General features: G+C 36.4%; 2 protein-coding genes and 4 pseudogenes across 4 annotated transcripts; 4 read left to right on the top strand and 2 right to left on the bottom strand.

Annotated features, from left to right (window-relative positions):
* Nucleotides 1–10,860: 10,860 nt before the first annotated feature.
* LOC147543331 (phosphatidylinositol 4-kinase gamma 7 pseudogene) lies at nucleotides 10,861–14,235 on the top strand (annotated as a pseudogene). Of its 2 annotated transcripts, none has more exons than XR_015223152.1 (2): nucleotides 10,861–11,086; nucleotides 11,825–14,235. The product of XR_015223152.1 is annotated as a phosphatidylinositol 4-kinase gamma 7 pseudogene, transcript variant X2 (transcript). The 2 variants fall into 2 exon arrangements; XR_015223151.1 differs by having other exon boundaries at nucleotides 10,861–11,296.
* Nucleotides 14,236–20,580: 6,345 nt separating this feature from the next.
* On the top strand, nucleotides 20,581–24,482 carry LOC147543330 (GDSL esterase/lipase 7-like). Its single transcript, XM_086634800.1, has 5 exons — nucleotides 20,581–20,905; nucleotides 22,525–22,655; nucleotides 22,739–22,987; nucleotides 23,231–23,489; nucleotides 24,117–24,482. Exons 1-5 carry the CDS (start codon nucleotides 20,635–20,637, stop codon nucleotides 24,329–24,331), a joined length of 1,125 nt encoding a protein of 374 aa, XP_086490926.1. The 5' UTR covers nucleotides 20,581–20,634; the 3' UTR covers nucleotides 24,332–24,482.
* Nucleotides 24,483–32,975: 8,493 nt separating this feature from the next.
* LOC147543329 (uncharacterized) lies at nucleotides 32,976–34,234 on the bottom strand (annotated as a pseudogene).
* A 256-nt stretch (nucleotides 34,235–34,490) lies between these two features.
* On the bottom strand, nucleotides 34,491–35,484 carry LOC147543328 (uncharacterized; annotated as a pseudogene).
* A 2,333-nt stretch (nucleotides 35,485–37,817) lies between these two features.
* Nucleotides 37,818–44,304, top strand: LOC147543327 (uncharacterized; annotated as a pseudogene).
* Nucleotides 44,305–49,402: 5,098 nt separating this feature from the next.
* Nucleotides 49,403–49,924, top strand: LOC147543326 (F-box protein CPR1-like). Its single transcript, XM_086635413.1, has one exon. It carries the CDS (start codon nucleotides 49,403–49,405, stop codon nucleotides 49,922–49,924), a length of 522 nt encoding a protein of 173 aa, XP_086491539.1.
* The last annotated feature ends 1,107 nt before the right edge of the window (nucleotides 49,925–51,031 follow it).

The raw sequence follows: 51,031 nt of genomic DNA, 5'->3' as shown, positions 1-51,031 counted from the left end.
AGAAAGAAAACAATTTGGTATTAGAGTTATCTAGCGGTTTTATAAAAAAAAATCGTCATTTCTGAATTTACGAAAAACATGAGACCATAAGGGAACTGGTAGAAAATTAGGGGGCCAAAAGGAAATAACCATTTTTTTTAGGACAAACTCTTTATGCATGTCACTATTTTTTTTTTTATATTGACTACAGTGGTCAGTAAAAAGGCATTGATACTTCGATACGATGTGATAAACACGATAACTGCCGAAATACTGCTGGCCTAAAGGCCGACGGAATTAAATGACCTAAAACCAACAAAAACTATTTTATTTATACCCAAGTTCAATATTCCTGGATTTGCACTTCCACGTGATCGAATCTGGGACCTCCGCATTGCGGAGTATATGCACTTCCATGACCTAAAGTCAAAGTTTTTTCATTAATCTCTTTCATGCAAATCTTTTTACTTCACTCTTTGAAAAATAATTTTCTCTCTTTCTGAAGCCCCTCTCTCCCTCCATGAGAATCTTAATATGGACCCATGATAGGGCACCACTATCAGTGGGTTTGGACTCATCAAAGATCTCATATAACATGATATCCGCAAATTACTACTCCAATTTTGTGTTTATTTTTTCGCATGTAACAAAGTTATTTTACAGTGCATTTGTACAAAGACCCTATTAATGACATCGGACCCCTAAATTGTTAACCATGATTCTACTTAGGATTACTTTCTTAAGAAAAACACCATGTATGTTCGTCTCAAACTGTTGCATTCACCTTGTATCTTTGGCCACTTATAATCTCTCTGACCCTTGAGACTAGATGATGGAAAGACTCTTGCCAAATATATTTTTGTAGTAAAAAAATAAGCCAACCAGTGTCATATGCACTGAGGCGAACATACATCTGAAAAGACAACTAACTATTTCTCTTCCTAAAAACAACAATATTTGAGAAAGAAGTGTTACATAAGCGATTCTTCTTTCGATCGAGAACAGAAACAATAGAAGATCTATCACAATTAAGAATAATACTATCTAACAAAAATTGATTAGTAGTTGATTAGGAAAAGTATCACATTTGAATCAAATGATAAGAGTTACTGTTCATTTTCGTTCAGTTAACAAAGAATGAATAGTTTTTTCCTTAATCGGCGAGATCTCTATTGATTTTTTAAACAAATGAATGCACGACCCGTTTTAGGTTTTAATTCTTCTAATGTACACCATGTCCAACATATAAATAAATGTAAAGAAATTTTGAAACCCTAATTTGATAATAAAATATCTTCTCAAGACTCCACTCATAACATCTGGGGATCAATAATTTAACTACTATTGAAAACAATAAATAATATAGACATGTCGCCTAAAGCACAACCTGCCAAAGTCATTATCATCATGAATTATAATCACATAAGTTAATGTCTTTGTCAGCTTTAAAAGATTTTAATGGGGGTTTAAGAATCAATACTTTGCCTTTGGTTATCTCTAAAGGGAACTTAACACTAGGTTAAGATTCTACTTGACAAATGTGTTGATGAGTCAAAATCACTTGTATTGACTAGTAGTACAAGCTTATTGAGTAGCTTTTCATGGATTAAAGAATTACTTTGAAAAGGATAATTCTATCTTAAGCATCATTTTGAAACAAGTGTATCATGGGACCCATTCATGTGATGCAAATGGATTGATTTTTTTTTAACCTAACTCTTAGCTACCAGCCTACCACGTATTTTAATTAAATTTTGATTTAAAATTCTAGATCTTTGTAAGATTGTATTAGTAGTAGTTAAGTTGTCACCTTTCTTTCTAATGTTTGCTGCGTAGTATACACTTCAAACTAAGACTACTACATACAGGTTTTACTTAAACTAATCATATGAATTTCGAAAAATCAAATGTACCATATACTACTCAATATAAATGATTACATAGTTCCCCTTGTCTTATCACTCAAGTTAGATTGAGGTAGATAACCAATCGAATAGTTTATGTCATCCGTTGTGATCAGATATATTACGGTGGAAGGTATTTTATTCAAATACTTGTGGTAGTTTAATACCGAGGTAACAGAAGACATTAACCAACTACACTTCAAATTGATTAAAAATATCGTATTTGCCACATTTGTATTTTCTATCTAATGCTTCTTTTTACGAAACCAAAAGACTCACAATTAAGTTGGAAAACTAGAGGTATACGATCTCTTGCTCACTAAATCTATTAGAAAAAAGAAATAAAGTAAAACATAAAGAAAGAACAGTAAACAAAAGAACTCTACCCTTGAAATTTCCGGAACTCACTTTATTGAATTTAATTTTAAATTCTTAAAAAATCAAACTTTGGAAATGAATTTTATTGCCATTATACAAGGAGCAAACTGGGAGTAAGTGTTGGTATTGAAACCGATGCACGAGTAGAGTTGATGCAGATTACTTAGGGCAGGGGCCAGGGAGTGCTGAGAGGGGGTCAATTTGCAAGAATAGACTCAACTCTTGTCCAATTATCTAATCATCTTTTAGTGCCATTTTGAAACGTAGGATGCCCTTATTGCAACTTGAAGTTTCCAAGAATAATTTCCCACTTATAATTGCAACCATAAATAGACTCATAGGTGACCTAATAATAGAAAAATGTTTACATTCTTGTGCAGGGGATGTCCTACTAGATTAAACAAAGAGTGTTTTTAGCGATTAAAAGAAAAGGTAAAACAAAGACCGTGAACGGATAAAAATGTTCCTTGTCTTATTCAAAACAGTGCACAAAAATGTATATGTATCATCCTTGCTAATAGTATCAAATGTATATGTAGCATTGTGTTTTCAAGGCATTTTACATGTAGCCACACCTTTTTTTATTAGGTTAACACATTTTCAAATTAACAAAAATGAGTCTTAGGTTGTGTTTGTTTTTTTATGGAGGTCTGAATCTGAATTGGCTGAATATTTTTTTTTTTGGAAGTCGACTACGATCTACGTATGTCGTTACATTTGACATTGATACATCAAAGATGTGATACGCTCAATAACTGCCCACTCAAACTGAAACAAGACCGGGCCTATAGCCTAACAAGACAATGGCCTAAAGCCCAACTACATTATTTACACCCTAATAATCCCAAATCAAATAACCAAACATTCCACCTTCTCTGGTGATTTGAACCTGAGACCTCCAGGAATTTCTGGAGTTTATGTCAACACCTTGGAACAACTTGGGCTACCAACTGTTGATGAAATGACTGAATTATTTTATAAATAAGATATTTGTTTTTTTAATCTGAATAATTAAGTCTGAATGAAAAATATGACATATATACCCTTATTACTCTTTTTAATAAAAACCCTAATTTCTCTTTCTCCAACTCTACAAAATTAAAACCCCTAATGAAGTTATCTTCTCCTTCTCTTTCCCAACTCAATATCTCTCCTGATGGCTGCCTGGTAGGAATTCTCTCTCTGTCTCTCTAAGCCTGTCAATAGATATCCGAATATTCGACATCCGATCCGCATCCGTATTCGAATTTCAAAAAATATCCGAAATTTCGGATTCGGATGCGGATTCGGATATTCCTTATCGGATATCTGCTTATCGGATATCGGATACGGATACATTCATATTCGATCCGATAAATATCCGTATCCGATAAGAAATATAAAAAATTAATAAAAATTTAAATTTATTCATAATAATATATAAAATGTATGGTTGAGATTTATTGTTTAGATCTAATGGTTAAAAATTTAAAGAACAAATTTGAAATTTTGTTTAAGTTTTGGATATAGGATATTATCCGATATCCGTTAATATTATCGGATTCGGATTCGAATATTGATCTCTAATATCCGTCGGATAATTATCGGATTCGGATAGCTTATCGGATTCGGATACGGATATGCCTATATCCGATCCGATAAGCTACCGTTTACAGGCATATCTCTCTCTATCCCTATCTCTCTCCCTCCCTCCCTCCATGTCTGAGATCAAAGATTAGAGAGCTCTCTCCTCTGTATCTACAATCAAATATCAGAGACCTATCACCCTCGCCAAATCCGGCGAGGGTTTCGAGCAAAATAACCTTGCCAGATCCGGCGAAGCCGTGAGGGTTCACAAACCTTTTGATGTTCTATCCCCTTTGGATCATACAATGAAGCTTGAATTACTTGACGACGGATGTACTAGGATTTGGAGTATTTTGCACTAATGGCAATACAAGTTTGCCCTAATTTTTCTCTGGTGTGGTGTTTATCCCTCTACAAAAAATAAAAAAAGGTAAGGGGAAGGTGGTGGTTCTGGTCGTTGGTGGTGATTTTTGTCAGTGGTGGTAGTTATGGCCGGTGACGGTGGTGGCGGCGGTGATGGACGGTGGTGGCCGGTTGTGTAAAAAATGACAAAAGAAATGGAAAAACTGATTTTCCCGGGGTTATTCTAGTCATTTGAGTTTATTTCAGATGTTGGGTCCAATTTCAGACTTGTTTTAAAGTCTGAAATGGATGGCCTTTTATTCAGCCTATTCAGATGTTAAGCCAATTCAGTCAAATTTTCAGATTTTGTTAAAGAAAAAACAAACATCTGAAATCTGAATTGGGGCTCCAATTCAGATTTGAAACATAAAAAAAACAAACAGCACCTTACTGTATAGACCAATATAAAAAAAATAACTCAGAAGTCACAAGGTAGTAGGGGTGGGAATCGGGCGGGTATGGGCACCCGCGGGTAATTCTGAGTCGGGCTCGGGCGGATCGGGTAAGTTTCTCCTCTGCCCACTCGGGTTCTCGGGCGGATTCGGGCGGGCTTTTCTGAAATCTCCTATGATCAAAGCCCGCCCATGCCCACTAAAGCATCGGGCAAGTCGGGCTTCGGGCAAATCGGGCATCGGGTTTCTTTATCTGATATTTTTCTACCTGATCAGAAAACTCTAGAAATTTGATATTGTTCAAATAAGCTTCTCTAAACAAATTGATACCAAATCTTTACAAAACTTATAAATCAAGAATGAAAGAAATACTCAGATTCCGTAACATAAGAAATCAACAACTGATATAGATCTATATATGCAAACATGAGACTTAGTTGTCTTCCACTTTTTTTCTTGTCTTTGTATGTTTCATTAGTTCTTATTTGTTCTTCCTTCACATCAAAATAATCTTAAAATTTGACCACTACATAGAGATGGAAGATGATCCCAATAACTTATTTATAGAGAAGAAGGTTGGCACAAGAAGGTCTAGTAAATAAGAGAGAAACGGCTAAAGAGACAACGTAGATTCTTTTTCTCTCTCTATGCTACCGAATTTTTCAAATTCAATGTGGTAAACTATTAGGGTTGCTTCAATGTGTAGTTTATATATCTTGGGAGAAACCTTAAATCTACTTTGGGCTTTATAGTGAAATATAATCGACACTCAAAGTGATTGGCATCTATAGGCACCCGTCGGGTGAGCATATCGGGCTCGGGTATGGGCGGGGTGGCGGGCAGAGCTTTTCACCCGAGCCCGCCCACGAAAAATCATCGGGCTGGGCGGGTAGTACCCATCTTCGGGCGCGGGCGTCCATGGACATTGTCGGGCGCGGGTAAACGTGACGGGTAAACGTGACGGGTATCGGGCTTTCGGGTAGAATTCCCACCCCTACAAGGTAGTGACTTGTGTGTAGCTTAGTCACAAAATTAATCTAGATATGCTTAAAGAAAGGGTTGACATCCACCTCCTAAGACCACTATAAATCATGCTATAATTGTACTAAAACATTTAATTAAGGTCTGGGAGTCTCATCTTTAGTTGAAAGATTCCACTGCCACTAATTTAGTGTTGAACGTGAATAGATTCTGGCTGTGTAAGCTTTGTTCCCTTTACTTATCGAATTCATCAATCTAATTTGACTGATATATTGGTGCACCAACCATTAATTGTACAACAAATTTTATGCATGTGGTACAAATATAAAAACGAATGAAAATGAGGTAGTTCGACAGTGTCTGTGGAAAAAGATTTTTGTTTTTTTTTTTGTTGTAATCGGACCGTATGAATAGTTTCATTGTTCTTTTACTTCATTGATCCTCCTCTTTTTCTCAAAATTTAGCACAAAAAATGATAAACTGCTCGATAATTTTTAGTTGCTTAAGGACCACAATCGTCCATCAACCGCTTGAAATTTCCCAATCTGAACCAAGATGTTCACTTAGAATTTAAAATCGTATTAATTAATTGGGCCCATTTGGTCCTTTAAGTTTTGACCCATCTATCATGGTCGATTCAGGAAACAACGGTCCTACATGATTGAATAATTCTGTTTGGTATTATTGATGTAACGTTCTCATTTTCTATTCTCAGATAAATCGCATCATCAAGCCATGCTCGAACAAGATTTTCGAGTGAAGTATCATTTTTCTTAAAGAAACCTTCATCCATCTTCAAACCAATCCAGTCCTTGACCATAACACTGTTCCGAAAGTTACCGAAACACACGTTCTAAATCTTAAAATTATGGATGTTCACTTTCATTTTAGTTGGACCAACTGCCATTAAAAGAATATCGGTTAATTGTTTTATCCCCTAATTTGTGACATGTTAACCATTTTGGTCTTTATTTGTGTCTACTCATTTGTTTTAGCCTATATTTTTGTCAAATATATCAATCTTGTCCTTGTGGTATTTTTATAAATTCCTTTTGCTTTTATTTATTTATTTCTTTTTTTGATTTTTATTAATTTATTTAATTTTTTATCTTTAGTTTGTAAACTCATTCTCTCTTGTCGTCTCCCCTCTCTTTTCTTTCTCTTTTTGTCTCCCATCTCTCAATCTCCTCCACCACTGACGCAACATAAACTGAAATGGAGTTTTTTTTTCGAGCATCTTCGGTCATTTATGGTTAGAAAACTGTCAATTATTAGGGTTTCAGTTACTATCAACCTCGACGTGGTGATATCTAGGGTCTTCGACAAGGTCAATGACAGGGAAATGGACAGAAATTTTGTGGCGATTTGTTCCAGAGAAGATGGTTCTAGAGTCTCTGAAATAAAAGTCGAAGACATAAAGAAGAAACTGAGTAGCGATGTTTAGATATTTGTTTGGCGGCAAAAATAAAAGAACGAGTTGAAATTCCTACTTAAGATACCTAAAGAGATGGAGAAATGATTCAACTGAATGAAAAACCGACCGTTTCAGATTTCAGTTCAGCTTATTCTGTTGTTGATGAAACAAGGTCTGATAGGGTTTATGAGAATTTGGAACATGAGACAGAAATGGTTTGGGTTATGGATTGGAACTAGAGGATTTGGTTTTGGGAGAAAGTGAAATCTCATCCCTAGTGGCTAGGACAAATCTTCAATAAAGATTTTGCCTCATCGCATGTTTGCCTGAAAAGGAGATGAGAGAAAAAGAATTTGCAAATGCTAATTAACATATATAAAAGATCGAAAATTTGAAGCCTAATGAGAACTTCTTGCTTCAAAATTTAATTTTGTTTTTTAATATAATGTTGATGAGTCATGAAAATGCCTCATTTCAATCTCTTAATTGGAGCTAGTTAGTCCATATCGAGCCGTTACTCTGATGAACTGCTTAATTTTCTTACTCAGGTGTCTTTTACAGAGTTTAGTGTGAAAAACAGGCGAAATCGGGAGAAATTGATGTTAGGGGCATTTTGGTCATTTGGTGACAAGGGTAGCATGGTAAGTTTGGATAATGTTGATGCTCGGATGAGAAGAGAGGTCCATGACGAGTCCGTGAGCGAAAACGGGAGTCAAATCGGAGTCCGGACGAGCAAATTAGCCAAAGTCAAAGTTGGAGTCAAATTTGGTTGACCAAATCACTTAAATACACGTGGCGTGCAATCTGACGTAAGATGGAATTTTCGGTACACAGTTGGGCGTAAATGGGACAAATTTCCGGATTTCTCCAAGCGGCTGCTAGCAAGCATCTCAGCGTAAGATAAGTTTGTGGCCTTGACAGATCTAACGGTCAGCTTCATATCAGGGACACGTGGGACCATTCGATGATGTGTTGTAACGTTTTCTACATGGCTGCGCTACACTGAATCACTCACCACGCCAGCCAACAACCGTATTGTTCTATCCTTCCCTTATCTTTTAAAGATTCAAAATGAAAAGAGAGAATCAAAACAGATTATCTCCTTCTCTCTCTCGTCTCTATCTAATGAAAACAGTTTATCAAGAGAGACCTGAGAGAGAGGGATTGAAGAATATGGTTGGTTAGGATTGTAGAGAGAGAGAAAGCTCGTGGTGAAAACAGAAGAAGGAAAGAGAGAGACCCGAGAGAGAGATAGAGAGAGAAACAGATTAAACCGAGAGATTCGATTCAATTCGAAATCAAAACAGAAACAAAGGAGATTTCGGTTGGTTTTCATTTAATTCTATAAAAACAGAAGAGCTGGGCTAAAGAGACATCACGGGTTTTAGAGAGAGATAGAACAGTAGAGAGAGAGAAGAATTATCATCAATTGTCTTTGAGTTTTACTTTTCTTTATCTTGTAATCTATTTCTTAGTGAGAGAGGGATTGATTGTAGAGAGAAGGATAGTACAGAAATAGAGAAAGAAACAGAGAGGTCGGTTTTTGAATAAATCAATATACTCATCTTGTTTTTTATTTATCTTTTTTGTTTTCAGTTTTCTTGGTGAGAGAGAGATAGAATACATAATAGATAAAGAATTTACAGAGAGTTATTACCTAATTAGAGAGAGAAACAGGAGGTTAGAGAGAGAAAGAAAGTTGAAGAAGATGAGAAAATAGTTTTCTCAAGGAGAATTCATTTCCAGGAAGACGTGAAAATCGTTTTTCCAGAGGGTGCGTTTGGCAGAATTCTTGGAAAAACAGAAGGAAATCACTTCCTTAAGGCTCTGTTTGGCTGCAAAATCAGTAAGAAACTCAATTTTTCTATTTTTTCTCCCATATTTTATGTAGTTAAACGTCTATCTATCATTATGAGAAACTAATTTTTCCATCTAGGGTTTAGATGAAGTCTATAACGAGAATTTTATCAATTCGATTTATATGCAAGTCAATTTTTTGATTAAATCTTCATATCTTTTAAAGTTCTTATTGCTTTTAATGACAATATCTTCCGGATTCTAGAGCGTTCATGTGATAGAACCCGAGTAAAACAAAGACTTAGTTGACTAAGGCAAATACATCGTCTTCAGGATTATCATGTGGACGGATTCGAAAACCCTAGGTTCCCCTTTTCTGTATATCAACTTATTTGTTTTCTTTTGCGTTATATTTGCTATTTTTTTATTTGATTCATATTACCAATCAAACCACTTTTGAAAATCACAATAGTTTTAAGATTAAATTGAGTTTGACTTAGTCTCTGAGAAACGAACCGGTCTTACCGAGAAATTACAACTTGACACCCGTGCACTTGCGGGTGTAGACCTATTTAGGGTAACCTTTTAGGCCCACCAAGTTTTTGGTTCCGCTGCCGGGGACTTAGTTTAAATTTAATCTAATTTTATTTCTATTTTTGGTAAGTTTTTATTTTTGGATACTTTTACTTGCTTTTCCGTTTTCGGTGTAGAAAAAACACTAAAGAGCAAAGGAGAAGGCGCAACAAAGAGAGGAGCTCAAGAAGAAAAGTTTACAATTTTTGTTATTTTTTATTTTTTATTTTTTTGGTGAGAGAGAGACTTTTTTTTTTTTATTTTTGGTTTTAAAGTTTTGACCCTAAATTGGAGGGTTTAATTAAATTGTAACCGAAAACCAAAACGAAGCCTCGGGTTGGAACACTCGCGGGTCATCTACAAAGGTCATCGCCCGTCTTGAACGGGAGGTAAATTTCTTGAACACTCACGAATCTCCAGTCAGTGGGTATTTGTGTGAATTCGTGTGCTTAATTGCTGTGACCGGACTGTTTAGTGTAATCATTCTAGTAAGGGCACTAAATCCTAGTTACAAGTTAGGAGACGGATTTCATCAACGTTCTCTTGCCCACATAGGTAACAACATTCACGATCCTAAACCTCACCTAAAAAGCTAAAATCTGATTTAGACATTAGCCCCTAAGATCTCGAGCTCATAGGATATTTGAAACGATTCAGGGACTTAATATTTATTTGGGCATTCCTAAAGGGAAAGTTCACTTAACTCTTTATAGGATGGTGCGGGCCACCCTTCCGGGCTGCTACTGATACTGTCTGCTTTGGCCCGCCTGGACCTCACGGTTTTAAAAGGCCTCACTAGGGAAGGGTGACTAACATCTTAAGAGGAGCACCACACTCCGTCTCACCACCAATGTGGGATTGATTTACAACATTCGAAAGGTTGTTGTGCTTAGAGGTCATTTTAGTGAGTTATAATTTTCTAGGGGCTAAAATGAAATTAATCGTCTAAAAGACCAACTATGTGGGGCCAGAATTGATAATTCTTTTAAGGATCATCACGCGGTTATAACTTCTAACGGACCCACCATTATACATGTCTCCTTCTACTTATACATGTGTGCCACGTATATTGCATTTCATTGGTGCTGTCCCAATTTCATACTCCAAAAATCGTTGGACATTTTCCAAGTTATTCAGGGGTATTTTCGTCATAAAAAGTTCCACCACCAGAAATTGAGGGCTAGTCGGCGATAATTGGATGCTCGAAACGTTAAAACGCTGCGATTCGTTGTTGCCGGTTTCTTAATTAAAGAAAACATAAACACGTCATTATCCAATCTTATTCATCCACGTCCTTATCCTTCACTATCTTACAAATTCAACGGTCAGTATTTCCTCTTTCTATCATCAACGGTTGAAAATGTCGGGTTCTAGAGTCTTCCATATTTAGTGAGAGAAACTAGAGAGAGAAAGTTGTCTTCTCTTAACTATGGTTAGTTTTTTTATAACCCCCTTTCATCTCGATGCAATTTTTATTCAGTTGAGGAGTTAAAGAAGTTTGAGAGAAATATAGAGAGAGAAATATATTTAGAGAGAGAAAGAGAGAGAGAGAGTGGAGTGACGAATTGGCTTGAACGAAAAGGTTCAAAAATGCAAATTCCAATCCAATTTTAGCCGTCTAAGAGGTTTCGTTCTCAGACGACGATGACGGATGCGGTTGTTTTTCTCCCTCTTCAATCTTTAAAGATCTTCAGATTTTGGTGAGTTCGATCATGATGATGATGATGGTGAAGATTTCTTATTACGCAATTTCTTTTCAGTTCTGGATTTAATCTTTATAGCGTTTCGGAATCGGTGTAAGGAATCGGTTTTGAACGAGTTTTAATTGCTTTTTGAGTCTTTCGGATGATCAGTTCGGTTCGATTTTAGCTGTGAAAATGTGAAGATCTTGTTCTTTTAAAATCTTTAAGGTATTTGTTTGGAAACTTACTTCTTAGTTCATGCATTTCACTTATGAAATATTTGTTGAAGTCACTGAAATCAAAAGAAAGAGCTGATTCGTAGATACATGATTTGTTTAGATCTCAAAACTTAAGACTAATCTTTAGGTTTTAGGTATAGATGATTGAGAGTAATGTTCTTGAAGTTGTACGATCGATCCATCTGTAAACAGAAGCTGGTCTTGAATTTGTATCTTTCATGTTCATGTTCATGTTAAAATTATAGATCGGTTTATTGCGAGTATATGTAGATACTTAGTTTTCACTTTTTCTGGTTATCTTCTTGCAGTAGAAGTAATTATCATATTTTTGTATCTTTTTGTCAAGTTGATCCCTGATATTCCTCCTGGTGGGGAAGAAAATGGAACTTTCTTTATTTGTTTGAGATTTCTTCTGCAGTTTCTTCTCTCTTTATCATATGATATTTTGCTCTTTACGTTTAGTTTAGGGTTTTTTACTCTTTGTCTCTGAATAGGTGTTTGTGTTCTGTTTCATCAGGAATCAGATGGCTTTCTCAATGTAATTGTTCATCTGCATCACTTCACCTTTGTTAGTAATCTATCTTGTTTTGTTCTTTCGAGTATTCGATTTGAAGATCGAAGATGAAACTTAAATTTTAGGTAGTGGTTTAATGATTGTGTGGAAAATAGGAGTCATTTCCTTCCACGATTTGTCGGCATTTGAGCTTGACGTCTGCTTGAGAGAGAAGGGGAAGCTCTCGTCTGCAGCCATCTCTGCCATTAGCCCTCAAAATATCGGGTTTTCCCCTTCCTTCCATGTCTCCTAATTTGGATAGCCCTGTTCAGACACAGATGGCGATTGGGCTCTTGAATGGTCACATTAATAATGAATATCATGGGAATAGAGCAGAGGGAAGACAGGCGGGGAAAAGGAGAATCTTTGTACAAACTGATACTGGCTGTGTTTTGGGGATTGATTTGGATCGCCGTGATAATGCTCATACTGTGAAGAGGAGGTTGCAGTTAGCTCTCAATGTTCCGACTGATGAAAGCTCGTTGACATTTGGTGATGTGGTTCTGAAGAATGATCTTAGTGCTGTTCGAAATGACTCCCCTCTTCTACTTACAAGAAACTTTTTACATAGAAGTTCATCAACTCCTTGCCTCTCACCTACTGGAAGAGATCTCCAGCAGAGAGATAAGAGTGGTTTAATTGAAATATTGGGGCGATCTGGTCGATTTCTTCCGATGAAACAACTGGTTAAGGATATTGTGAAGGCCATTAAGAATGGTGTTGATCCGACACCTATTCATAGTGGGCTTGGAGGTGCTTACTATTTCAGAAACAGCATGGGTGAGAATGTTGCAATTCTGAAGCCGACAGATGAAGAACCTTTTGCCCCAAACAACCCGAAAGGGTTTATTGGGAAAGCTCTTGGTCAGCCAGGACTGAAACGATCTGTAAGGGTTGGTGAGACTGGGTTTAGAGAAGTTGCAGCTTACCTTCTTGACTATGATCACTTTGCTAATGTGCCCCCAACTGCCCTCGTGAAAATCACTCACTCGGTTTTCAACATCAACGAAGGGGTGAATTGCAACAAAGCTCAAGAGAGGAAACCAGTAAGCAAGATTGCATCTTGTCAGAAGTTCGTCCGTCATGATTTTGATGCTAGTGATCATGGGACATCAAGCTTCCCTGTTTCTAACGTACACAGAATAGGGATATTAGATATTCGAATCTTCAACACAGATAGGCATGCAGGAAATCTTCTAGTTCGAAAGTTAGGTGAGTTTGGGGAAGTTGAACTCATTCCAATTGATCATGGCCTTTGTCTGCCTGAGAGTTTAGAAGACCCATACTTTGAGTGGATTCATTGGCCACAAGCATCAATCCCGTTTTCTGAGGATGAGCTTGATTATATTGCTAATCTTGATCCATTTAAGGATTCTGAGATGCTAAGGATGGAGTTGCCAATGATTCGAGAAGCATGTATCCGTGTTTTGTTTATATGCACCATTTTCCTCAAGGAAGCAGCAGCTTTTGGTCTGTGTCTTGGTGAGATCGGTGAGATGATGAGTAGGGAATTCAGGAGTCGTGACGAGGAACCAAGTGAGCTAGAGCTCATATGCATGGAGGCCAAGAGACTTGTAGCAGAAAGGGAGTTACCAACTCCTGATTCTGTAGTTGGTGGAGAACACGAGTTTCAGTTCGATATCGAGGAAGAGGAAACCGAGTCTCCACCTAATCTGGCCAATGACATTGTGACAAAGGAATCGTTCAACTTTGGTTTTCGAGGTTGGCCTGGCTGGAACCCTCTCTCCAAACTCGAGGAGAGCATCGACGAGGAAGAAGGCGAAGAACCAGCAAATCCAACATTTTCTGGCGGCATTTCAACCAAAACTCAAGCTCCAAATGTTTCGAAACTCTCCATATCACTGAAAAATACAACTCTGAGTGGCGATAAGAATACGTGGTTTCAAGGAGCGAAACTCGAAGAGTCATTGTCTTGTCTATCATCGTGGAACCGAAGTGCAAATGAGCAGCTTCCTGGGAGTGAAAGCTTTGTAAAGCTAGCAGACATGAATGACGAAGAATGGGTATTATTCCTAGAGAAGTTTCAGGAGCTCCTTTACCCTGCATTTTCTAGCCGTAAATCCGATGGTGTCGGGCAATGGCAGAGGAAAAGGCTTGGGAGTTCTTGCCGGTTTTAAGAGAGTAAGAGTTACAGTAGAAGAAAATAGAAGAAGTTGGTAATAATAAGTGGGAAGAGATATGGTATTCTAGGGTTTTGGTTTCAGGTTCTCTCCCTGAAAGAAAATACTATGTTTAGTTGGTGATCAGTTTAGAGAAGTGGGAACATGATGATGTGTAAATATTTCTTTTAGAATCCTGATGATGATCTCAGTATAAAAATCATCAGCCAAGAAGGAAGTGAAGGAGTTCTTAAATTTGCTTTTGTTTTTCTATTCGGCTTTTCAGTTTTCTGTTCCTCCCGCTTCAGCACTTTTAAGTCAAAGAAAAAAAAAACTAAGTAGAATAAAATGTGAAAGTTATATCCATGTACTACGGGTTTAGTGTAATATTTGCATATGTATATACATGAAGTGTTAGTATTCTGGTTATATATTCTTACTATTTAGTGCTGATACTTGGTTTTGCCACACAGTTAGGTTTTGAAGGGGAGAGTGGATTCACAGACTGGTTTCAGATTTGCTTCACAAACCATTGGTGTAATGTCTTTAGATGTATTAGTATTGAATAAAGGTAAAGCAAAACCGTATAAATCACAACCATTATATTTGTCTATATTTTAATACTATCAAACGAAAGCAGGCGTTATAGGATGGAGGGTCAAATGGGGCTCACTATCTCTACTGGGGTTATGGTGGAGGTGGGAACGGTGAGCCGCTGATAGTGGTGGTGGTCGTCTTGGTTGTTGACCACACTGATGGTGATGGTGGTGATTAACTTGGTTCTGTCGTCTATAATGGGTTGTGGTGGACGTTGGGAACAATTAGCCAGATGATCTAGGTTGTGAAGGAAACGGGTTGAAAAGATTATCCCCAACAATGGGGTCCTTCGCTCAACTTGAAAGACCCGGGAAGTATTAATTTGTGAAAAATAACTCATTATCGGTTGAAAGCTTGTCTTTTTTTCTGCAAAGCACAATGGCTCCTTTGTGGAAGCTGGTTAACATTTAAAACGTCTTACTTAAGTACGATTGGAGTTGCCTGCATTTCTCTAATGGGCTATAAACTTTTAAAGAAGAGCAGGTACATGCAAATAATCCTTGTCCTGTTCGTATTTTCTTAAGTGATAAACTCCACTAGGTTACAGTGTTACATTAATTCTCGTCACTACTTGTTGGAAGTGTTGGAAAAATATTTCTAATAATTAAAATAAAAACTTCTGTAAAAAATTGTGTTGTACACAAAACTATAAAATTCGATAATATCAATTCTTTTAAATTGTAATTCGCTCCTTCTGGTAAAATCACGAGTACACAAGAGGTATAGAATTATGTCTTTCAGAATACGATGAAGTTTTTAGCAACTATCTTAGTGTAAAGTATGTACGTCGTGATTAAGATTGAGAACACCCCAAAATATAAACTGATAATGCTAATGAAAATCGACTCGAGAAATTCATCAAATAACGTGATAGAAATTCCAAGAGCCTTCACTGTTAATTTTAAACTAGAACATGAGAGCAAGAGAGAATGAAAATTCGTTAGTGTCTGTTGTATCTCGGAAGAGTCAATTTGCCAATTAATTTATACAAAGGGAAGAGATGTGGAAGCATCTTATCTCAAGAGATGCATCCATTCCCTAGCACTATGAATGGTCGTTACACCCATTCGTTGGGTGTATGGAGCATTGCCATCGCTGGGTGTACGGAGCATTGCCATTACATCTCACGCGTTCATTCACATGTGGCAAATGACTCACTAAATTATTGAAAATTTCCAACCGGAAGATCTACGTGTTAGTGATTCCAGTTCAGTCCTTATAGCACACAACTGATATCGCGAAAACAAATATCCAAATTAAGTTAGAAATGTTCCTCTTCAAATTCGTCTCGAGTTACTATCCAGCGCATAATGAAGTTCTGTAGGTGCCCCTTCTATCATACATCCTCACAAACTTGCACTGCCGGAGGGCACAAAAGCATCGCCTTTAGAACTCCTTATACGATGTGCAGAGATATAGCAATATTAAAGGCTACCATTTTGGACTTTTGAGAAAACCAGAAAAAGTTTTGGCCATTACTGCCTCACTCCACCATCATTTCTCTCTCCTCTTTCCTCCCTCTCTTCTCTCGTTTCTCTTTATCGATTCCAACAAAGGGGCGGGTCCCCTCTCTCAGAATCTCAGTTTGGTTCGGCGGGATCCCCCAACCTGACCGGGTACTGAGAGAATCACTCAAATATATATATATATATATATACACACGAGAGAGAGAGAGAGAGAGAGAGAGAGAGAGAGAGAGAGAGAAGGCAAAGGGAAGAAGGAAATATAAGTAATGGTGGGACGAAAAAAGGAAGAAGAAACGGAGAAGAGATAGAGAGACAGAGGAGAGAAATGGTGATGGTGGTCGGATGTGGTGGCTAGAAATGGTTGGTCGGAGATAAAGAAGAAAAGTAAGTTTTGTTGCCTTAAAAATTTAAGAAAGAGTTTCTAGTTACCTAGTTAGTTAGTTAGTATTCAACAAAAAAAAAAATTAGTTAGTTAGTCCAAAATAATATTCGAAATGAGTAAAAAACACCAAAGTAATTATTATTTAGGGTCTGTTTGGTGCGTTAGAAAATAGAGCTGAGAAGGTCATTTTCGTAAGAAAATTGACTTTTAACTGTTTGTTAAAGCCAAGTAAGTAAGAAAGTCGAATTCCGTTAGAAAAAAGGTTGGAAAATAGGCATCCAAATTTTCCTACTAAAAAGATGAGAAATCCGTTTCCCCACACTCTCAAAAGACACACTCTCTTTCCTCCCGTGCTTCTCTCTCTCTCGTTTTTATTTTTTCTCTCTCTAAAAAAACACTCATGGTGTGTTTGGATGGCGGACTCATGAATCCGCGGATTCATGAGTCCTTGGGATTCATGATTCCACGGATTCATGAATCCGAGTAATATTTGTTGGCTTGTTTGGCAACTAAGAATCCTATGATTTATTATTATTTGAGTATTTTTAAACGTCTTTAGAAAAAATATGATTTAAAAAAAAAAAACAATGGTTTTGAAAAAAATTAATGATTTTGTAGAAGGAAATATTTTTTTATTGATTTTAAGTTTGAAATTTAGGTTCAATAATCCAAAATCCTAGCAAATCCTAGGGGGTAGGGTGAGATTTTGGTGCAATGCAAATTTTGGAATTAGGAATCCTTAGGATTCAAGAGTCCTAGGATTCTTGGTAGCCAAACAGACCAAGGATTCATGATTCCTACCAAATTCTACTTTTGATAGGAATCCTACTTAGGAATCCTGCAACCAAACACACCATCAACTTCTCTCTCAATCTCTTGATAGAACTTCTCTCTTAATCTCTAGTATACAAATAAGTGGAGAAACAATCTCATAAACTACAAATCTGCATTAGAAACATGAATTGGAAAACCCTAATTTCACCTTGGAGTAATAATCATAAGCTACAATCTCATAAACTGTTATCTCTGAAAATCAAAAGCTTTGAACATGTAATGATTCGGACTCTGACTAAATCATTGGTGAAAATTCAAACTCTAGATATATATCTCTGAATGAACATTCCATCTATGCCGATTCAAACTCTAAATAGATTCATTGATGAAGAAGCAAAACCTAATTGAAAAATAATACAAGAAAGATTTAGGTTAGAAATCATGGTAACAAAATGAAACTCGAAATGGTTGACAGAAAAAACACAATCGAAACCAAACCCTAGTTGAAGAAATCCATTACCATTTGTCGACTCAACACTAGAGATCTGCCACCATCTAGTTTCTTTTAAAAGATCCATCAAGAAAACCCAAATGAAGGATGAAGAAGACGAGAAGTGAAGCTATGATTTAAGGGAAATTTTAAAAGCCCCCCCCGTTTTTGTTAAAAGGCCTCCCCGCTAAAAGCGCCCCTCATTATAACCCATTTGGTTATAGGGCCCCCTTTACAAAAGAGCACCTCCTTCATCAATATTTGACCTAACGGCAAAGTTAACGCCGTTAGGTCAAACTTAACCCAAGACCGGTGTTGTTGACCACGCCACATCATCATCTTCTCCGGCAAGGTCGCCGGCCGGCCAAACTTCCGGCCGGCGACCTTCAAATTTTTTTTTTTTTTATTCTCTCTCTCTCTCTCTAAAAACAATTTTTTTTTTTTTTTTTTTTTATAACTCTCTCTCTCTCTACAGATCTAGAGAGAGAGAGCAGATCCTTTGAGGTCTGCGAACAGACCTTCAATGGATCTGCTCTCTCTCTAGATCTGTAGAGAGAGAGTTTAAAAAAAAAAAAAAATTTTGTTTTTTGAGAGAGAGAGAATAAAAAAAAAATTTTGAAGGTCGCCGGCCGGAAGTTTGGCCGGCCGGCGACCCTGCCGGAGAAGATGATGATGTGGCGTGGTCCAATGATGGAGAGAAAATGTGGGTGAAATACACCTTTAAAGGGGTTTTTTTCACCCATTCAAAGAGGGGGGCCCTTTAACCAAGCTAAGTCAAAGGCTTTTTACTAAGTCAACGAAACTGTGGGGAGGCCTTTTAACAAAAACGGGGAGGCCTTTTAAAATCTCCCATGATTTAATTTGGGAACTTCTAAGAGCGCCTAGTATTATCATCAAGGCACCCCACTTCATGAATATAAAAGGTGCCAAAAATAATAAAATGGGGCGTCTTTAAATATTTTCTAATGCCTTACCAAATAGTAACAAATGCATTTCTAATAAAGAAAATCTTGACTTTCTTGCCCACAATAAAGAAATCGATTATCTTACTCACACATTCTAACGTATCAAACAAACCCTTAGGTAAAAAAACATACAAACTAAAATACTCTTTGTTAATTTCGTGTCAGCAACTTATTTATTTATTTTTTTCAACAAAAAAAAAACTTATTTTTTTATTTTTTTAAAACTTTAACTTAGAATTAAACTATATATAATGTTTTAAAAAGAATTTAGTTATAAATTTTTGGTAATGCAACTCTTTTGTATCAAATAAGATACTTGTTTATTATTTATCAATGATTTTAGTATAAATCATATTAGGAGAACTTTGCTTTACTTGGGTCTGAATTTCGTCGTAAAAATTTCATTAGTTTTAACCTTCCCTAAAAATAATTTCTGAATCCGCCACTGGCGACGACATACCAGTAAACCGTTGGACATACAATCTCTATTGACGATTTTTCCTAATAGGTGTTAGAAAAAAGCGCTGACAATAAACCATGTCTTTTGTAGTGTATATGAATAAACACGCACCTTCGATGCATGTCGACATAACTACCGTGAATCAATACTATTGACTAGTCGAGAATCATAATCACATTATATATAGGCAAAATTTTTCTATTTAACGATAAATTAAATAAGATATATCTTGAAAATAAATTGTGTTTTATTTTGTAGCCTTAACCTTGAGTTCTAGAGGGTGGCACAACCAATTGGATTAGCTACTACGCCATGTGAAACATATACGCGTTCTTAGGCCTCAGCAATAGGCATAGTCATTTGACTAAACAACAAAGGAAGTATGAATGACTAATTCTCGTGTTACATGCCCTAAAATCTCTTTTGGCATTTTATAATAGTTAGGTGAGGGTCTTGGTTGGCTGTGGAACCTTCAGGCTAAAAGTAGTATTTTCAAGAACTTTTCAACTTTATCAACTTGGTAGTTTAAATTAAAAGTCATCAACTGCTAATCAACTTATCTAATTATTCTACAAGATCATTGACGTCAAACCTTATGAGAGATTAACTAAAACCCTTTCTATATTTAGTTATCACCTCCTATTAAGTATTTAAAAGGCTATTTTGCTCTTTTTTTTGTCGCAAAATATGTCAATAAACTTAAAAATTCAGCTAGATGCTAAGGATAGACGTGGACTCCAACTTCTGTCCATGTACGATCCATACTATGTTTGAACAACTACCTATCCTAATTTGGACGGTGTAACTCAATTTTACATTTTTAGGGATATTTTGGTCATTCTTTTACGTCGAAATTTAAAATTTAAAGCAAGTAACTTAGTAAAGGACACATTCACAAGACCTCTATTTCAATCCAAATCCGCCAGTCATAATCAAAGGACAAAAGAATTGGTATTGGGAGACGGGAGCACTTATGTTAATACAAGTTGATGTGAATGCAGAATCCACCTATGCAAAAAACATGGTTATTTTACTTATTTGTCAACTTGAAATAGTATGTTAATATAAGTTGATGTAGAAAAATATATGCCCAATCTTTGTGACTTTGACCTAAAAAGTAATCTATGTTAGTAACTTTACAAATGTATGATTCAGATCAAACTCCGATTTTTTCTTTCCTTTACGCTCGTCAGATAGTCTGAAAATGTGGACAGCAAACATTTTATATTTGTGAAATGTGCACGTGTATTAAAGAGTATATAAATATTTTAGGTTTTCGATGCATTTTCTTGAATGGCCATGTACATATACCAATTCCATAACTAATAAAACTTTATATTATTAAAACCCAATCAAATGTTTTATTTATTAATATTTGAATAAGTCCATTATTATTCATCCAATAGTGGAGATTTTATAACATGAAAACCACAATATCCTCAATCCATTATTTCTCTATATAAAGCCATAACCATCTTGACCTAGACAAGTAGAAACCATTGAAAATATTAGCTAGAGATATGGGTTTGAAGAGTGAGTTTTTTATCATTAGTGTTCTTGTTTCTGCAGTTTATATTTTGGTTCCGGCAGTGGTGGTAACGGCAGCGAAGGCCGAGAGTGCTGGTGTTGTACCAGCTTTGTATGTGTTTGGTGACTCTCTATTGGACAGTGGCAACAACAATTTTCTTCAGACACGAGCCAAAGCAAATTACACACCATATGGAGTAGATTTTCCTAATGGAAAGGCCACTGGCAGGTTTACTAATGGTAGAACGGTTGCTGATTTTATAGGTAATCATTCGAAATAAGAATATATTACCCTGAACTAATTTGAATGGTCGTTATATATTCGTCCGCTTTTTGTATAGGCGTGTCCAGTGGGTTCGCCTTCGAACGGACCCTCAAATAGTCTTCCATATGTACCATTACTAACTTTCAGGCTTTGGGTACATATGGACTCGTTCCGACTTTGTCCCATCCCTAGCTATCAGGTACATCTGAAATGCTATATCGCCTGAATTTGAGTAATAGGCTCGGGGTATTTGCCTATACGAAATCGTTTATGGAAAACTAATCTCAAGAATCTCATACCAAAAATTATGTATTTTTAAGTGTTGGTTTCCCTTTTCATAAGTAACAAACTCTCCCTTCAACGATAAAACATACAATACACCATATGTATATTCAAGACTCAAGTAATGTATTTCTAATAGTAATAGTATCTTCATTGCTCTAGCAAGGACAAAAAGAAGATATCTAGTGGTTTGGTAAGTAATTTGGTTTTATTATTATTATTGTAGTATAGAGGAGGTAGACAAAAGAGTCAAGTAAATTGTTGGGTCAAAGACTCAAAGTATATGTTAATTTGAAAGATAATAAAAATTGATCTCAATATTACTTGGGGCCAAGGGTGGGGGTAGGTAGGGAAGAAATATAGTTTAATAAATAAATAAAGCCAATTGTCTTTCCTCTTTGAACTATTAGAAGGGCAAAACGCATTTAAGAAAAAAAAAAAAGAGGCAAACACATGAGACACTAGGGTTTACCCACTTTTGAACTACCCAACATTTTTTTTTTGTATTTCCCCATGGGGTTATTAGATGTTTTTCTTTTGTTGAAACATGGGTTATTAGATGTTAAAATAACTTTTATGAGTTAACAGATCTTGACTTGCACTTGGGAAAAAGATATTGTCATCCCAAAATTGTGTCCCTAGACAAAAAAATTTTGTTGGTAACCTAAAATATGACTCATTAAACTTTGAACATACACCTATTATCCATACATCGAAAGTGTCTTTAAGTGATGTTGGACTATCACAATTTATGTATTAATTTTTTTCTTTTGATTCTACGAAGTTATTACAAATGCATTGATACGTACGTAATTAAGACGTGATAAGCACAATAACTGTCTGAAATCAAACATTATAAACTACCAGAGGCAAAGCCCATCTAAACTAGTAGACTAAAACCCATAAAATTACTTTATTTATACCTTAAATAACCCAAGTTCAATAAACTATAGATTGCACTTCCTCTGGGAATCAAACCTGAAACTTCTAAGATTTCAGTGTTTGTGTCAACACTATCAACCACTTGGGCAACCAAGTGTTTGACTCAATTTATTTATTAGTTAAACTTAGAAAATGTCTTTGAACCTAATATTTCAGAAAAGAAAAGACCTAATCAAATCCTAAATATATATGCATCCATTGACATCGGTAATAAACTAAAAACTACTTCTCTACTGTATGTACCGTTCACACAAGGCGAGTCACATAGTTAATAGTTTCCCACTCATATAACCGCCAAAAATCGAGGCCACATTAAGCATATTGATAGTTGTATTAGAGTAGATTTTAGCAAAAATTGAAAGTAGAAAGTGAGCAAATCGTTTGTTGCATGCAGCTAAATGGCTTAAACTACCCTATGTGAAGCCTTACTTGGGTCTATCAGATGAAGAGAAAACAAATATAACAACTGGTGTTAATTATGCATCTGGTGCGGCTGGTATTCTTCCTGAAACTGGAAGTGCATCTGTAAGTAATTAATCACTCTTTTTCTTCTTATTCTTTTCCTCTCTTTTTAGAAAAAAACCCAACTAATTCTAATTTCAAATCAGGGGAAAGTCCTAAGCTTGGACAAACAGGTCAATTACTTTAAAGACACAGTGACAAAAGACTTGCCCCAAATGTTCAAAAGACAAGAAGATTTATCCAAGTACTTGGCCAAGTCCATTTTTGTGGTGTCAATTGGTAGCAATGACTATATCAACAACTATCTCCAACCTTCAGTTTACAATAGTAGCAAAATATATACTCCTCAGCAATTTGGTACCCTCCTCTTGGACACTCTCAAACAACGCTTGACGGTAAACATACTTCTTTCATTCACGCCCTACTTTTGGGTCGACCTATGGGCCGAAAAGTAATGTGACCAGCCCCAATTAGTCCGGCTATGAAAAGAGAGAAACGGTCTAATCAATTGGGGCCGGCCACGTAATCTTCATTCCGTGGTCAGCCCAAAATTCGACCCGTTTAGCACTTCTCATGTGACATAAGAAAATAACTTTTGTTGTCTCACTCTCTCATCTATGTCTCTCTATTTATGACAGGCTATATACAACTTGGGAGGGAGGAAATTTGTAATATTTGGTCTGGGTCCAATAGGTTGTATGCCAGCTACAGTAAACAGTGCTAATCCAAAGCCAAACACTCCTTGCTTAGAGACAGTAAATGGTGTTATTAACTTGTATAATGTTGGACTTCCCAAACTCACCCAACAACTTACCTCTACCTTGAAGGGTTCCACTTTTGTTCATGGAGAAGTTTATCAAATAAACTATGTCATGAGCCAAAATCCTTCCAAATATGGTGAGATTTCTATTTTTCATGAATTTACCTATATTCTAATTTATTAATTGTTTTCCTAACATTGTGGAATCTCCTCATAGGAGGTATTTCTCTTCATATAAACTCAAATCTAAAATCTAATTCAAAGAGATTTGAAATAATTCCAGATAAAAACCTTTTTTATATCAATAAGTATTGGGAGTCCGTATTTGGGACGGTTCTCCCAAATGAACCGTCCCACCCATGAATAGATAAAAGACAAAACCCAATCTTAGACAGAGAAAGTGGGTTGGGTTTTGTGTTTTTATCCAAAGGGTAAAACGGTTCATTTGGGAGTCCCATTTGGGAGTCTCCCTAGGCTTACTGTTTTTGTCTGATCGTTATAAATTTTACTTATCTGACTAGTGGATTTGGGCTATTCTGAGTCTATTAGAGTCGAACATTATATAAGTCTAAATTAATTTTGGAATGACAATTGAGCCACAGACTAACGTGACTCTGACACGACCACTCAGATTTAGACAGGTCAAATGCAGACGAGCCAGATTCACTATCTAAAAGACCATAGAGAAATAACTTAGTTTTTTCTTCCTATTATTTGTATTAATAATGATTTTTATTTATTTTTGCTTTTATATTTTTTTTTAGGGTTCACAGAGGGGAATACACCTTGTTGTGTAGTAGGAGGGAATGGAACAACAATCTGCCTTCCTAACCAAAAACCATGCAAGAACAGGTGGGCCCATCTCTTCTATGATGCCTTCCATCCTGTTCAACGAGTAAACCACATAATTGCTCATCGTTGCTTCAGTGGTTCCTCCCTTTGCCTCCCTATTAACATCAAATCATTAGTAGAGAATTAAGCACTAATCTCTATTGATTCATCATTAAGGGTTAAATTAGTTTTTGTTAATTCTTTATATGTATATTGTGTGAATAAGTCACTGAATTTCATTGATAAATAGTTTCTCATGGTTTATGATTTAATAATGAAAGAAATTTGGTTGATTTTAATGATTTTAAGAGATATTATAAAGGATGACTGGTGGAAGTTTTGCACTTACACTTCGGTCACACTCTCTTGACTAGGAACAATAAATAAACAAAACACTTCGTGTACACCAACTGACTATGGGCACTCCATAATTTGCAGCAACTGGCTAGGGGAACTCAATATGAATTGTTAACAACACTTCTTCTTCTTCTTTATGCTCCAATTCTTCATCTTGTCTTCTTCTTCTTCCTTTGGTCTTCTTCAAGTTCTTTCTTCATTACATCTTGTTATCAAACACGACTTAAAAACACGTGACTAGAGAAGGGTGCTTAAGCCCCTAACATGGGGAATCAGACTTTGTTTCCCACCGATGTAGGATTTACAACACCATTTGCGTTAAAACCAAGGAATGAAATTTCAGTTTCGGTAGAAATTTCGGTCGGTCTAAAAGTGGAAACGTTTCGTAGAAATGTTTCGGTCAGTGTGGAAATCTTACAAATCTACAGGAATGATAGAAATATGATGCAATTATGTATAACAAGATTATTAAACCATAATGATGCATAAAAATGATGTTTAACGTTATCTATTAGTTTGAGGGAGTATTAACAATTACACAGTTACTTCCGGGGGTAAATTGAATAATTTTTTGGCTATAACACCCAAAAGATAACATTCTTACTGATAATAATTAACAAACTATGTTTGTTTGAGAAGGTATCGTCAATTACGCAGTTATATTAGAGGTGTTACTAAGATAAAATCAATTTAGGCAGAATTGAAGACGTTAAGGGAACTATTTTCTCATGGGTTAGGAGAATTGATAAGTTTAAGAATGTATCCTATCTAGATGTTGTAGTTCATTGGGAGGCTTGGATGTCGTGAGATATCCGCTTTAAGCCACCCCTCTCTCTGTATATAGCTTTTTCTCCTTTAATATATTCATTATAAGTTTCAAAAAAAAAAAAATCAATTCAGGCAGTTAAGGCAAGGCGTAAATCATTCAAATAGATTTAAAAACCATGCAAAACATAACATAAAAATCAAGAGAAATCTAAGAGAAATGAAGATGAAAAAGAAGAAGAAATGGATATGTTTCTAGTATTAGTTTCTCCCGTTTTTTTGCTAGATTTCTACTATGTCGGTCGAAATTTCCATCATGTCGGTGGAAATTTCGATATTTCCAACAACTTCGGTGGAAATTTCGATCATGTCGGTGGAAACTATGCAGGAAATAGTTGTAAGTGTTATTTCGTGCACCTAATCTCATTTTAGGAAACGTTTCGCGAAATTTCGGTGAAATTTCGGGAAGTTTCATTCCTTGGTTAAAACCAATGTTTTCCAAAGTGAAGTCCTATTCCCCACCCGAGATCACAGAAATCATAAATAACTGTTGAGTTTGCCGACATCCAATTCCAAGTTAATTGGCAATTATTGGAGCGTGCATAAAGATTATATTTATGGTTAGTAGATGACTCTTTTCTAACGTGGGATTGTTCTCACAACAATTACTACCATAAAATTTACATAAGTGTTAGGAAAAATAACCTAATTAACTTGTTCATGAATATAAAGATAAACGATGTGACAGTAAAAGTAGAGACACCAAGATTATTTAACGTGGCAAAAAACCCCTCCAAGATAGAAGGTAAACAACCACGGGGCCTAGTCCAGAAATCTTTCACAATAATGATAATAATGGGTTACACAATTCTTCCCCAAAACAATAGAGGATTAACCAAATCTTCAAGATGTGTAGAAACACTCTTGGATAACAACTCTTTACCAAAACTATGGTGGATAAATTGAACAAAGAAACAAAGAAATAGAAATCTCTTACTCCTTAGGATTTGAACAAATCCTAGATTACTAAAAGCTCGAGAAGATAACCACAAACTAAATTGCTTCCCAAGATTAATGATCTTCTTTCCTTCAAACCTATATTCTTCTCTTTCAAGCTCCCTTGAAAGAACCACTTCAGAAATCTCTCTTTGTCTGACTTTCCTTTGTTCTGGAAGTTGTGAATAATCTCTTTCATTTCATTCCCTTTTATAATGATAAATAGGGAGATTTACCAATAGAAATAGAAATTCCTTTTTAGGCTTGAAAAAATAGAAGTTTCTATTTTTTTTTTCCCCAAATAAAGAATAAGGGAAATCCTATTTCAATTAAGAGTCCTTTTATTATAAGGAGGGACCCCAACAAACTCCTCATCCCGACTTATGAAGAGGGACCTACCATCCCCAAACCTGCAACACTGCTACATAGCTCATGTTTGCCTTGGGTAATGGTTTTGTCATCATATTTGAACCATTGTCGTCAGTATGGATTTTCTCGATCTTCAACACCTTTTCTTCAAGAACATCTTGGATCCATTGGTATCTCACATTTATATGTTTGGACTTGGAATGGAAACTAGAATTCTTACTAAGGTTGATGACACTTTGACTGTCACAATGAATAACATAATTATCCTGTTTCATACCAAGTTCTTCTAACAGCCTCTTCATCCATAACATCTCCTTGCAACATTCTGTAATGGCAATATATTCTGTCTTTGTAGTAGATAAAGCTACACACTTTTGTAATTTAGATTGTCATGACACTGGTCCCCCTGAAAATGTAAATAGGTAGCCTGATGTGGACCTTTTGGAGTCTACATCTCCTGCCATGTCTGCATCTGTGTAACCAACTAATACTGGCTTATCATTACCAAAACATATATGAGCTTTAGACGTACCTCTAAGATACTTCAGAATCCACTTCACTGCTAACCAATGCTCTTTGCCTGGATTGACAAGAAATCTGCTTACTACTCCAACTACAAATGCAATGTCCGGTCTCGTACACACCATTGCATACACCAAGCTTCCTACAGCCGAAGCATAAGGAATTTTCTCCATTATTTCTTTCTCACTTCTAGTTGATGGACACTGATCACGCGTTAACTTGAAGTGACCGGCTAATGGACAACTCACTGGTTTTGTCTTGTCCATATTGAACCTTTCAAGAACCTTCTCAATGTATCTTTCTTGTGATAGCCAAAGTTTTCCAGCTTTCCTATCACGAGATATATGCATGCCAAGAATTTGTTTTATTGGACCCAAGTCTTTCATATCGAAATACTTGTTTAGTTCTTTCTCTAACCTGCTTTTTGTTAGCATCCTGACCAACAATTAACATATCATTGATGTGACACTAAAATGTCACATTTGGAGAGCCTAACTTAGACTAATTATTCCTTTTCGAGTGTTATCAATAATATTTTATGTGTTTTTCATGTTAGGTACCTATTTTGGAGTTAGACATGAAAATCAGAATAAAGGGAACGAATTGTCACTATCATTTTATGTGCCCAAAATGAGAGAAAAAGATTTCAAGCAAATCAAATGTCAAGTGGAGTCAATGACGAGTCCGACGGTAAAAACGGAAGTTGAATCGGAGTTCGGACGGGGAAGTTATGAAAGAAAGAAGTCAATGTCTTTTCTTGAAGGCACCTCTTGATTTCTAAACCAAGCCCAAAGCCCACAAAAACCAAAGAAGAAGAAAAGAGTAGAAAAATATATGGACACCCTTCTTTATGGTCCAAGTCAAAATAGTCAAGAGTCAAAGTCAAGATGGACCTAGGGTTTGAGTAGTAAAAGAAGTAGGCTACTATTCATCTTCTTCTTCATTATTCATCATTCAACAACCAAGAAAAGAGTTAGAGGGAGAGAAAGAGGCAAGAGGGTTAGGGTTCTCTATCACCAAGTAGAGCTTGAGAGAGAGAAAAAGAGAAGAAGGAGAAGGAGGAGTGCCGGCCAAGGCAAGGCCGGCCTAGCCTTGGCCGGCAGCAGCTCGGGTTGCACGGCAGCAGCTCGAGCTGCTCGAGAGAAGCTTCAAGCAGCACGGGATGCGGCTGCAGCTTTGTTCATCAGCACGGGACGCGGCTGCTGCTGGAGACAGCAAGGAATGAGCACGGGACGGCTGTTGCAAGCTTGGGACGACCATGGATATCAAAGAACAGCTCGGGACAGCAAGAAACTCGGCCGGAAGCAGCTCGGGAATCACTCGGTTCGTTCGGGATGAGCACGGGACGCCTAAGCACGGCTCGGGATAGCTTGATTTGTTTGGCCGGACCTCATCAACCTTGGCCGGACTTTTCTAGGGTTTTCCGGCCACTTTCTTGGCCGGAAACCTTAGGGCTTTTACTCCCCATGTCTTGATCTAGCTACCCATGGGATTTGATTTGGTTTTGGGTTAGAAATTTCTAGAGAGACAAAGCTAGGGTTAGCTTTAATGGAGGTTGTGTTCTAAATGGAGAAGATGATGGTGGTCGCTATGGGGAACCCAGAATTTGTTAAGGGGAGATCGGCTGCACTTTAAAGACTCATATTTTCCGACGATCTTAGCCTCGAACCACATCGAAAAAGGGGGATTCTCTCATCATCTTCTTTTCATTTTTTATTTAATCACCATGTTTAGCTAACTTTAGTATGTCGATTATATGAGATGAAACGTGATGAATTCGTGATTATGTTTAATGTGATTTGATGTTTTGATTATAAATTGATGTTCATTTATTTCGATTATCGTTTTGATCGTATTTTCATGTGTCTTGTCAAACACTTCGCATAGTTAATAGACGAAACGAAGTATTCGATATCGATCGTAGTCTAAGTCATAATTTCATGTGTCTTGTCATGCACTTCACATAGTTAGGCGACTAGATGACACTTTCGATGACTCGGGATTAACCGATTTAGACGTTTGTTTGACTAAGTATGATCTCCAGATATACGTAGTACTTAGAGACATCTACTTTAGAAGTCGAATATCGATTGTACTTCGACACATTAGATTGGATCATACATAGTCGTAGGTTTATCATTATGGATTCCCGGACTTCGACACCTCTCTCGCTTATTTGTTGCCCGAATCGAGTCTTACCGTCTCCCGACTCTTGTTCCTCCGACACTTCTCTCAAATCTCTCTCGCCCGTTTACTTTTATTGTTTAGTGTAGTTTTGCTTGTTTTCTTCTTTATTGCTTATTCATCAAAAACCTCCCACTTTTATCTTGTTTCTTTCATTTTTAGTCTAAGTTAGCTAGTGATACCTAGGCCGGCGAACGAGACTCCTTCGTTATCCGAATCACCTTCCTATCCTTGGATCGACTCCCGTTTTACCGGTTTCTACTTGATACCTCCGCTTGGGTGTGCAACCTTTTCGGGTGCATCAATCATCAACATAAACTAGAAGTATAATCAAATCTCCATCAGGAAATTTATGAACGAAAACACAATGATCTGAAGCCGTCCTGTGATACCCTTGATCTTTAATGAACGATTCGAACTTTTTGTACCACTGTCTTGGTGCTTGTTTCAGCCCATATAAACTCTTCTCTAACTTACAAACCAAGTGTTCCTTACCTTTAACTTCAAACCCTGTTGGTTGTTCCATATAAACATCTTCCTCCAAGTCACCATGAAGGAAAGCGGTATTGACATCTAGTGGCTCAATTTCTAAGTTCATACTTGCAGCCAATCCCAATACTAACCGTATCGAGGACATCTTCACCACCGGGGAAAAAATCTCATCAAAATCAATACCCTTCTTTTGTCCATATCCTTTCACCACTAGGCGTGCCTTGTACCGTGGTTGTGAATTTCTTTCTTCGGTCTTGATTTTGAACACCCACTTATTTTTAAGAATTTTCTTATTCTTAGGTTTTTCAACCAACTTAAAAGTGTTGTTCTTATGCAAAGATTCAATCTCATCTTGCATAGCTTTCAACCGCTCCTTGTGTACATCATTTATGGCTTCTTCATGGCACTGCGATTCTCCACCATCTGTAACCATCACATACTCGTGTCTAGGGGTGGGAATCGGGCGGGTTCGGGCGGATCGAGCCCTTCCCTCCTTGGGCCTCGGGCAGATCGGACCCTTACCCTAAGTGACCGCTAAGAATAGTAGGTGGGCTCGGGCGGGCAATTTATGTTATCTGGTTACCCGTGGCCCGTCCGAGCCCGTTAAAAATCTCGGGACCTATCGGGTTCCGGGTACTCGGGTTTCGGGTTATTTAGTTGTTTGATTTTCATTTCTTCCCTTCCTTTGGTTGTCTGGTTACCTGTCATTCGAAATCAGTACGTGATTTCGATTCGAAATCAGTACATGATTTCAAATGATAGGTACTCGCATGATCCCATATGGTGTAAAAATTAGCACAATGTACGTGCACATCATCGTGTAAGATCGACCTGACTTGATGTGAGAGGGCGTGATCATATATCTCACGGTACACCCACAATCAGAGAATGATTGCGAACACTTTACTCGTGAAATTCAAATGTAATCAACCACGACGACGTTAGCCAAGACGGATCTACCGCGCCCGTAGGGCGCGGTGAGAACCTAGTTTTCATCTATTCGCGGTGGGAAGCTAGTTTCATGTATTTCATCATAAAAAAGAAAAAAAAAAACTACAAGGAAAAAGTAAATGTTTATCTATTTACCACAAAGATAATCCTTTATTAATTTCGACTGAAATCTAAATAAAAAAAACCTTAAATAATGTCACAATGTTGAATCATCACAATAAAATACTTCTACATATAAGGTGGGAACCTAGTTATCATGTATTTCATTGGAAAAAAAATAAAAATCTTTTATTAATTCTGACTGAAATCTATATAAAAAATTCTTAAATAATATCTCAATGTTGAATCATCACAATAATACTTCTAGATATATCACGGGAACCTAGTTTTCATTTAAAAAAAAATAAAAATAGAAATAAAAAATAAAAAAATTGTAAGGGAAAACTAAAATTTATCTAATAACCGCAAAGATAATCCTTTACTAATTCCGACTGAAATCTAAATAAAAAACCTTAAATAATGTCTCAATGTTGAATCATCACAATAATACTTCAGGATATACGACATTTGTCGTAGTACATGCATTTTCATCTTCTCGCAACAATATAGTCAATCTAGTAGTAGATGTGCACCTCGATAAAGCAACATACAACTGTCCATGGCTAAATACTGGAGTGCGAAGATCATTCTCCACAAATTTTACTGATTGACCTTGAGATTTGTTTATGGTCATTGCATACGCTAGCTTGACAAGAAATTGACGCCTTATGAACTGGACGCTCGAATCGGAAGACGTAGGTGATAGAGAAATCCTTGGAATAAATACCAAGTTTCCAGCTTTATCTCCATTCAAGATTCTTCATTCAAGTAATCGAGAAGCACATCTGACAACCATCAATCTCGTGCCATTACACATCCCATCTTTTGGAGAGAGATTTCGTAACAACATAATAGGACAACCAACTTTCAGTTCTAATTTGGACGGTGGAAATCCAGGTAGATTAAGAGAATTTAAAAATTCAGAGGGATAGCGAGCATCGTTAGTGTAATCGTTTGCTTCAGCTTCATCCATTTTGTCGGCAGCAAAATAAGTAACTTTTTCTCCAGGGAACATATTTAATGTCAAAATATTGATGTCACTAACATCTTCATTACGTGCGGAGAGAATGGTTCAATCTGTCAAGTATTTAGAAGAACTTGTTCCCACCACATGTAAACCTGGATAAGTTGAAGAAATCAAAGAATGCAAATTATAACATTTGTTGATAGAAGACGACAAGTTAACTCTTTCGTCTGTACTGGATCCAACCTTCGAAAATATAAAAGATGATGAGTAAAAGGATATAGTTGAAAAAGAATATGGAATTAAATATAATGCTTTATGTTACCTAAAGAAAATAAAATTTACCTCGAGTAAGAAATTCGAAAAATGAAGGTTTGTAGGTTCTTCGAGGCATAACCGCATGTTTTGATCAAGAGTGAGGACATTAATAAAGTCCCAAATAGATGACCGCCTAAGTGATGCACCTACGATTTGCTCCCTAACTCCTTTTGGTATCACAGGTAAAATTTGTCGAAAATCCCCCCCATGACAACTGTTATACCACCAAACGGTCTGGTGTCATCACGAAGATCTTGTAAGGTACGGTTAACTGCCTCAACGCAATATCTGTGTTGCATAGGAACTTCATCCAAAATAATTAGACGTGTTTGTCTAAATAGATCTGCGTGTGGAGTCTGCTCACCAATGTTGCGTATTGAATCCTCATGAACATCCAAAGGGATACGAAAAGTGGAAAGGGCAGTTCTACCTCCAACTAATAGTAAAGAAGCAATACTAGAAGAAGCTACTGTGATAACAATAAAACTCTTTACACGACAGCTAGCAGCAATCGTGTCGTACAAAAATGTTTTGCCTGTTCCTGCTCCACCATTAAAAAAAAATATCACACCTCTTTCTTCATTAACGGATTCAGTTACAAAGTGAAAAACTGCTTTTTGTGCGTAATTTAGACGTTCAACATTAGAGTCAGGGCCGGTCCTGACATTTTGGGGGCTCGAAGCGAGATCCGAAAATGAGGCCCCTATACTATACGCAAATCATAATTATAAAAACAAATACACAAGTACTTCAAAAATTTCATTATATCTATATTTCAAAAGGATAATAATGATTATAATCATTGAAATTTTGTTCTTCGTACATTTTTAGATGCAAAATCACTAATAATTGTCGAGTAGTCAAGATTTTCAGTCATTTCTTTCTCAATCGACAAGACAGCTAACCCATTTAACCTTTCTTGTGACATAGTAGATCGAATATAAGACTTGATCAACTTCAACTTTGAGAAACATCTTTCGGCAGATGCAACGGTGACGGGTATAGTTAACAAAATTCTGTATGTGATCCACGCATTTGGATAGAAGCCTTCCATTTCTTTCAAAAAAAATTAACACTTCAATTGGTGATTTTACCTCTCTTGGTACAAGATGTTTCAACACTTTCAACTCTGAGAACAAATCAAGTCCGTCTATATCATATGACTCGTTAAACTTTAGAAAAGTTTCAAGGGAGGCACATGAATCTCTTAAACCACCATCATCTATAGAGTTTAACTTATTCAAATCGAACAAAAAAACCAAATATTCTTTTGTACTCTTGAAATTGTTCAAATCGACTCTTAAATGAAGAAATGACATGATCCAATATATATAGGAAGTATTATTTTGAAGGATTCTTCAGCTGATAGTGATGTATCTTCATTTACATTCTCGTCGAACTGTTTTCTTTTACGAACGATACGTCTTTCTCGAAATATAGGTTCGACCCCCATTGTAGTTGCAATCTCTTTAGCTTCAATCATGCCTTCTTCAAATCCCATTTCTCTATAACTTTGAAGATAACGAATGAGTCATTCCGATTTATCTAATGCAACATTAATATCTATATCTTCGGTTTGAAGTGCTTTGCTAACAGAATTTACCACAAACAAAATATTATACCAAATAACCATGCTAAGCAAGAACTCAAAATTCCCAAAATCTTGCGTTATTATATTTTCAGCATCATGAACCGTTTTTGAATCATCACTTGTTTCCACCAATTTATGTAAAGCTTCTCGTATTTGTGGAGCTTGATACCGTATTGCTTTGACACTTTCAGCTCGACTTTCCCATCGAGTTTGTGAAAGAGATTTTAGTGTGATACCATCAAAACCATGTGCTTTCTCTTTCAAGATTTGCCAAATAATACATAAATACTTTGCACCGCTCCAAAGAAAGAAATCCCTCTAGGACACGAGTTAGCCATATCACAAAGTAAAAGATTAAGACTATGACAACCACAAGGCGTGTAGAATGCTCTTGGATTTATGTCAAGCAATCTTTTTTGCACACCTTTATGTTTACCTTTCATATTAGATCCGTTATCATATCCTTGTCCTCTAACATTATTGATATTCAAATGGAGATTATCTAATTCATTCTTAAGAACATTAAAAAGACCTTGTCCGGATGTATCTTCCACCTTTAAGAACCCAAGGAAAAATTCTTCCACTTTTATGGGAGTTGTTGCAACATTGACACATCTTATTACTAACGACATTTGTTCCTCATGACTTACATCAAGAGTGCAATCAAGTATAACGGAGTGGTACTTGGCATCCTGAATTTCACTTAACAATCATGTTCTTAGTCTCAGAAGCTAACATCAATATCAATTCGTTTTGGATCTTGTGACTAAGATAATGATAATGAATTTCATCACTTTTAATGCGTTGAAGGTGCAATTAGTACTTCATCAAATTCCGCAGCCCATTCAATAATGCCCAAAAAGTTCTCGTTATTTTCTTCACCAATCTTCTCACTAGTCCCGCGAAAGGCTAAACCTCTCCTAGCAAGAGTTCTCACAAGACCAACTATCCTCTTCAAAACTTTTTTCCAATGTTCCTTCTTTTTGTTAAGTTGTTCTTGAATATGTTTGTCAATAGTTTCGACTCTTCGCAATCTAACGTCTAATTCATGCCATTTAGTCGAAGCTTCATAATGATCTTTACTACATTCATGACTTTTAAGTCTTCCCGTAAGATTTCTCCAATCTTGAAATCCTTCAAATGCTGGTTGACTAGTATTTCCACAAGCGAACAACTTACAACAAAAACAATATACTTTATTTTTCGAAATTGAATGTACAAGCCATATCCTATCATACTTATCACCATTTATAGTAGTACGAGTATAATATGCCGGAGTGAAACGTCTACCATGTTCATCCAAAGGAAAATCAAAATTAGTAATTCTTATCGGACCTTTTTGTACCAAAAAGTCCCTTAAAGTTTGATCAATGATGTCCCAATTTCCCGGATCAAAGATATTTTTAGGTCCGTGTTCTTCATTGATGAGTTCTTCGTTAACGAGATCTTCATTTGTATTGTCACATAAGGGTTGACTTGTATTCTCTCTCTCAATATCATCTACAATGTCCTCATTCATGTTATTATCATTTGTTGTAACGTCTCCCGCACTTTCAATGTTTACATCTCTATTATGTCTAATAAATCGATCAAGGGAATCAACTTGGGATTGAATTAGTTCTTCTTCTCTTTTCTTTTCTTTTTTCCTTTTTTCGGATCCGGATACATAGTTTCGTACTCTATTTGGAAGCATAGCTAAATCTTCAAAAGTCAATAAGAAAAACTATATCACATGATAATAAAAAAATAATAACTTAATAGGAACAATAGTTAGTTAGGTTTTGTCAAATATTAAATTAACTAGTGACAATTGAAACATCTAATAATATATAGACTATAAACAACACATTAGTTACACATATTTCATATTTAGTAAGATTAGAGACTAGAGAGAGAGTGAAAGAGGAAACTCAAAATGTCAAAACCTAGTTCTTGAAGAAATCAAATAATAATAATAGTTGAACAATCCCATTATATAATAGTAGATTACTAAGAGATGTATAGAAAGTGAACAAAAATTACCTCTTAGTGATGATTTGTGTTGACTTGATGTTGTGATAGTGGAGTGGGAAAAATAATGGTAGCCTTTAATGGAGAACTCGGTTCAGGTGGGTTTGCATTTCACGTTTGGCAATTGGGAATTGGGGGTTTCTAAAGTGTGGGAAGGAAGGATAATGGGAGGGAAAAAAAAAGTAAGTGGGGAAGCATTTATAGGGTTACTTTATTGAGTTGGTGGGTCCATAGAAATGTAAAACAATTAACTGGGTAATAAAAATGTGGCCCAATCTTTAAGTTATTAATTGAGGGGCCTTTAAAATTCATAATAAAAATAGATTTATATTGAAAATTTGTGGAGTTTGGGGGCCCCTAAAATGTGGGGGCCCAAAGCAAGGCTTTGCCTGCTTTGGGCCCAGGGCCGGGCCTGATTAGAGTCAACATCTATATCTCAATAGCAAATTGAAGTTGTCTGTGCTCCCAAATAAACCTATCACCAACATTTTCAGTCCATATTCCAATCGGTTTTGGCATGGAGGGAAAGTCATTTTGAAGGTTTTTCCGGACTCTAGAAGTAGCTCATTGAGAAGAAACAATCCAAAATCAAGTATTTGTTCCTCAGCCGGATTAGAAATGTCACGCGTGGTATGAAGGTTATGTGCAAGATCATCACATATATTAAGTGCAGATCGTTCCCATAATACATGTGGGTTTAACGGACAACATTCAATGAGAATGACGCAAAAAAGCCTCCTCAACTGGTAACCAGAATTCATAAATTTTGCTTCTTCTAAACATTGTAACCACTCGTCGTTATCTTCTAAAAGACCCCGTGCAACGCATGCCAATTTAAAGGTATCATGTAACTTATCGTCTACTGTGCGTAAACATTCAAATGATACCGGGCCCGGTACAACTGTGAGTAGCAATCTCAAGTAAAATCTTTCTCCTGCATTTGGACTAACAAAATACATTCTGCCAATAGAAAAACCTCTTTGCCTAGGTTTCCAAATTTTATGAGTTTTGTCCCAAACGAAGTGTTGCGGAAACTCTTGATAAGTATAGACTCTTGCACTCGAAAATTCTCTACAACATAAAAGTATCCCATCAACGTAAACCTTTGTTGTCCTGCTCTCTATTGAACAACTTCAGGTAGATCTGTAGGATCGAACACTACATTATGCATACCTGGTAGATGAACTACCAATCTAACAACAGAAGGGTTTTCTTTATGCATACCTTGAATCGAGATACTGTTTAATCTCATCCCCCAATAACCATAGTCGTGCGATTTCCTCCCTTATAAATATATTTATTAATATATTTCACACATCTGACGCTTGCACACACTTCAACGTTGATGTGACAATCAAACATTCTAGAGAGGCATAGATTATATGGAACCACATTTAGGTTGTTAACTTTACGACCACGGACAGTAAAAACACGTCCATCATTACGACGACGGTAGAGTGGATAACCATCTTCACCCAGAACTGTAGAATCTACAAATTTTCTAGGATATCCTTTCGTACACTTACCCTTGTTCATACATGGTACATTTGATTTTTCTTCTCCGCAGGGACCGTGGATCATACAATTTTAATAGTATTAAATAATAAGGGATCTTTCACTTCATCTGAAAATTCTGCACAAACAACTCTGTCGACCTGGTCTGCATCCCGAATCTTGTCATTTTTTCAAGGAATATAAGGGCATGCATATGTGGTAAACCACATTTCTGAAATTCAATCGTGTAGACATGAGCAACAACTTCACCAAAAACATTATTTTCTTTTATCACTTTCATCAGGTGTTTTCGTTTTAGCTCAAATACACGCAGGGGCGGATCCATGGGGGTGCGAGGAGGTGCGGCGGCACCCCCTGGATCCTCCCGAAAAAAAATAGCAGTAGTAGTAGTAATTTTTTTTTTTATAGATGTAGGTATATATGCATATATATATATATATATATATATATATATATATATATAACGATTTGTTTAGATGACATGAAGAAGACTCTGGTGTAATGGTTAAAGGATGGGATTCAAATGCCCTTGACGTGAAGGGCATGAGTTCGAAACCCAGTACCTACATTTTAAATTTTATTTCTGAAGTGCTTGTGCTTTCAAGTATATGTAGATGACCTTGCATCGTTATGATAGAGTTGGAGAATGGCCTGATGGTGAGATGGCAAGCCTCTTAGCGTGGGGAACCAGTGCGGCACGGGTTCAAACCCAGGTGCCCCTCAATTTAGTTTTATTTTTTTAAAATATAATCAATTTAACTACTAACCTATATAAAATCAATTCAAATATCTTAAACCCCTACAAACTTCAATTCATCTACCCTACACTTACACAAACTTCAATTTATCTACCCTAAACTCTAAAACTTCAATTCATCTACCCTAAACCCCTACAAACTTCAATTCATCTAACCTTAAACTCTATAAACTTCAATTCATCTACCCTAAATCCCTACAAACTTTAACTCTAACCATAAATCTTACAAACTTCAACTCATTTACCCTAAAGCCTAAATCCTATAAACTTCAAATCATCTATCATAAATCCTATAAAATTCAATTCATCTATCCTAAACCTCTATAAACTTCAATTCATCTATCCAACTATCCAACTACACAATTTTCTACCTCTATATATATCTCTCATTTCTTCATCTCAAACCACACCAAAATCACTTCTCCTCTACTACTACTTCTTCTTCTTATTCATCTAATCAAGTATTCAAGTTCAACTAGTAATTATGGAAACGTATTTTAAAAGAAAATTTTCTTCGGGTTCATCAAGTCAACACCGGAAGTTCCGGACTCGACTCCAACGTTATTTTCTATTCCAACACCGAGGTCGAGTCCAACACCGGAACCAACTCCGACATTGGTAAGTCCTCTCGAATTTAATTTATCATCTTTACCAATTGATCCGGGGCTTAGATTACCAATTTCAAATTATGAATCCAAATATAGAGATGAAATTCGTAGACACTATTTACAACGTGGTCCATTTCAATCAAAGGACCATAATTTTCCAAAAGACAATAATGGAAGACGTTTCATTCCGTCATGGTTTAATGATCATTAAGAGTGGTTAGAATATAATGTTGAAAAAGATGCTGCATTTTGTTTATTTTGTTATGTTTCTGAAAAAGGTAAAGCTGGTCGGGATACTTTTGTTAATGGAGGTTGGAATAGTTGGAGAAAACCTGACCGGTTAATGAAACATGTTGGAAATAGGAATAGTCAACATTATGATGCTCAGATTAGTTGTATAAATTTGATGAATCAACAACAACATATCACAACGGCATTAGATAGACATTCCGAGCAAACTCAAGTGGCATATCGCACCCATTTAAACGCTACCATAGAGGTTGCTCGGTATCTATTGGAACAAGGATTGGCGTTTCGCGGAAATGATGAATCTGAAACTTCCCAAAATCCAGGTAATTTCATTAAACTACTAAAGCTTCTTGCTCAAAATTGTCCAGAAATTGATGCAGTTACATTTGATAATGCTGCTGGAAATTTGAAATTGGTTGCTCCTAATATTCAAAAAGATATTGCTTATTCATGTGCATATGAAACTATTAAGTGGATTATTAGTGATCTCGGTGATGCTCCCTTCTCTATTTTGATTGATGAAGCACGAGATATATCTATAAAGGAGCAAATGGCTATTGTGATTCGTTATGTGAACATCGAAGGGCGTGTTATTGAGAGGTTTTTAGGGGTTGAGCATGTGACAGATACTTGCGTTAAAAGTTTAAAATTGGCATTAAATTCATTTTTATGCAGATATAATTTATGTATTTCTCGCTTAACATTATACAAAAAACAAAAAAAATAGAAGCAAACGAACTCGGAGACCTTATAACTGGACAAGGTTTAAATCAAGAAACAAGCCTTAGGCGATCTGGAGCTACTCGTTGGGGTTCACACTATAACAGTTTGGCATCTTTGTTAGAACCTTTCATGTTCAGTTATGTGATGGACGTCCTTGAAGTTATTGTTACACATTCTGTTAAAGCGGATCAAAAAAGGGAAGCAATAGATTTGTTATCCAAGATGCAAACTTTTGAGTTCGTATTTTGTTTACATTTGATGAAGCTTTTGTTGGGAATAACAAATGAATTGTCACAAGTACTACAAAGAAAAGACCAAGATATTGTGACTGCAATGGATTTTGTTGAGTCATTAAAATCTAGAATCCAATATGTACGAGACCATGAGTGGTCATCGTTGGTCTGGAATGTTTGTACTTTTTGTGAAAAATATAATATTGAAGTTGTTGATCTTAATGGTTCGTACATAGTTCAAGGGAGAAGCAGAAGGAATGCACAACAAATTACAAACTTGTATCACTATCAAGTGGAGATTTTCAATACCGTTATTGATATGCAACTTCAAGAATTAAATGCTCGTTTCACTGAGAAGAATACGGAGTTGCTCCGTTGTATGACATGTTTGAGTCCATCTAGAGATTTTGCTCTTTTTGACAAAAGTAAGTTGATGCGTCTTGCTGAATTTTATCCGTAAGATTTCAGCAGTCTTGACACTATGCTACTAAGTTCTCAGCTTGATAATTACATTTACGATACGAGGCACAATGACGATTTCTCAAATTTAGATGGAATTGGAGCTCTTGTCAGAACATTGGTGGAAACTAAGAGGGATAAAGCATATCATCTAGTTTATTTGCTTATCACTTTAGCACTGACTTTGCCGGTTGCAACTGCCTCTGTTGAAAGAGCTTTTTCAGCTATGAAGCTAGTTAAAACACGCTTAAGAAACAGGATGAGTGATGCGTGGCTAAATGATAGTTTAGTAGTCTTTATTGAAAAAGAAATTTTTAGTGAAATTGACAATGAGTCGATTATGCGAACATTTCAAAATATGAACTCTCGTAAAGGTCAATTGCGTTTGTAATCGTTGATGTATCAATATAATTAATGAATATAAGTATTTTATTAATTATTGTGTTTGCGAAAAAAAAAAAATTATTTAGGTATATAAATCCGCACCCCCTAAGTGAAAATCCTAGATCCGTCCTTGAATACACGTGCCACCAAGTCTGGACGATCCAGTGCCGTTTGATGTGGTAGTAAATCACTGGTAATTTCTGGTCATTTCGGATTTACAGTCATTGTGAGGAAAATATCTAGGTGATGGTTGAATCGAGTAATAGCCATAGAATCTTGATAAATTTCGAGCGTATTTCTTGCTCCACCTGTAAATTAAGATGGTAGAATGAGTTTTTTTTACCAATTTGATCCGGAGGCAACCCATCTCCCGCTATATCAGTAAGACCACAGTAAAGCTCAGAACGGAGCACATCTGCCTACATCTGATAAACATCAATCGACTTTGTTCTGTTGAAGCCCAAACATCTACTAAGAACTCTTGAAATAATTTTCCTCCTCTTAGAATAATAGAATATTCTGAAGGCCTCTGAAAGAGTCTATAACTGAAATACTCCATTATTTTTTATTACTTTTATTTTCCCAATTTCCTGAACAAGCTTTTTTTTGTTGATAGTGTGAATATAGTTCCAAGACTAAGTGCATGTTGCTAATTGTTTTCACTAAAAGGAGGGTTATGAAGTTGCAAGAGTTTTTTTTTTTACGAAAAGAGCCTACTGGCTAAATTTATTAGTTACTCGAATTCAGAGAAATATTGGTTATATCAGTCGTCAATTGACTTACAATACATCTAGGAGTCCTAGTAATCTCTTTAGTCTGGTTTAAGTTTAAATTAAAAACATCTTTAGCTAACAAATGAGCTACCTGATTTGTCATTCAAGCTACCTGATTTGTCATTCACGTACAAAACAGAAACAAACAATTTCTAAGTTTCCGAGTTTCATTTTTTATCTCCATAATTATTGGTTTGATTCTTCATGGCCTAAAGACCAACTACATTATTTATACACTAATAATCCCAATTCAAATAACCAAAGATTCCACCTTCTTTGGTGATTCGAACCTGGAATCTCCAGGACTTTCTGGAGTTTATGCCAACACCTTGGAACCACTTTTTTTTATGAAATATACTAGCATTAATAACCACCAACAATTCTTACAAAAGAACTTAATTTAAAGCAAAAATAAAAGGAGGTGCAACATTCCAAATTCTTTCCTGAATATTATTTCTACCCCGTTTAGCTAGAGCGTCTGCTTTGGCGTTGATTTTCCTGGGAGCATGCGAAAAATTAATGTCCGTGAACTGATTCTTGAGCTCAAAAGACTGTGAGATGACTTGTCAGGACTGCCACTGTAAGCCATTACTTTGTCCATTAATGAACTGGATTATGTTTTGATTGTCGCTCTCGATGTGGACATGTTGTATTTGAAGTTGAATGACCCATAATATGCTAAAGTGGATCGCCAAACTTTCGCATTCTTCCGCATTCTGTCCTCAGGCTGTGTCAGCTGCCGTTATGATAAAATTTGCTTCTTCATCATGTATAATACATCTTATTCCTGCTGGTTCTGTGAGTTGCGTAAAGGAAGCATCTACATTGATTTTAAGATATGGTGTCTATGGAGGTCTTCATTGTTGTTGTTGTGGTTTATCCCTGCATTTGTTAGTTATAATAGGTTCAATTTTGAATGGCGTGGTTGAAGTGTTGTTGATGCGAGAGATCATCTGAAGAGGGGGTTGTTTATTGACAGTAAAACAATTTTCGCACCTGGCTTTCCATATAAACCATAAGATTTTTGCATATAAATTAGTAGTATCCTCATCCAGATTTTCCATTGTTGAATCCAAAGACTTACCGTGCTTAATTGTTCCGATCTAACCTGAAAGTTGAACCATATCGTTATAGCGTAGTTGAAGTGTAACATCACATGGTCTAGAGTTTCATTATCATTACAGTTTATACAAGAGTAATTGTTGCTAATATACCTTCCGATTTTGTCCTTTACTGGTAGAATATTCGTACAACATTTCCAAATGAATAGTTTTATACGTGGTATCGTGTTCAGATTCCAAATGAAAAACCAGTCATTGTGATCCTACATAGGTCCATTGCTACTTGTTCTAAGATAATTATACATTGATTTAATTGAGAAGTTACCGGATTTTGTTAGCGTCCATTTTGACGTGTCCTCCTTATCTGTCTGCAAATTAATACTCAAAATCGCGTTGCACGTGTCAATATCAAAACAATTGTTAATCAAATTAATATTCCAGGTGTTATGATGAGTTGGGAAATCCAATTGAGGTTAGAGTTACTCTGATTGGTGATAGGGGATGGATGGTTCGGGATCCAGAAATCATGCCAGATACTGATGTGAGCGTCATTGTTGATATCCCAGAAGACAAGACCATCAATTTGGCTGAAATGTTTGCTCATAGACTTCCAAGGTCAGGAGTGGTTATCTTTAGGAGGAGAGGGTTTTTGCAATTTAGAAAAATATTTGGCTTTGAAAACTTGGACCTAGATCGCATGAGAATTGTTGGGCGACCAAGTGTTGACCTTGAATTTAATTGTTATAAAGAACAATTGGAAAAGAATTCAACAAACTTTTAAGTCACGAAGGACGAAATTCAAAACAATGATGATAGGTAGACTTCCTGGGCATACTCCCGGGTGTAATCCTCCTCACAATGACAAGGTCACTTTGGTCTTTTCACAGTTTTGTCAGATTGAAAAGACCAAAATGATCTTGGCTTGTGAGGGGGAGTATACTTCACGGAGTCCCCCATTCATTTTCTAATTCAAAATTGAAGTAGCAATGATGGTGTGGGGTCCGTCTGACGGGGCTCTACCGTTTTCTACTCTCTAACTTTCAGCTTGGAAACTCTCTCTTTTATTGACACGTTATCAAGAAGGTCATAGAGACGGTGGAAGTACGGGGTACTTCTATCAGCTTTGGTATTAAAATCCGTAAAATCAATAAGACGAAATTAAGCCCTATATTTGATTTTTCATTTTCTCTCCCTTGTTTTCTTATCTTCCTAATGGAACCAAATAGAATTTTCTCTCTCTAGTTTTATTAATATAGTAGTATATTTACCAACTATAAAGGACAATAATGAACCAAAATACCCAGATACATTTAGAGTTCCTTTCTCTTCCAGAGGTCAAAATAGGGAATTGGGGTCTTTTTCCATGACTGATCCCTATCTGATGGGAAGTGAAATACCATCGGATGGTGCTTCCACTAATCCTGAATTTTTTAATTCTCATTTTAATTGTTCTACTAATTTTGGTGAAGTGTTATCTCATCTGATTCAGGCAAAGAGACTTAAAACGGTGGGTACTTCAGGCACTCAAAATCTCACAACATTCCCATCGTTACAATTGGAGGAAAACAATTTCCGGCATAAATCATCAGCAAGAAAGGATAATGAAGAATCATATTCTGTTAGTTCAATCAATGTGAATGTTGGTTCTACCCGATCCACAAAGCACTATAAACGATCAAATAGGGAGGGAACTACGATACAACAGGAGGCCACGGCAGCCCAAATGCCGATGGAATTATGAATTTCTTAGCCTGGAATTGTCGGGGGTTGAGGAACACACCGACAAAGACCACTCTTACTCAGTTCCTCAAATCTATTAAGCCTGATTTAGTTTTTCTTTCGGAGACTCGTATTACCTCTTTGTCTAATTTTATTTCTTTTAATAATTATGGTCTCCCAAATTCTCATATTGTTCCTGCTCAGGGACGTAGTGGCGGCCTTTTGTTATTTTGGTCTAATAATATAAGTGTTTTTATTCACTCTAGTACATCTAATCTTATTCACATCACTATTGGTACCACTTCAAATAAACCGGATTGGGATTTACTCTGTATTTATGGACCTCCCCGCACCCAAGATAGATTACCTTTTTGGAATGATATCTTATAGTTAACTGGGACGATTACCAACCCGATATGTTGTTTTGGGGACTTTAATGCAATTTTATCCCCGAATGACAAGTGGGGAGGCACAAATCATATCCCTTTTATGACTCACTTTCAGTCATTCATGAGAGACTCAGGATTAATAGACCTCGGATTTAATGGTCCTGGTTTCACTTGGACTAACAGTAAAGCTCATCATCATTTAACGAAGGAACGATTAAACAGAGCGGTCTGTTCTGTCTCCTGGCTTTCTGAATATCCGGAAGCAGGTCTTTTTCATCTTCCTCGTTATAATAGCGACCATGCTCCCATATTACTAAAGCTTATTACTAAAGGTCCACCTTTGAAAGATCAGACAAAATTTGAGGTGTTTTGGACCAAGCATAGAAATTACAAGGACAACTTTAATCAGACTTGGGACAACTCTGTAGGTCCCTTTTATGATAAAATTCAGAATGTAAAAGAGGCTGTTTATATTTGGAGTAAAAAGACTTTTGGTGTTGTTCATAACCGGCTGAAAATCTTACGCAAACGTCTTATGAACATACAGGTAATGGATTCAACCCCAACTCTCCTTGCAGCGGAAAGTAACATCCAAGAAGAGATGATAGAGTTGGAAGAACTTCAACGTTCAAAAGCAGAGCAAAGATCTAAAAATAACTGGACCCCTAATGGAGATAGAAATACAAAGGCCTTTCATTCGGCCATGACTCAGAGAAGGCATAAAAATAAAATTCAATGTCTTAAAAATCAAAATGGGGATACAATATCAGATCCGGATTCTATTGCTGGTGAACTAATCGAATTTTTTCAGAATTTGTTTACTGCAGGTGAAGTAATAGAGCCCCCTCCTGAGTTATTGTCTGCATTCAAGGTACTTTCGGAAGAAGCTCTGGACGACATCTCTAGGCCTCCCACATATGAAGAAATTAAGGCTATTGTGATGAACATGGGATCTTTAAAAAGTCCGGGGCCAGATGGATTCCCATGCTTTTTCTTTCAACATAATTGGGACACTTTGGGACAGGAGCTTGTTCAGTACATACAAGAGATCTTTAATTCAGGTCGTATTGATCCTTCTATTAATTTAACGAATATAGCCTTAATTCCTAAATGTGGTAATCCGAGTTTCGCCTCAGATTTTCGACCAATTTCTCTGTGCAATACGATGTACAAATTCATCACAAAAATAATAGCAAATAGAATCCGACCCTACCTTGAGAGTTGCATTATGTGGACTCAAAATGCATTTGTCCCTGAGAGACAAATATTAGAAAATATAGTCATAACTCAGGAAATCATCCATTTTATGCATAATTCGAGGGCTAAATCAAAAGGGGCTTTTTGTCTCAAAATGGACATGGCAAAGGCTTATGACCGAGTTGATTGGTCTTTCCTTTATAAGGTGCTACAAGCCACCATATTTCGAGGAAAATTTTTGGAACTTATAATGTCATGCATCACCACGGCCTCTTTTAGTGTTAATGTCAACGGTCAACCAAAGGGAAATTTTAAGGCCTCTAGAGGCCTAAGGCAGGGGTGCCCTCTTTCACCCTACCTGTTTATTCTAACCTCCCAAGCCCTCTCTCTACTCATTTCATTATTTGAAGTTCAAAACAAATATACAGGTTACAAAATAAATGAGCATTGCCCTAGTGTTTCCCATCTACTTTTTGCAGATGATCTCATACTTTTTGGGGCCACATCTGCTCAAAATCTCCAAGCAATAAAGGATATCATGTCCCTGTACTCTAACTTTTCGGGTCAATTAGTAAACTTTTCCAAATCCTCTCTGTATTTCAGTAAAGGTGCATCTTCTCTTATGCAGGAACAATTCAGCTCTGACTTAAATGCACCAAAGATGACTGATGAGGCCAAGTATCTTGGGTCATTATTACTAAAACCAGGAAATAGAATCAAGAGTCACAAATGGCTACTAGAAAAGTATGACAAGAACTTGTCGGATTGGAGGCAAAAATTCACAACACAAGCAGGGAAGACAATACTAATAAAATCAGTGCTGAACTCATACTGCACTTATCCATTCAGCTTTCAAGTCATACCACAAGGTCTAATTCAACAGTTAGATAAGAAACAACGGAATTTTTGGTGGGGGCATAAACAAGATGAAAGAAAAATGCATTTCATACAATGGGATATTATCACAAGTCAGAAAGAAAATGGTGGATTAGGCATTAGGTCACTAAAGGAAGTAAATGAATCATTAATTGGGAAATTGACATGGAGGTTGCTTACCAATTCTAATGCAATGTGGACAAAGATAATCAAGGGAAAATATTTTCAAAAGGATGATTTTTGGTCTTCAACAAAACCTAATTCCTCATCAAATCTATGGAGGGCAATTCTACATACAAGAGATACCATGGGAAAAAACTGCTTATGGTTAGTAGTAGATGGTTCTTCAATCAAAATAGCTTTTGATCCATGGATACCAACAATTGAAAACAAAAAACCAGAGACTATTTCACAATTACCAAATAACATCTTCTAGGTTTCGGACCTGATTTTATATGGTCCAAAGAGATGGAATCAAGAGCTACTAAATAGATATTTCAACACAACAACAGTAAATGCTTTATTGGATATTAATTTGAGTATGGATTTCAACATCGATCAATTTGTGTGGCAACCAACTGTGAATGGAAACTTTAACCCAAAATCATACTATAGAGTGATTCGTGAGAAACCTCCTATTTCAGAGTTTTCTCAGAACTTCCCATGGAAAAAATTTTGGAAGAAGACATCAATGAACCCTAATATTCAGTTGTTTATTTGGAAATTAATACACAATGGTCTTCCTACTTTACACAATATAGGAATTAGAAGCAACACCTTACCTCAAGTATGTAAGATCTGCGACAGAGATGAAGTTGAGAACTTAACTCACCTGTTTGGGGAATGCTCCTGTTTTCAATCGCTTATTCAACACACAGGAGATCGGGACCTGCAACAACTAGGAACAAATCCTTTAGAAAATATTCAGAATATTTTGAGACAAGGGGAAACTTTGAAGAAAACATGGTTAACATATACTTATCTTCTCTGGGAATGGTGGAAAGCAAGGAACGCGTTAATTTTTAATAACCAACCGGTCGATATTCGTCGAGTCTGGCTTAATACCACTATTTCCCTCAAAAAGAACCCTGATTTCGTAACTAATCCAAATACTTATCTTATTGAAAGCATGCAGGTGGAAGAATGGATACCTCCATTAATGGGAACTCTGAAGATCAATGTGGATGGAGCTTACAAAGAGGATAAAGCAGCTGCTGCTGCCTTGATAAGGGATTACAAAGGAGAAATTTTATTTTCAACTTCGACTTCCTTCTCGCCATTATCTCCTCTTCACAGCGAGATTTGTGGATTCGTTCTAGGTTTGGAAGCGGCGGAATTGCTAGGTCTAACAGATTTTATAATGGAAGGTGATTCGAGATTAATTGTGGAATACCTAAATGACCACAATCCGACGGTTCCTTGGCAACTCATCTCCAACTGGAAGATCTCAAAGGTTATGCGGCTAGATTTAGGGTTTCGTTTACCCACTGTAGACGAATGGCAAATCAAGCGGCCCACGTGTTAGCGGCACAGGAGATGAATTCCACCTAAAGGATTGCATGAGAGGCACCATATTTTTTCCTGTTAGTTTATCCTTTAACGGGGGTGCCCGGAAACAGTTAACATTTGTATCTTTCCTTTAAATTAATGAAATGTACTCAAAAAAAAAAACCCTAAATTAGCCCTTTTTTTTTTTGTTGAAGGGAACTACTTAGTTTTTTTTTTTTTTTTTTTTTGTTAAGAACTACTTAGTTAGTTAGTTACGGAAATTTCTATTAGGGCTAAAAAAAATGTAAACGGAAGTTTCTATTTTTTTTTTGTTGAAACACGGAAATTTCTATTAGGGCTAAAGAGAGTTACCTTGTGTATATATATATGATATATGATCATATACTACTAGTATATTTGTACTGCCTAACCTCTCTCCCTATCTCTATGATTTGTGTTTAGTTTCTAAAATATTACTTATGATGATGAAGAAGATGAAAAGACAAGAATCATGTTTAATGGCGAAGAAGACCCTCCCTGACGAAATAATCTCCAATGATATACTATCAAGGCTACCAGCCAAATCTATCTTTCGATTCAAGTCAGTATCCAAAAATTGGTGTTCTCTTTTCTCTGATCCTTTTTTTCATTAAACTTCACCGTAATCATGCTCTTCAACAAGACATATTCAGTCTTATTCTCAATGACTTTAAAAATAATAGATTATACTCTATCGATTCTGATTCATTGGCATCTCAAAAACCTCTTCACATTATCGACTACCCATTCATATCTCTTCGATCCGATACTTTAATCCCTTTGGCTTCTTGTAATGGTTTGATTTGCTTTGCTCATTATCCTGAGGATGGTTACGAGCAAATTTACCTTTGGAACCCATCTACTGATGAGTGTACACTGATACCACCACCATCACTCCCCATACCGGAATCTTTTCAGCATTTCATAGATGACTACGGTTTGGGTTATGATTTCAAGCTCAATGTTTATAAGATTTTCATCGTCATAATGTGGGATAACCATGGTTCTACTTTTACTCTTGTCGAACTCTACACTTTAGGCTCTGATTCGTGGAAAGTCATTAACGACCAGATTCCTCACAAAATCAATAGTCTCATGGATAGTGTGCTCGTTAACGGAGCTCTTCATTGAATGACAACTCCGGTTATTGAAGGACCGAATAAAGCTTCCTATAATGCTATACTTTCTTTTGATGGGGCTGACGAAAGATTCAAGGAAGTGCCGATACCAAAAACATTGAATTCCAATAACTTAGCACCATCGATAAGCATTGGTGTTTTGAGCGAAAGTCTTTGCATATTTGATGATAATTGCAATGATCGTACTGATGTATGGGTAATGAAGGAGTACGGGGTGAGTGAGTCTTGGACTAAACTATTCACCATTCTCAAATGCAACATTGATATGGACTCCTCCATGACGCCGATAAACTCTTTCAGAAATGGTTACATACTATTACAGATAGATGCTAATAACATAGTTTTATATGACAGGCAGAAAGGAACTACAATTCCTAAACTAAATGATGTTGGAGATGTTGGAAAAGTTGGAGATGTTTTCGAAGTAATGTATTGTGTCAGTAGTATAGTTTCTCTTAATTCTAAAACTTATTTGAAGCAAGAATTAGGAGAAACTCCATTAAGGTTCTCTTAATCCTCTGTGAAGTATTTGTCTGAACTTTTTATTTCTTTGTAAATCTTTCTAATAGAAACTTCATTAAGCAAACTTCTTTTGGACTCAGTATTGTTATTTACGTGTTGCTATGGCATGATATTTTTTTTCGTTTCTTCAATGTTTTAATCTACTAGTTGGGTGTATTAGTGTATAACTAAACGGAGACTAGGAGACCATACCAAGTCCCAGTCGATAATACACAAGTAAATTGCTAACAAACACTACTTATTCGATGATTTCGTGCCAGCCTACTAAACGGGATCTCCCTACCAAGCCTTGTTCTTGACTAGAGGATAAACAAATTGTCTATGATCTGTTACCAAATTGTGTGACAACATTAGCAATTTAACTATACAATGTAAACAGTTTCTGACTTGTTTTGTTTGGTCTCTGTTAACAGTAAAGGATGAAGACGAAGATAGTTCTAGGGTTTTTCGTATTAGAGAACGGCTAGGGTTTAAGAAGAGAAAAACATTTACAACTTTATATAGTTAGACTGTAACTTGATGATGTAGAAACGCAGCGGAATTAAAAGAGATGAATAACTAAATAAGAACAATGAAAATAAAGATCAAATAACTCTAAATACTCAACTTTATTAAAACTTCAATGGGGTTTTTCTCTCAATCTGAGCATAATAGACAAACTAGATATCCTTTTATAGGATTCTGGACTTTCCTAGATAGACTTGAATTAGACTTCCTAAATAATTAAAATACTGCAACTGCCTAAATAACTAGACTCAAATCTGGACCTTTCCAATTATTGGAAATATTAAAATAACATAATTTCCTAAACCTAAATTATCTAATAATCATACTAAAATAAGGACTTCCTAAATCTACTCTCTCTGGCCTGTTAGTCCATGACCGGGTTCGGTCATGGAAATAGTCTCCACGCCGGGTGCCCCTGCATCAGCATCCCCTTCCCTCAAGAGGTTCGTCCCGAACCGTTTGTGAAGAGAATGTAGTTCCTCCGATCCATCTTCAATTGGCAATAACGTCACGATCTTCTTCTTCCATGGAAATTCATAAACATTCAAACGACCACGGTAAGTGGCATCAACATCAGATTGCCATGGTCGTC

This window comes from Eschscholzia californica, unplaced genomic scaffold (genome assembly GCF_041429995.1).
Source record: "Eschscholzia californica isolate CP2 unplaced genomic scaffold, dmEscCali1.0.p SCAF_4, whole genome shotgun sequence".
In the NCBI taxonomy this organism is placed as follows: Eukaryota; Viridiplantae; Streptophyta; class Magnoliopsida; order Ranunculales; family Papaveraceae; genus Eschscholzia; species Eschscholzia californica.
This window is presented reverse-complemented; position numbering and strand designations above follow the sequence as displayed.

Bases quoted from the DNA above. Each gene is read 5' to 3' on its own strand.
- LOC147543330 (XM_086634800.1), top strand. From the start codon at position 20,635: ATGGGTTTGAAGAGTGAGTTTTTTATCATTAGTGTTCTTGTTTCTGCA. The intron at 20,906-22,524 runs GTAATCATTCGA...TGTTGCATGCAG, and splicing joins AACGGTTGCTGATTTTATAG to CTAAATGGCTTAAACTACCC. The intron at 23,490-24,116 runs GTGAGATTTCTA...ATTTTTTTTTAG, and splicing joins CCAAAATCCTTCCAAATATG to GGTTCACAGAGGGGAATACA.
- LOC147543326 (XM_086635413.1), top strand. From the start codon at position 49,403: ATGACAACTCCGGTTATTGAAGGACCGAATAAAGCTTCCTATAATGCT.